We start from the raw sequence: 72,089 nt of genomic DNA on the forward strand, positions 1-72,089 counted from the left end.
AAACCCAGGGTCCAAGAAGTGGAAGGTTAGCACAATAACTTGCTGTGTTACCTGGCTCCCTTACTGTAACACATTTAAGTATGTGTGTAAAATGTAAATATTAATGTAAAGATTGCTGTGGTACTGTGTTTCTGGTGTGACAGACGGTACATACAGACGGTAGCCAGGTCGCTTGCTCTTTTAAAGGCTAGCATCCTGGGGCTAGCCAACCCTAGTTATTAAGCAGACACATCTGAGCATGGATCGGCTGATTCCCCCATAAAGAGCAGAAAGAATGTGCAGAGAGACAGAGAGAGAGAGAGAGAGAGATCTATCTCAGGGTATGTCTTCACTACCTGTCGGATCGGAGGGAGGGGATTGATTTATCATGTCTAGTCTAGACGCGATAAATCAATCCCCGAGCACTCTTCCATCAACTCCTGTACTCCACCGCCCTGAAAGGTGCAGGCAGAGTTTATGGGGGAGCGGCAGCAGTCGATTCACCGTGGTAAAGACACCACGGTAAGTCGATCTAAGTACGTTGACTTCAGCTACATTATTCACATAGCTGAAGTTGCGTAACTTAGATCAACCCATCCCCCCAGTGTAGACCAGGGCTCAGGGAGAACAGAGGCTTCTGGAAATGGGCTGGCTACAGCAAAAAAAAAATCTGGAATTTGTGGAGTGAAAGAGGCAGGAAAAACCTGGAAGTGAACTGATAAGGGATGGACTTGAAGAGAGTTTTGGGAATTTTATTTGGAATGTATGTTCAGTTAATAAACCAGAATCCAAGAAGGGCTAGGAAATGTTCAATAACTCTCAAAAACTTTTATTATTAAAGAAGTCCCTTGAAGGGGGAAACTGAGGCAGGAGGCCATTTGCAGGTTCTCTGAGGCCATAAGGGAATGTCCTGGAGGAGGCTGCCCTATGACACAGACAATTAAATATACCAATGGAACGTTTACTCTTCTTTTTCTGAAGAAATAATAGAAAATAGGGAGACTGAAATGGTATGATGTGTACTAATACAAAAATACCAAATTTGGGAGTGAATCAAATTCTGAATGTAATGTTCATACAATATAGAAGGTCTGCCTTTAAGTGATCAGAAACATGGAAACTGATAAAGTAAGTGATGCAGTCTGCAGTGCACATTTTTCATACATTGATTAACATGCAACTGCACAGAGCATTGCTGCTTCATTGCCTCTAGGAATCACAATATTTCTGGATATTGTATGATTTATCGATACATTACCATCAAACCAGAATTAGAGGGGGCCAATGATACAGAATTTCAATGTTAACCTGTAAAACTTGAAAAGATGGGAAGGCACTGCCACAATGGCAACAAGTACCCAATTACAAAATGTATACCCAAATCCTTAAAATTTTGCATCATTTCAATGGCATGTTCAGAAGCTAGTTGACTATCTGCATCTCAAACTATGATTTTAACGAAGTTTCTCTTATGAGTTTTAAACCAACTGGGAACAATAGCATATATTGTTATTTAAAAGTATGAGATCATTGCAAAATAATATCAGGATGGCACAAAAATTGTATCTATTTACTGTGCTCCTAAAAAGGATGATAGTATTTGGTCAAAACTATTGCTATACTATAAAGATATTAGTACAATTCTAGAACTTGGATCATTGATGCCGCCACTGACATTGCCACTCCCTCTCCCAGAGTCTCTTGACTGTTACCACCTGTTAGTTATGCAAAAGCACCACACTCACCTGACTGTGCAAAAGGAGTCCCTTTTGATATTTAACAGCAACCAGCCCTGCCCATTTTCACATGCTCCAAACACATTGGTTCTAGTTCTCTCCTGGGGTGATGCCCACCAACTGGATTTTGCCTAATATCTTCGTTAACTACGGACATTCTAACTGTCAAAGTGTTTTCAGGAGCATGATTCAGCAATGAGTTATCAATCCTGCCACTCCACAGCAAAGGAGCTCATCTAGCTTTCAAAACTCACCTCCCTAAGGTTTGGTTTATTAACAAATTAGCAGCAGCATAAAAGCTCAAACCTTCTCCCCAATCATGGTTGTTACTAGAATTCCTTTCTCAGGACTACCCAGCTCACATCCGAGATCTTTTCTATCTCAGACCCTAGATCCCTCCAATAAGACAGCAGGGCTACATTTTTATTCTCTCCATTTGGATATCCTTCCATCCAGGCTTGCTATTGCAGTTAGGTGTTGCAGGGCCAATAATGATAACAGACTTCAGCTGCCATCTCCATGGCAGGTCATTAACCTCTCCCAGCCCTAATCCAATGTTGGATTGGTCCACTTCACCACGGAGCATATAGGCGGCCCCTCACATAAAAGAAACTAGGAATTTGGGCAGATGACTTAAGAGATTGCTTCCTGCCCACATTACCTCCATCCCCCACAAAGAAAGAGGGGAAGGGGAGCTACCTGCCACAGCAATGGGAAGGGAAGCCAGCAAACTGTCCTTGAAGGTCCTGAAGTGATCAGTTACCCTCTGAAACAATCCACAGCAAACAACACATCCCCACCTACACAAGATCTCTCTCGTTCACTACTGTGCTGTCGATGTTCTACTCTGACTGGCTGATGATGTCAGACTCCATTTACCCCTTGTTATGTTTTTAAACAAGTTCCATTGTGCTTTCTCCCATGCTACATCTCCCTATAAATATTCACAGAGCTACCTCATTAGTCACCTTCAAATTGCTCTTCAAAACTCTCCTTTTTCATGGTGTCTACAAAAAAAACTAAACAGGCTTCTGGTGTGCTGAGGCCACCATCAAGATGACCAATATTGTCTTATTGTTTGCTGTGACTCTCCCATCTGTCTGTATCCATCTAATGTCTTGTACTTAGATTGTAAACTCTTTGGATCAGTGACCATTATTTTGTTCTGTGTTCGTACAGCAGTTAGGTCCTGGTCCATGACTAGGGCTGCTGGGTGCTATAGTAATACAAACAAATAATAATTATAATAATAAAAAGGAGTTTTAATGAAGGACTGAAGGTTTGGTTCATAGCCAATGTAAAGTACAATAGCTAAGAATCTACCAGATTTTTTGCTTTATATAAAATAAATCTGCTGCTTTTTAGATCATAAAATATTTTCCAGCATGAAATGTGCCAATTTTAACCTAAGAACAAAAATGAAATATAAAAAGCTTTGCTCAGGCACTCATTCTCCTACTTTTGCTCACTCTGAGAAGTACCTTATTCCCAGCTACTCAGGAATATGGTATTACCCAAAGATGGCAGAATCTGGATGATAGTGATGCAGTGGCTGTACTGAACTTGTTGGTAGCTATGCAGTACCTGTATCTGAACCATGGTACAACAAACTAGCTGAATTCAAAGTAACTTGTATTGTAGAGCCAAGCACGTCTACTTGATTCCAAGTAACACAGACTGTCTGTTATCCATCATGCACATTTACAGAATGATTTAGATTAACAAAAAATAACAAAAACAAAAACTCTTGGCCTATCCCCTTCCATCATAGCAGGATCCATTATCCCTACACTCTCTCCTTATTAGATGGACACCAAACCTAGTGTTCTAAGTGAAAGTCATTCTACAACTTCTCTTGCAAATTAAACCATTTCTCTGAACATTAAAAAATAACCCATGAATTTGCAATTCAAATGATAGCTACTAGGGAGAGTGAAAAAAAAAATCCCACTTTTCACTTTTTGTTACTTGCATTACAGCAGTTTGCATGATCTTACATCACATCACATCCAACAGAACATAATGGAATATGGCAGATAATGATTCAATATAACCTAAAGCAAGAAAAGTTATGAGTTTCATACATTAGAAAACTTCCTCCCTGGAGGCGGAAACCAGGCTGGTCATTTTTAGGATACTCAAGAGGGATTGCAAGGCAGTATAGTGTTTGGGTACTTTAATCTGATGTCACCAGTGCACCAACACAGATGCAAAAAAAGGTTACTCTGTGGGTTACCTTTTACTGTTACTGGAATCTACAGCCACTTGGAATTGAGCGTAGGGAGGTCTGCACCACAATGTGCATTCCATGGCCTTAAAGGAAAGTTTGGTCCTTATGGGTCCGTAGGAGGCCCATATTATTTTCAACTCCTGGAACAATTACTGTGCAATACCTCCTCTATAACATATATCAAAGAATTAAATAAAAATCTTTTTTTAAATTTATTCACTCCATATCACACATAATATACACTTCAGTACCGTCCACATATTTCAAATAGTAGTGTAGATGTTGACTAATGGGAGGTTTTTCTTACTGCCTGATGGAATCAATGTGACATAGTCAAAGGCATTGTGAATGTAAAGATGGTGAAAAGGGGGAGAGAAGAAAATGGTGTTTGACCACATACAAGGACGTTGATTGTGTCTAGCTGTGTTCTAGGGATCAATTTAACTTGCATGGCCAAATTCTGTACTGACTTGCACAACATGAAACCCCTCTGACTTCAATGACTTCAGAGACTCCCATGGGGCCACACAGCACATGAGTTCGAAGAATTTGGCTCAACGATTAAAGCTCCCTGTGGTATAATGACCTAATGAATTCTGACTACAAACTCCATGGTAACAGAGAGGATCAAACCTAGTCCTTCAACCCCAAACACATAGACCTCTACCACTAGAGTTAAAAGAAGTACTCCTTTAGCTATAAGAAAGTAGCAAACTGTTACATGTAGTAGGACCAGTCATTAGGAGATCTGATCGCATCACATGTGCTAAACCAATGTATTCTAGTAGCATTAGGCCAGTCTATTACAATGGGATTGAATGATGCTTGGAAATACTTGACAAAGGAATGAAGTGGTGATAGAGAGGATTCTCCCTTGTAGGACAACAATGTGCTGAGTGAGTAAATTTGATCTTAGACAAGATTTTAAAATAAAATAAATCAGAAATACTGCATTTCCATAACACACTCCTACCATTTCCATTGTTGTTTAGCCTTTTATCTTCAACCATCTTGATACAGTGCCTTCTGTCAGAGAAATGGGGAACAGCAGTGGCACATCTCCAGTCCTCAGGATATGAGAGAGAGAGAGAGAATGCTAGATGAAAAGTCCCAAAGAATGTAAAACAAAACACAAAAAACCTCCCTGCATAATGTCTCATTTATATTGTGTGGGATGAGGGAGCAGGCGAGGGAGAGGTGGTATTTTTAGATCCTCATTTTGGGGGTATCCTTCAAAAATAGGTTTTTTGTTTGTTTTTTCTGCATTTGCAAATAGATACAGATGCCCCAAACTTTGCTGAACAGAGATAATGATATACATGGCCTCTAGCTGAATAGTACAACGCCACAGTTTGCTTCATTTGCATTAGCAACTATTCAGTTACTCCATATGTCCATATGATTTCTGTGAAAGCTTTGAGGTCTTCATTTTTCTGTCAGAGGCTCTCAAGATTTAACTAATGTGTTTTTCTTTAGGAATAAAGAATAATTCCATATGCAGATTCATGTGTTCCCCAATGGTTTATTCACATTCACAATGCCAAGTATTGCATGGTATTTTGCTTCTAGTAAAAGAATAGGAAGCAATACATTTCTTGTGATGGCTTCTGACTGACTGGCTTCAAACCTATTCGCCCCCTGCAAAAAAATAACTTTTCATCTCCAAATGGCCTAATCTTTTAAAATAGTAACAGTATAAAAAACATTCTTCTCTTACCACATTTTTATTCATTCTTCATTTAAAAAGTAAGAGTGGTGATGTGAGTGCTCTGTGTGCATACTAACATAGGAAGACACCTAAAATCCCCCTTAACTGAAGTCAACCCCATTTCACTCTAGCACACAAAGTCACGTTGCTAATATGGCCTGAAACAGGGTCATTTAAAAAAAAAAAAAAGAATCTTTGGAGTTCCAAGTGGAAGAACAGTTGTAAAAAAGAATGTTTTATGCCAACAGTGATTTTATGGGTTTGCTCCTATTTGGAATGGGGCAGGGAGTGATTTAATGTTGTCAAGGACATTGTTATGCTATGGTCCATGTTTCATATGATTAAGGACAGCATAAAGTGCAATGTGACAGTAGTTCAGGACATATGCTTTTACAAAGTTAGGGATTGTGGTCCAAAATCTGCCTTGGCTCTCAGTGGAAATGCAGTTTTTTGCAAAGAAAGACACGTTTTGAAAGCTACTTTGAAAATGGATCTGTCCATTTTACTGAAAAAGTAGTTAACTATATTTTTTTTACTCCTGTTCACACAGTACTATAGGATCAAAATAGTTACAAAACTAAGGAGAATTAATTTCCCTGCTCATGAGTCATCAAAAGAATTTTTAACTATGTTCTAATTTCAGGGCCAAATTCTGCCATAACTATATGTATTTGCATGTTGCACAAATACCACAAACATACTTATGAAAATCAACTTAATTGTTCAGGTCCAAATGAATTCTCTACTTACCTCGGGTTTTACAAAATGTAATTTGTGATGAACAGATCAAAATATATTCAAAGGGAGTGTGAAACACAGTATCGTGTCAAAATATTCACATTTTATAGAACACACTTAACTCTGAATGACATCATCTGCAAATTTCCCCATAAAGCTGAATCCAACCTTCTAAGATAGTCAGACATTTAAAATGGTGCTCTTTATAGTGCGTTGAATAAACCCAACATGAAAAATACCACATTAAAAATAGAAAAACAAAATGATCTCCTGTTTCATAGGTAATGTTTTGAAGAAGTTCAAAATTTCCTGATTCCGCATTTCTGATCTCAGTATCTGAAAGTAATAAAAAGGGGAATAACAGATCTACCTGTGACAGAGGTTAATTAGGAGCTCAAATCAGGAGCAGGTAAATGTTGTGCTATTCAGTTCAGAAAGCTTACTTCACTGAGCAAGTATGGAACTATGCTTGACTGATGTATACTTTATCCAATAAATCTGACCAAAATATTTTTGATAATAAATTTGTCTAACTGTACCCACCACTCTTATATTTTATTGGGTAATCACAGTTTTTGATGAATTGTTTTGATTCAGCCAGTAAACTGAATAATCAGAACAATGTAATCAGAACAAAGTCTTCTCTGTCTGATTCAGGGGAGGGATTTGAATCCACATCCCCTACCACGCAGGTGAGTTCCTTAAGAACCAGGCTATAGTCACTTTCATGCTCTCTTTGGCCCAAGGAATATTTAAGTATTTATACAAAGCGGTACAGCTTCAACAGAAACACTGAAAGCAATCTACCCCAAAATAGCTTACAGCTTGGGGGTAAGGGCAATCAGCTGGTAGGGGGAAGACCTGGTGTGCACCAAAGTAGGGATTCAAATCTCAGTCTCCCATATCCCAAGCAAGTGACCTACCTAGTGGGCTAAAGGTTATGTGGAGGAGAGAGAAAGAACAGACCAACACACACACTTTTCTGAAGCTGGCCCTGACAAACTTTTTCAAAGCCAAAACTCACCAGGTTAAATAGTTTTGGTTCTAGCAAAACTGCATTTTTTTTTAATAAACTATTTTTCTGAAAATTGTATCCCAGCATTGTGTGGGTAGGAAAATAAAGGGACATAAATGTTGCCATTTATGACACAAGTTAAATTACAGGTATTAACTTTTGAGATGGAAAACTTTAGAAATAACATATCTGTAGCTAGTCTGCTTGACTTAATGCGAAACACTGCACAGAAGTACAGTGAATGAACGAACAGATGGATGACATGAGTGTTAAGAGAATCAGCACATGTAGTTATGGACTTTTCAACTTGAACAAACCATCCAGTATAAGCCAATGGGTGTCAGTTTGTACATTGGCTTCATATTATGAAGCCACTTTTATTTATAAGTCTCAAAAGCTTAACATAACTTGGGTGCAATATGTGGTCGAAATTGATGGCTTCTATTTGAAGCCAGTAAATCAAAGAAGATAAGGACTTTGTGTGACTTTGTTAGATTAGAAATATTGAGATACAGTTTCTTGCACTGAATAGACTGATTCTGAAAAGCAAGTGTTCTATTACAAACAGGTAGAAGGAATATTAATCAAACCAGGACAGATCTTGAAGTCTTTATGCAGGAAGTCAGTGAAAACCCTTGCCTCACTGGGAGTTTACTTGAAAAAGAACTTCAGGATTTGGCCTATAATATACTGTAGCTAGAAACGTGGGTATGAAAACATGTGCTTGCAATTTCTTCCGCTTTAAGTTCTACAGCACCTGAATTTTTAGAGCACATTTGGGCACATCTATATTTAAATCTGTTAGACTGAGTCACAATTTCTAAACATAGTCTCCATAGTCCTCTCTTCAGTTGAAAGAAGCATTTGCTATAGAATAATGAATATGAATTATGCAGAAAAAAATCTTTAAAGAAATTCTTGCATATTTTAAACCCGTTAGAAAGTTGAGTTTGAAAGACATTATTGTCCAAGGAGATTCATTTCTTTTCTATAATAAGGAAAATCATTACAAAACTATAGAACAGAGTATGTCAGTATGTTACTCTAGGCACAAACTTGTGCCATACTTATTCTTTTTGATTTTTTTTTCTGAAGGCCCTTATACTGTTCCCATTATAGAAACTAAAAATAGTTATATCTGTGTCTCATAAGTGACTAAAAGCTAAGTTAGTGCAGGAACCCTAATGTTATCAGTCTAATAAAAACTTCATATGAAAATTAATTTTAAAAGGTCAGTTCAGCCACATAAAGATGTGGGAATGAATTCTGCTCTCAAATTCAAGGGAGCAAACCCCACTGAATTCAACAGAATTAGCATCTGGGCAACTGAGAGCAGAATTTGTCTGTGATTTTTAAGACTCCAGTTAGAAAAGAGTTATACTTTTAAATGGTTACATTAAACAAGAAGTCATTTGACCTACCATGGCCTTCACTCTAGGTTCATAAACCCACACAACATATGCTCTGAATTGGGGATGACAGGAAACCAAGCATGTGATCCTGCAACCTGTTCCAAATAGGCAGTCTCCTGCATCTACATAGACTTCAGTGGGGCCCTGTGCAGATTCAGGGATACCTATGCGTGGCTCAGCTTGCAATTATTGTCCAACTGTGTGTTAACCTTATCCATCATTCAGGAAAAGAAAACTTAATTCCCTTCCTAGCATGACAGGCCCCTGAGCATCCTCATGTGCCCTCCATATCCTTATGCAGACTCAAGGGAGCACAAAGACTGGAATTGCGGTAGGCCACTGTGAAGGGAGTGTAGATACCATAGAAATATCATAGAATATGGATGAGGAAGGCTCCTTGTGGCTTTCTGCGCTCCCTTCTAAACCCAGGCAGACCATCATAATCTGCCAACATATACAAACTCCTTTGGCAATTGGGAAAAAAAAAGGAACTATTTATTTTTGTATGTATTCTTTTATTTTTTCCAATATCAGTACAATGAAATACACAAAGCAATTCTGTTTTCATTCTATTTTTTTCTGACTATAAGGCTCCATAAGTTTGAAGAGTGTTTTTAGAGGCAGTTTTAGTACACACAGAAAAATTACACTTGCCTCCCAAAAGAATTGAAAGTAAAGGGAAGACTTCCCCCCCGTTTTTATATATGCACTTTCAAAGTCATGCTGGCACTGGGACCTGAATCTACCTCAATCTGAAAGTACTTTGAGCTTTGCAGAAAAGTCAAGTTTACATTAACTTTGACAGGAGCTTTCATCCCACCAGACTTTACTGCTTTTGTTCATGTTGAAATCTTTCAAACTCAAATGAATTCCAATTTCTGGGTAATAAAAGAGAAATGGACTTTGAAAGAATTTTAATTTTATGGTGTTTATTGGCTACAGTCCTGCACAGGGTGTCTGAAAATTAGATTCATGAAGGTGATTTTGTTTTGGGGCTAGGGATGGGAGATTCAATAAATAAAAATTGGTTGTCCTTATTAAAATTTCAATTTTATGCACTTGCAGGTATTGATATGTATGTTTGTGCAGGGCTGTCTCTCACACTCTTGACTGATTTACAACACATACAATAAGATTTAAATAGGATTAAGGAAAGCCGGACAACAAACAAACTTTCTCTATTTGATTAAGAATCCTTATCATAAAAGCCTTCTGCACTGCATGTCAGTCTTACATATGGCATTATTCTTGTGTATTTTAAAGTTGGCAAACTCAAAGGCAAGTCAAAGGGAAAGAGACATATTTTCTGAGACTTAAATAACTTAGTGATAAATAAAAGAGACAGTTTCAGAATAATCTGCAGTATTTGCCTATGAAACCTACCAAATATGAAGTCCCATTGCTTGAAGAATACAGTACCTTCTGAGAGTTTCATCATCTGTTTTTTATTGTATTCAATGTGCACCAGGGGAACTTTTCTTATCTTTCCCATAAATAGAAAAAGAGAGGGAAGGAGAGATTGTAAAATTCAGCACATAAAATATATACAGATTGTTGCCAAGAAAAAAAGAAAGGCTCAATTGTTTAGCATTCTGCTAATGTAGATTGGAAGTTTAAGAGAATAAAGTATAGTTTATTTTGAGACAGATCCACATCATTTGTTTCTGTGACTGCCTCAACGGCAGTAACACTACACTAGCCCTTGGAGAATTTTCTTGCTGCTTCAGTTCACATGAAAAGGAAAATGCTAAAGGTTACTTTTGCACGTCAAATATGTAAAGCCAACCACGGTTCATTTACTGAGGTGAAGTGCAGACATCTATCATAAGCTGACCTACCAGAAAACAAATACATTCAAAACCAGACGGCAGGTAACTACGCTGGATCAATTAAAGATTGTACAGCGATAAAAATAAGCATAGAAGAAAAAAAGATACAGTAAATCCTAACTGAATATCTATTGATTGAATAGACAGACATAATAGGGTTCTAGAATTCCTAGTCTTTTGTATGAAAAAACTACCTAGCACAAAGGAATTTTGGGCTGGATTGTGTCCCCCTGGATCTCCTGGAGAAAATCCTTTTGTGTCAGATTGGAGGAGCAGGAAGGAGGTTGGCCACCTATGTAGCACCAGCCCCATTAGGCCTAGACTCCACATCACATCCTCAACAAGACTGGAGTTCCATGTGTACAGAGGGTGGAAACAAGGGGGCAGCATTCCCAAGGTAGGGGGCAATCTATGCACTACTGAATAAAATGTAAAATACAAAGTCCTTGATCTCCAGTAGATCTCCTCCCCAGATCACTGTGGAAACCTACTGCTCCTTCCATTGCAGAGGAGAAGAAGCAACTGTATAAAGTGGAGGAAATTCAAACATGGATCTACAAAAAAATCAAATTAAACAAGAAAACTCTGTCAAACACAAATAATTCCAGATCTATTCATTTGTATAATAAATAATCTGGCTAAACTATATTAACATAGGGTTAAAAATGAGACTATAATTACACAAGCATCAGGAAATTCTAGGCCCGAGAAATGCACGGTGATCTGTATAAGATTAACCCTGCATTCACAAGGAGCCCTACAGAAATCAGCTTCTTTTTATTATTAATTATTATGATGATTATTATTTAGACTAGATTCAGATTAGACAGTGCAATCTGAATCTCCTTCAGCTTTTGGAAACATTTAGTCTCCACTGAGCACGTGCAGAAGTTTAACATCAGATTAGTAAAGTCATTGATAATCTTATTTGCATAGCCAAACCCATAATAGTAACTTGATCCTTATTACAGCTGATATGATGAAAAATAACTTAAAATAATAGGTTCTTTTAATTGACATTTGATTTTAACTTAGCCTATTACTCTTTGAATAAAAATACATCATTCACTATAAGGCTCTGACTTCATTTAAGCCAAGGAATGCATTTATATTCCAAGTAGCTCACAACCAAAGAAACAAGTACAAATCATAGACAACAAACTAAACAGAGGCTACAAAACTAAATGAAAAACATTTGAAAAGGGAGACAAAAGATGCTCTAACTATTTTAGATACATGGCAAAAACATTTCTTGACAGAAGTTATACACCCCACTAGCTGCACATCTTGGTTAGGATAGATGAATAACTAACTGAGCAGACCAATGAAAATAATAAAAAACAAATATCCCCCTCCACTTCTGAAAAAATGTATTGAAACAAACTAATACTAAAATACTACCATTAAACACACACCCCAAACCTAACAAATGTTAACTGGAAAAGATGAACTATTTAACTAATACAAATCTAAGTTAAGCACTATGCCATTAATGGAGCAGCACAGTTAGTCCCTTACAATAAATGAACATCTAATGGAAATTCTTGCTTATCACCTTAAGCAGGATGGTGAACATGCAACTCCAGCTTGGTCTACTTTTCTCATTGTAGAGAGGATTTATATAAGGAGCTCCTAAGAAAACATATTGAGTACACACAAAGAGGTAATCTTATAAAATAAATGCTTAATAAGGGTCTTAACAGTATATCTGTCATCACAGGGTGCAGATTAATGCACCTCACTGACAGGGCACAGCTTGTTGGGCAGGTATTGGCAGCTGGTGGAATGTGCTCCTTTTCCCATTTAGGGCACAAGGAGCCAGAAGGGGGAGAAGAAGGTAGTTAGAATTCAAGGTAGATCACGTGTTATTCTCCAATTGGATGCTGCTGCTGCTTCATATATTTTAGGAAGTCTTGGAGCCCCTCCAAATTCCTTAATCAGGTACCATTTCCCTCTGCTCCCCCATTTAAGATTCCACTGGCTGGTGACAAAGCTGTTCAAAACTTCTGCTGATTTTTTTTTTAAATGGAAAACTGATTTTTTTTTGATGAAACAAACATTTGTGGAACGTTTTCAGAGTAGCAGGCGTGTTAGTCTGTATTCGCAAAAAGAAAAGGAGGACTTGTGGCACCTTAGAGACTAACAAATTTATTTGAGCATAAGCTTTCGTGAGCTACAGCTCACTTCATCGGATGCATTCAGTGGAAAATACAGTGGGGAGATTTACATACACAGATAACATGAAACAATGGGTGTTACCATACACACTGTAAGGAGAGTGATCACTTAAGATGAGCTAACACCAGCAGGAGAGCGGGGGGGGGAGAGAAAACCTTTTGTAGTAATCGTCTTTCCCCCCAAAATCCTCCCAACCCTTGCACCCCACTTCCTGGGGAAGGTTTGATAAAAATCCTCACCAATTTGCATAGGTGACCACAGACCCAAACCCTTGGATCTTAAAAACATTGAAAAAGCATTCAGTTTCTGAAAAGAAGAATTTTTTAATAGAAGAAAAAAGAATCACCTCTGTAAAATCAGGATGGTAAATACCTTACAGGGTAATTAGATTCAAAACATAGAGAATCCTTCTAGGCAAAACCTTAAGTTACAAAAAGACAAAGACAGGAATATACATTCCATTCAGCACAGCTTATTTCCTCAGCCATTTAAAGAAATCATAATCTAATGCATATCTAGCTAGATTACTTACTAAGTTCTAAGACTCCATTCCTGTTCTGTCCCCGGCAAAAGCATCACCTGAAAGTGTCCATCTTCATTAAAAACATGGGGGTTTTCATAAAAAGTGATTTTGGTTGGGTTTTTTTTCTTTTGGTTTTCGTTTTTTTTTTGTTTGTTTGAGGGTTGTTGTTGTTTTTGGTAAAAATACAAACAAAATTAAAGAAAATGCAATTGGGGGGAAAGGGGATTTCCCCAGGCAGCTGTAATAGCAACTCCTCACATCCTCAGCCATGGGAGAGAGAGAGTTCTCTAGAAGCAGTGCTAACCAGCAAAGGAGAGGGAGAGATGGAGGACTTCTTTCTCCACTTTTAGAAGAGGCCCAGGAGTCAGGCTTCTTCTTCTTCTACTACTGGAGGCAATTTCTTTGAAAGTAATATGGTTTATGGATGGATGGATGGATATTGTTGATCTTGTTTAATCTGCACATAGTAATCATTGATCTTGAGAAGGTTTATGATCACATACCGAGAGAAGTCATCTGGTGACATATGAGAATGTAACAGATACCTGAAGACTATATTAAACTCACCCCAGACATGTACAGGGTGGTGTTGCCACAGGTAGAAGGCCTTGTGGAAAAAGTGACAAGTTTCTAGTAAGTCCGAGTACATCAAGGCTTGACACTAAAACCCTTTTTGTTTATATTGGTACTTGATGCTTTACAGCTAGAGAGTGGCACCCTAGTGAATGCTTTTTGCAGATGATGTAATGCTCATGGGGGAGAGCAAAAAAGAAGTGGAAGAACATTTAGAGAGATGGGAGTGCATACTTGAAAGAAGTGTCATGAAAAATCAACAGAAAGAAAATAGAGTACCTATATGGACTGTAGATTTGGTGATATCTTACAGGGACGACAACAAGATTGTATGTCTGGGAAGCCAGCCATTATCAAAGGTGATGAGGTTCAAGCACCTGCATTCGATAGTACAAGACAATGGTGAACTCAATGATAAACTTAGAAGAAGACCATGAAAGGCATGGAATAAATGGAGAAAAGTGATCAGAGTGATCTGCGATAGGAGATTGCCTATCAAATTGAAAAGTAAGATCTACAAGACAGAGTTAGACCTGCACTTTTGTATGACTCTGCATTCTGAGTATTGAGGAAGTGATAGGAGCAGATCTTGAATACAGAGGAAATGAAAATGTTAAGCTGGATGCTTGGAGTTACAACGATGGATCAAGTTAGTAAGGAAGGAATTAGGGGAAGTGTGAAGATGGTAAATTGTAGTGAAACAGACAAAATCTGCTGGAGGTTTGAGCATGTGAAAAGAAGATCAGAAGAATATACAGGAAACAGGTTGGTAAGCAGAGAAGTGGAGGATAAGAGAAGAGTGGGAAGACCTGAAACTAGATGGATGTCAAACAAAAGTATTTGATTAGCTGTGTAGTTTGAGGAACTGCTTCAAGACAGACTGGAATGTAGAAGAAGGACTCAGAGACCCAATCCCATATAGATAGTGAACGACTTATGGTTCTGACAGAGTCATGGAGGAGCTCTTCCATCACGAAACACAAATTTGAACAACTCTTATTATGATTGTATGTGTTGCACCCTTAGCAATATTTTTTTTTCTTTCTAAAGGGATTGCTTCAGTAATTTCTTTGCTATCAAAATTAGCATGTCATCTGAAGAACAGTTACAAGCACAATCTAGTTTTTGTTCACTGGTCTTTGGCAAAGTTATGGCCACCTCAAAACAAAACAAAAGATTTCCCCTGTATCTCCAGCTTTGTTTACTCAGTTTTTCAGTATCCCTCAGATTAGAGAAAGGAACTTCACAGGTATAGAACTCTTAAAGCTCCTCAGTTACACTTTCTATCTTTTATGTCTGGGCAGAACTGAGACATCCCTCTCTCTCATTCCTCTCTACTGCTTGCTTTCTTCCTGCTTCCATTTCCTTTTCCAGTATCTAAAAATACAATCCTTTAAAGAGACAGTGAACTTCTAGAGCTATATTTTCTACCTGGTATTCATATTTCCAGTGATTACACCTTCTGGTCCAAGTCCTGGTACCTGGTCCCAAATCAATGGGACTTTTCACCAATAAGGTAATTGAGACATACCAATTATAGTTAAATGTAAATGTTTACACTGATGATTGGATTAATGATTTTGTTTTCATAGGGGGAACAAACCAAAAGGAGAAATATCAAAATATTTATGGACAGAAGCATAGTGCTTGATCCTACAAACAAACAATTTCTTCTAGCAGTAATGTTTACTATCAAGAATGAGTAGAAGGGATTATGTTGGGATACATATATATATATATATATATACACACATCCATACATAATCCATATATCCATATAATATATTATAGGCCTAGTGTGGATGAAGCATGCTTGACATGAGTTGTGTGTTGACAACCGAAGCAAGAATTTGAGGTTTTAAGAGGTCAAGAGCTGTTTGTGAAAAAAAACTTTGTTATGAGAAAGATGGAGAAATACCAGATAAGGAAATAAAACTGGGGGCATTGCCATGACAATGTACCTGTTGTAATGTACCTGCTGCAGTTGTAAACAAGAACTGGGGAAAGAGGAACATCTTGGGCCTGGGACTGTTTCGAAACACCTTGGGTTTTGGCAATTTGCCCAGAACTGTCTCTTTGGAATTGCTCAGACGACTGATGATGTGGCGGAGTGGATTATAAAAGATGTTCGATACACGCGCAATTTGGAGTCGTCTGTGGATCCAGAGCCCTGTTTGGATTAAGATGTGGTAATGCTGGCTCCCTGCATCTTGTGGTCAGACTGAACGTAGACTGGCCATCAGGGCTTCAATTCTGATCTTCAGACTCTGTTGTAGTAAGCTTGGGTTATGAATGTAAAGTGAGTGGTTTATTTTGTAAGCAATAAAAAGTATTTGTGGATTATATACCAACACTGTGTCCGGTATCTGCCTGCTTCCCTAACTCGTAGGGAGACTCCTTCTGCGAGTCTAACAATTAGACTCATCTGCTGCCATCTGTAGGTGTCTTTTACCTGAGAAATGTCTGAATCAAAGAGACTAGGATACAGAACAAGAATTAATAGGAACAAATAATTTAGGGAAAGTCATAAAACATTAACCGACTTTTCTTAAATCACTAAAGCCAAGAAAATTTAAAAGATTGGTAACCCTAGGTGTATCGCATTTTCTATCTACCTTTGTCAACAAATCTGTCTAGACTGTTAGCAGAGGCAATATCATTTATGGCATTCTCTTGCTCTCAGCAACAAGTCAGCCTTGGTATTTTCTTTGATAACTAAAGAGTAATATCAGGTCTTGCTACACAGGTATAAAGCATAGTTTTAAAACTCATTAAAAGTGTAGCAGGTGTTCACATCCACTATGAAAAAAGACATTTGATAAGACTGAGCAGTAAATAATTTAAAAGCCTAATTTATATTGTATGAACTTTTTTTTGCAAACATTCCTCAATAGACATCACTGAAATTTTAGAGTAGGCCAAGCCTGAAATTCAACAAAGGCCTGAGCTCACAAACACATATGTTTGTGCTTAACTGTGACTTCAATGAGGCTACTCCATGCATAAAGTTAAGGGAAAATGTAACTGTTTGAAGAACAGGGGCTATTTGGCTTAATATTCTTTGCCGGAAAAATCAAAGTAATGCATACTAGAGTAAAGATGTGAACATTCTCAATACTCAGATACCACAGAAATAGGTGCAGAATAGATAGATATAATATTCTGCAAGCTAATGGTTGAGATTCTCATAGCCCATGAGGAAGACGACTATGGTGATATTAAAACACTTTTGTGCTTCCTAATCTTAGGCGGCTCTGAGAGCTGGACAGTCTCCCAGCAAAATTGAGGGAGTACTGGGGGCCTGTCTACATTATGACATCCTCCCCAGGATTGCCCTATGGGCTGCACTATTGCCCAGAATCTCTTCAGTTTTGCACTCCCATGCTTGATAAACCCCTCTTGGCCTAGCTCTACCCCTGTCCACTACACCAGAGTTTATGAGGTCTCAAGAAGCAGCCTGATGGCTGTCTTCCACAGAGCTTGCACCAGGGAAAACCTCCCCAACACCAGAGCATTGGAGGCCCTTTTCTGCTGCTCTGGCCCGCTTACCAGACATAAAAGGGTTGGAGTGATCCCACTGTTTGTAAATGTTATGCTATGGCTGGTTGAAAAACAATTTAAAGTATTAAAAAGGAGGAGAATGCTAATTCACAGATTTTTTTTTCAAGGTTTTGTGGAGGAGGACGGGTTTATATTCTCATATCTGATACCAGCCAAAGAGAAAAAGTAATGAAGTTGCATCCACTTACACTAGTGGAGTATATACTACTCAATCTAGACAGAAAATACCTACCACTTATAACTTTATGCCAGAAGCTCATTTTACACTACCACATTATTTTTCCCCAACAGTGTCTTTCAAATTAATATAAATATTTCACGGGCATGTTTAACTGCTTACATTACCCATCTACCATAAAAATCAATTTGTTACTAATAAATTCATACTTTAAAACAGTGAGTATGACTTGAGGTCTGAACAAAAGTAACTTTCTCTAGAGTGAATTGGCAGTGGATGCTTAAATGATTTTTTTTCTTTGTTTTTTAAATATGTCCTAATTGAAATGTTTTGAGGTTAAATGCTTTCCAGTGTATAGTTATTTAAACCCTGAAAAATTGTGCTAAGTATAGTATATGCATTGAAAAATGCCCTTTGCTGCCCTTGATCAGTTGAGTTTGGCAGGGCTTCCACTGGCTTTCAACCATGGAATGTATTTTTTCCTTAATTAAATTCTAAATCTTAATACCCATAGTTAGTAATCTAGGTGTTCCTTATGCTGAGAGAGACAAGGTGGGTCAGATTTTTTTTTCTTTTATTGGACAACTTCTGCTAGTGAAAGAGACAAGCTTAGAGCTTACACAGAGCTCTTCTTCAAGTCTGGAAAATGTACTCTGTCACAGCTAATACAAAGTGGAGCAGATTGTTTAGCATAGGTAGTTAACACATATTGCAGGGTAAGGCTGAAGATGAAGTGGCCCATTAACATGTCTTCAGTTGGGGCCGGGGGTGGGGGGGGATGGGGGGGAGGAAGGGGAGTCCTAGCTGGCCAATGCCCATTCCAACCCTTATGTAAGTATTGGGGGCCCCTGGGACAGAAGGTCCTGTTTGTTTGCTGAATCAAAATGCACGCCTTGTCAGTTTAAACTCAGCCTTTTTACACAAAAAGTACTTTCTTTGTCCTTTGTTGATCTCTGTAAAGCCCCATTTGAAGCAGTATATGCAAGCCATTCCACTCCATTTTTGGAGTTTATAGTTTCAGCTACTAGCCTTAATCACCCCTCACTGGTTTAGTTCCTGTAGGAGCTGTGGTAACCCTTCCCACATGTAGTAGAACACAATCATACATACATCATTCATAAAAAGAGTACTTGTGGCACCTTAGAGACTAAAAAATGTAGTTGAGCATAAGCTTTCATGGACTACAGTTCACTTCATCGGATGCATGCAGTGGAAAATACAGTGGGGAGATTTTATATACACAGAGAACATGAAACAATGGGTGTTACCATACACACTGTAACGAGAGTGATCAAGTAAGGTGAGCTATTATTAGTGGGGGGTGGAAACCTTTTGTAGTGATAATCAAGGTGGGCCATTTCCAGCAGTTGACAAGAACGTCTGAGGAACAGTGGGGGGAGGGGATAAACATAGGGAAATAGTTTTACTTTGTGTAATGACACATCCCCTCCCAGTCTTTATTCAAGCCTAAGTTAATTGTGTCCAGTTTGCAAATTAATTCCAATTTAGCAGTCTATTGTTGGAGTCTGTTTTTGAAGTTTTTTTGTTGAAGAATTGCCACTTTTAAGTCTGTAATCGAGTGACCAAAGAGATTGAAGTGTTCTCCGACTGGCCTTTGAATGTTATAATTCCTGACGTCTGATTTGTGTCCATTTATTCTTTTACGTAGAAACTGTCCAGTTTGACCAATGTACATGGCAGAGGGATATTGCTGGCACATGATGGCATATATCACATTGGTAGATGTGCAGGTGAATGAGCTTCTGATAGTGTGGCTGATGTGATTAGGCCCTATGATGGTGTCCCTTGAATAGATATGTGGACACAGTTGGCAACGGGCTTTGTTGCAAGGATAGGTTCCTGGGTCAGTGTTTTTGTTGTGTGGTGTTTGGTTGTTGGTGAGTATTTGCTTCAGGTTGGGGAACTGTCTGTAAGCAAGGACTGGCCTGTCTCCCAAGATCTTTGAGAGTGATGGGTCATCCTTCAGGATAGGTAGTAGATCCTTGATGATGCGTTGGAGAGGTTTTAGGTGGGGGCTGAAGGTGATGCCCAGTGGTGTTCTGTTATTTTCTTTGTTGGACCTGTCCTGTAGTAGGTAACTTCTGGGTATTCTTCTTGATCTGTCAATCTGTTTCTTCACTTCAGCAGGTGGGTATTGTAGTTTTAAGAATGCTTGATAGAGATCTTGTAGGTATTTGTCTCTGTCTGAGGGATTGGAGCAAATACGGTTGTATCGTAAAGCTTGGCTGAAGACGATGGATCGTGTGGTGTGATCTGGATGAAAGCTGAAGGCATGTAGGTAAGCATAGCGGTCAGTAGGTTTCCGGTATAGGGTGGTATTTATGTGACCATTGCTTATTAGCACCTCCTCCTGCTGGTAATAGCTCACCTTACCTGATCACTCTCGTTACAGTGTATATGGTAACACCCATTGTTTCATGTTCACTTTGTATATAAAATCTCCCCACTGTATTTTCTACTGCATGCATCCGATGAAGTGAGCGGTAGCTCACGAAAGCTTATGCTCAAATAAATTTGTTAGTCTCTAAGGTGCCACAAGTACTTCTTTTCTTTTTTGTGGATACAGACTAACACGGCTGCTACTCTGAAACCTACATCATTAATGTAATACAATCATTGCAATATATGTTACACCCAGTACTAATGATTACTAGCTTCACTTGGTATTTCATATTATTTTACAAGGACTATCATAACAATGTTTATAACAAACATAAGAAGGGGGGAGAAAAAAAACACTCTAAACTATGGCACTAGAATGGCTGTTTAGCCATTTCAGGATTCATGTCTTTGTATAGGGATGGAATCAATGGGGTACTGTAATAAAAATTCTAAACAGTTTAGGGCCACTGAAAAAATATACTTTTTTATAGAGCTCAGTGCCAGCTAATTCAGGAAATCAAGAGACAAGAAAAGAGGGGGAAAATATCAAGCATTTAAGAAAAAGTAAACTTAAAAAGGAAAAAAATGTAAAGGAAGAGAAATTCCATTATATACAGCAAAAGGAAAGAAAAACTGGTGTGAATGAATGAGAGAAGACCAAAAAAACCCACAAGGGAGACATTAAATATCAATACCATATATTTACAATAAATTATATGTAAAGTGTTTGGGTGTGTGTGTGTGTGTGTATATATATATATATATATATATTGGGGGCCCCTGGGATAGAAGGTCCTGTTTGTTTGCTGAATCAACATGCACGCCTTCTCAGTTTAAACTCAGCCTTTTTACACCAAAAGTACTTTCTTTGGCCTTTGTAGGTCCTTTATATATATAAAGAAGAGGGGAGCAAATATTTCTGGTATACCAAGGGTTTTGGCAAATTAAAAATGTTGTGGAATGTTCTATGATATTGCATGGGCTCTTTGTGGACTGGAAACCAAGAGAAAAGCACAAGCCAGAAGACAATGAATAAGAAGCTACAGCAGTGTTGAAGTAGCTTCTATGATGAGACTAAACACATATTTAAACAATAACCCTTTTTTATTACCCATGCACATAGTTACGTTGTGTTGCAGAATCAAGAGAATGTGCATGTCACATGAATATGTACATTGGCCAGGAACTGAACCGTCCAGATTTAAAACATAGCTCGCCATCTCATTTCACATATATTGTTATCACGGAAATGGTCTCAGAGATAGTATTATATTCTTCATGGACAATTCAGAAGGATACTTGGACTCCCAGAGCTTTCTATTTGGAATCTAAAAATAATCAATAGAACAGAACAATATAGATCAGCTTTTATACATTTCATTTGTTTTACTTCTGTTGTAAAGGATAAAATCCCTAAAGATTCTTCAAATACACACAATAGAAAGCCACCTGTTTCAGGTCTGCAACTGCCTGTTTCATACACTGAATAACTATTTGGAAGAATAAATGGATGTATATACTTTTGTCTGTAGTCCTATTACTAGAAGATGCCTCCCAATTTTGAGTTACTAAAGTAAGACATCTAAATTCCTGTTAAAGTACCTAAATAAAAGTGGCCTGCATTTCAGCCATTCTGTGAAGCAGTAGAATTTAAATGCACAATTTAATTTAGATTTAGTGATGCTGAGTATTGCAATGCCTTAGCCAGTGCTATCCTTAGCCCCAGATTAGATACCCAGACTCCCTATACAATGCACAGAAAGAGTTAGACACCTAAGCAAGACAGTAGCCAGGAAGCTCAGCGGGGATCCACCTAAGCTAGCCAGTAAGAAATGCCAAAGACAGGGTTGGGGACTAAGCCTTCGAAAGGCACCTTACTCTAGGTTGAAGGAAGGCACAGATTAGTCCTTTCTCACAAATAAATAAATAAATAAATAAATAGAGAAAGGGTACAAATACCCACCCACACCCTCCCATTATAGCCAATAGCCCAGAGCACTTAACTGAGCTGTGGGAGACCAGTTTTCAAACTCTTCCTCTGCTGGCTTTGGAGCAAGAACTTGGACTTGTCTCCCCCACCCCTGGTGAGTGCCCTAACCCCTGGGCTATCGGGTACTCTGGAGTGGGTTTATCTCAGTCGCTACTACTGAAGATGTTGTAAGTAGAAGTGCTTAGCGCTTGTGCTCACATCCAAACCCCAGCACAGTTCTCAACTAGGCATTGCCATGCCTTTCTGGTCAGTTTGAGAATACTGCTGGTGTTTGGGAGTGAGCACTGGTGCTAAGCATTCGAAAATTTTAGCCACAGGTTTTATGTTTAAATTTAGTGTCTTTACTTCTCATCATTCCTGTAAATATTAACGAAGCTCAAGTAATTGCATGATAGATCTTTGATGTTGTTCCTTAAGATAATAAATTAAGTTTAGGTTACTTCCTGTTTGTGACTGTGATTCACAAAGCAGCCACCCAACTTCTTCCCCTTTCAGAAAGCAGAGAAGGAAGTTAATTGACTCTTGATCAGTTCAAGTAACTCATCCGGTAATCAAGCCTTAGGAAAAAAAGACATTAGGGGAGATATCTGCAGTGCCTCCCCCAACATCTCAGCAAGTGACTAGTACCTCAGTAGATTTTTAAACCAAACAATGGCCTTTTGAATTGGACATTTAGCACCTGTGGAACCCAACCAATCAGGACTCAAAAGCAGTGGCAGATTAGCCACTAGGCCAATGGGGCCCATGCCCAGGGGCCCCAGCCAACTGGGGGCCCCAGGAAAAATGGGTGCCCCCGTGGCCCAACCCACTCCACCTGCCCGGCGTGCCTCTGGCGCGGGGGAGCAGGGTGACTGCAAGCAGAAGGGGTGGGGATGGCCCCCCACTTACTCTGGACCAGGGCCCCACAAAACCCTAATCCACCTCTGCTCAAAAGTATACATTTTACAAAACAAAACAAAACAAATCCGAGAGTTCGTACAAATAGTACATGCTAGCTGATTCTGCAGAGCTTCACATTTTTCTGAATATTTAGTGCTGCCCTCAATGTTATGAACATTGAAACAGGTCTTAAAGAGACAAAAGGAACCAGTTTAAGATTCTAGGTTTCTTTGCTCTGAAGATAAAGGAGCCTATTCTCCTTCATAACTATGGAGTCATGATAAAAGGAATTACACAAACCTTTTAGAAGAAAATGCACCCTAACAGCCAAGTTACGCATCCTTTGAGGCTAAGCAGTGCGGAAGAGGGAAGCCATCTAAACATTGATGCTAGGGGACATTAAGACTACGTGTGAGCAAGCACTTCCCACCTCCCAGTCAGTCAAGCACATGGAGGGTGGAGGCATGGTATAAGCCATGCATCACCTAGAATATCTTCTCTGTAGGTAATCCTAGCCAACTTTTCCTCCAGTGCCCTGGAGTGCTTAGAACCAAATTATGTCTACCTCCTGTACAGGAATGAAAGGTATTGTGCAAGATATGTCTATGCCTTGTCCTGCCTCTATCACACCCTGGCAGAAGCAAACATTATTTAGCATAGATATGCAAGACACAAATCAAAGGAAGGATGTTCCAGGATACTAGCAGGGGACTCAGGAGACCGGGGTTAAAGTACCTGTTCCACCACAGACTTTCTGTGAGAAAATGGGCAAGTTATTTAGTCTCTTTGTGCCTCCCTGTTTGTAAAAGGGGCTAACAGTACTTCTCTACCTCGCAGAGGTATTGTGAGGATAAATACTTCAGGCTGTAAAAGTACCCAAATATGATGGGAATAGGGCCAGATAAATACTACAGACACAAGTATGAACCTGAGATAACATTTGCTTTTACATTAGAATCAAAGAAGGAAAAGAGTAGGCAGAGTTAAGAACCAAACAGTGCCATTCCCAAATATTATGCCACTACTATCCTTGCATCATTTTCTCAATAATGCATATAAGAACTAAGAAGCTCAACCAAGTATGAAACATCCATGAGTTTTGTAGTGTGCAAGCCCCAGAAAGCGAGCTGTTGCAGCTCCTGACTCTGTGGTAGGTTGACCTATTCAGGGACAGTCTAGAATTACTGAAGACATTTTAATTACCATTTAACTATAATACATAACAGGGGACAAAGATTATTGGTTCATAGTCAAACATTTGCTACTTAAATATACTCAAAAGAAAGAAAACAATTATCATACTATTAAGTAAAACAGACAAAAGATCACATAGTTCAGAAGTTTGTAACACAATGCGTACGGAGCTTTCGACTTTAGTTAATAGACAAATCCAGCGCAGCTAAATTGGAAGTAATAATCATTCTTACGGTGTATATCTGAATATTTTGTAATCATCTCTGTGAAAACCATTTAGTGTACCCACACTAAACTGGCAATATGTCAATATCATAAGAAAATACTATTACAAATGGTATATTTGTTGGCAGTCAGTCTCAGCAGCTGGGTGAAATAATCAAATGAGCACAATTTATCCTGTCATCCACCTATAAGAATGTTCCTTTCAGATCAGGATTGAAGCACATTGACAGGACACTTGAGAGAGGAGAATGAAACTTGCATTGCCATTGTTTATGATTTGTCTGCTCTGCAGATAGAGAACTTTAGTTTCTAGGAGGACTCTCAGTCTGGTGCCTTTCACTTGCTATCTTAGACAAAGGTCATAATTATTGTCTAAAGCAAACATTGTAAGGTGAATGATTTCAACATCTTGCACTCAATTTTTAAAACTTCTATTTTTTTAGTTTAAAAAATCAAGCTAAATTCAATAAAGTCAGCCAGACCAAAAAAAGAAAAAAAAGTTTTCTTGGAGAGAGAGGAAAAAAAAAGATTTCCTCTTCAAATTTTGCATCTGGCCAGATACAAAAATATTCTTTCAGACCAATCTGTGTTGGTTTACACAAGTTCATTGTTTCACTGTAGCGGGAAAGTAGCCAGAAAACTTCTGCTCATGGAAACAAAGGGTCTTGTCTCTTCCTATTTGAAATTTTTCTTTCTTCTTTTTCTGGCTGAGCACAACACCAACTTCATAAAAAGGCTTATCCTTTAAAATTTAGAAATGGCAGGGTAACTAGTGAGAAGGGAGCTGTTTTTCCTCATGTGTCTCAGTTTGTTGTCATTCAGACATTGCCACTTTCAAGTTTAAAAGTTTTTTTTCCCCTTAAAGTGGGCTTGGAAATGTCTTGATTTAAATTTTTGTTCTTACGAACAATAAGCTTTGGACAGCATTGAAGGAAAAAAAAAAGTTTTGTTTCTGTAAATCAAAGTTAAACATTTTAGTTCTGATAAATTATGTGAGGAAGAGGAATATTTCTCAGACTAAGAAGTGAAAAATATACTTCAAACTGTTATAGGTTTTTATTTTTTCCTTACAAAATCATTAAAGGCCTGAGCAAAAGCCCATTGAAGCCTATGGTAAAAACTCCCACTGACTGTACTGGGACTTGGATCATACTCTATAGGAGTATAATGTTCATGAAGAACACCACACTGACAATTTTACAGACTGAACCTAACCACGGGTGAGGTTTCCACATGGTCAACAGCAGTACAAGCTTTCCTGTACTATCTTATAGATGTACCTCCACCCCGACCTCAAAAGATCACCTTGGGCTAAGAGTTCTGTCCCTAGATAACTTCAGTCTTTCTTCTTTGCTGAGAGTGCCAACAAGGCTGCCAGTCACTGAAACTTGCTATAGATGTTTTTTATTATAATATGGGCTATTGGAAGAGGATGGAGAATGCCAAATCATTTCATGAGGGCACCCTGCAATCCGATAATTAAAGGACTTTCAACAAGTATTGACCTGGGCAAAATAAGATTCAGTGACTTAGGGGAAAAAAGGCTTTATATTATATTACCAGTCAGACAGTCACACCACCTCCTCAACTTGTTATTTTCATGTATGTAGACCTCTGTAGCTCAAGATTTTGGAATATGTATGAAGTAATACTGCAATATATTGTCACATACAGTTTTATTCCTATAAGCAATTTAGAAAGTTGAATCTAAAAAGGGAGCTTGGTTGCCTACATGTCACAGACCCCTTTCCCCCCCTCTCACTTAGAGCTCCTTTTTCCTTTGCTCTAGTGGCTGTTGCCTGCTTTTATCCTTCTCTCTCGCCTTTGTTCTCATCTGTCCCTCTCCTGCTTCCACAAAACACAGGCACACACACTTCCCCCTTTTCTGTTCCTAGGTTACTCACTTCCACAACACTTACATAACCAGCATCTAGGACGGGGAGGGTCTCTGAATATGTCAATGTGGAACAATGTTTTCTATTTAAGCGTCTAAGGGGTTATCTTAAACGTTATAGAAGATACCACAGCAGTGCCATTTTAAACACCAGTAGACTGTACCTTAACTGGCCCTGATGAAATTCCAATAGAAATGTAATAAATTCCCTTTTTCTCCTTTTGTTTGAACTTCCTACACACAAGAGTATGAATCACTGGATCCTTTGTAATAAAGCTTTGTGAAAGCAATTAAGCAGTACAGCAATGTATATTCACCTGCCTTTTATTTACTATTTTTACATACCAAAAAAAGTCAATAAAAAAAATCAATGTTCATTTCTATAGTTTTCCATGAAGGAAATGTAGGAGTATAAATTTCTGACTGATGCAGGACACAATCTGTCTTATTAGTCATGTCATACAAGAAGTGACTCTTTAGAAAAGCGGAGACTGTGAGAACAAAGTGTTTTCCATCTGCAAAACAGACACATCTCAAAGGAAAAGACAAGACTATTTTAAAGTTATATTGGGGTTCTACTCTTCACATAGCATATAGATGATTTGATTATCCATTGCCCAGCACCATGGGCAGTCATTTACACAAGTGCAAAGTGAATGCAACCCTGTAGTAGAACAGAATCATTCTGATTAAGTAGCATTTTATAGTTCTTGACTGCTTCACCAGCCAAGGAGTAGGTAGAGCACTAGACACTCTGCTAAACCCCTTACCATCTCCGGCCAACATCTGCCAGCTCCAGAGAAGCCATATATTTTCCTGTGTTAGAAGTAATCCTCAACTGACCCTCTAGGGCAGCTTTCTAGCTCCTTTACTTTGTAAAGCAATTAGATTAGGGGTTGAGGATTGAACCTCTTTCAAATTGTTAAAACCTAAAAAGGCCTGAATCTAATCTCTCAATTCAGGGATTTAACTGAGCAGAGAATCAGATCCCGAAGTTTCAAAAGTGCACATGAAAAAGGATATATGAACTTTTTCATGCATACAGTACTCTGCTTTAGTTGATCAGCGGCCAAATCCCAATGCAGGTATGCTACGCAGATTTACACAAAGGCCACTGGCAATGCATGCACACTTTGAAATGTTCGAATTTACTCTCCAAAATTTCAGATAAATAAACAGTAAAAATATAAGAAGTATGGCCAGTGAGCTAAATAAATAAATTACATTATTAAAAGAAATTTAAATTAGATTATTTTCCTTATTCACATATTTCTTTATATAATAGGGCTTTGTAATCTATTACTCCCCCTTTATCTGTCAATCACAGCCTGCTCCATTACACAGAGTATATCTAGATACTTGGTTACTTGAAAAGCTTTAATACATCTGTGTTATTCCCTATCTGCTGACATGTCTACTGTCTACTTGCAGTTGAGGGAAGGAAATTCACAGATGAAATCCAATCATTTCAGTAATTGGTATTCGTGCCTGCTAGGTCAGATGGATTATTGTTAGTGTGATAGGCAGCTAACATTAAAGTCAAATTAACATAAAATATAAGGAAGACAATATGCTGGAATTTGTGGAATATATATCAGAATCTGAAAGCATTTTGAAATTGATCCTAAAGGATTCATAAGACTAGTTAACTCACTATAATATATTTTAGGGCTGTTTTAAATGCAAGGTCCTAATTATAATAATTTAAATCTGCAACTCTGAGTAAAAGCTAAAGCATGATTTCTAGAGATGGACCACATTGGTTTAATATTTTGAGGGATCTTTGCACTAGAGGCATGTTGAGCCCTGTGGGAAGAATGTTGTCAATCCCAGAGATACTTGCACTAATGACACAGCACGGATTGATGCATTAATATAACAATTTATTGTTATGCAATTATTCAGGGTGTTGCTAAATTGCGCATTTCCCTACTCCCGTCAAACCCAACCAGTGCTTCACATAGCCACAACTGAACATGGTTTAGGGGAATGCCCAATAGTACTGGTCACATGTAAGCAGTAGCATTTCTGTGGACAGCTCTTACATTAGGCCTGAAGAGGAGTGGAACCTTGGCAGGCACTGGATAGCCTGTGGAACAGTCACACAAGGAGGGTCTGCAGCACCTTGCGGCACTGTTCTATAGCAGCTGTCTGTCTGCAGAAGCTTCTTTCTATTTTTGGTCCTCAAAAAAAAAAAAAAAAGTTGAAAACAGAAGGGCATTGACCTCAAGGGATGAAAGATCTTACATAAGTGGGAGAGAATGTTCTTTTTAAACGTTGTGACTATTTTTAACACTGTTATTTTAAATTAATCAATAATAACTAATTTAGTAAACAACTCATTAGTTTTTGCAGCAAAACTGCTTTAATACATTCATTTTCCAGCCAATTTTGTAAAAATTACACCGAACTTTGAATGGGAGCAGGAAGCAATGCAGAATTTGGGGCTCAGATATTATGGTGATGGAGGGACACATGAGAACCAAGACAGATAGATACATTTATTACTGGTTTCAGAGTAACAGCCGTGTTAGTCTGTATTCGCAAAAAGAAAAGGAGTACTTGTGGCACCTTAGAGACTAACCAATTTATTTGAGCATAAGCTTTCGTGAGCTACAGCTCACTTCATCGGATGCAAAGCTTATGCTCAAATAAATTGGTTAGTCTCTAAGGTGCCACAAGTACTCCTTTTCTTTTTACATTTATTACTGGATCACAAAATCCCTCAGGGAGAGGTAGAAGATAAACACAAGTGTGGAATTTTACACTCGTTGCTTCCTGGCCCACCTAGACTTTACCCATAGACTTGTTCCTTGAAAAATTATGCCTGGCTGAGTGTGGAGCATAAATTTAATTTTTTTCTCTCAATAATTACACACAAAATAACAGAAGGTACATGCATAGCCTTGGTTGCAAAAGGTGGCATCAAGTGCTGTCTAACTCATTTAATTCTCTCTGTTCCAGGACTCTAACATGGGTTTGGAGAACATTGCCCCCTGTTATGTTAAATAATATCTTTTGTATTGGCTGGAGACAAGTACATTGAAGTTACTGGACTGCAATTTTCTGTCATCACCAATTTTTGTCACAAGTCATTTGTATGTTTGGTCTTAATTACTTAGGGAGCATACAGATCCTTCTCTGCCTCATTTAGGCCCACTGAACCCAAGTTAAGCATGTGCTTAAGACTTTGCAGGATTGGGGCCTTTACTCTTGTAAGGGCATATGGAAAACACATCTAACTGCTATGTGAACATCTAGTTTTTCTGGGTGCTAGCAGCCTCCAGGGAGACACTCAGACTCTTCCAACACCCACTGATTTCACCATTTGGAGGATTCTGTACTTGAGTACTTTCCCAACCCATATAAAACCCTCTTTGGTCAGAGATATGCAAGTAGGCTAAATTTATATGAGACATCATGCAAATAAAAGTAAATTGCTCAAACGGTCATTGAATTTAAACAGAGAAGGGACATGTACATGGCTATTTCACAGGCAATTCATTTTCCAGATGGAGCAAATAGTTGCAGAGAATCAAGGACCATAGGACAAAATCTTGTACTTGGTTCTGCATGCCTTAATTCATCCATATAAAAATCATACATGTTCTGATTTAAACTCTCATTGTAATTAATACAAAAAAAGATTGTTCAGACTTCATCCTAGAAGAAGTGGTATTCAGGGAGAAGTAGTAATCTGCTGCTGGGAATACTGTTAAAGTTTAAAATAAAATTGGTATGATTCCAACTGTAAATTAAACATTTGATAAATTAGCAAGAATGCCAGAAGAATTCTCATGTTAATTACTTGTGAGTAATTTTGTGCATTCATAAATGAATTATGTAAGAAAAAAATATATCAAAATCATTAAGTTGGGCATGTAGCAAGACTAACTTCAAACTGATTACACTTATTCTGATTCTACCTTCTCTTTTCTTACAGTCTGAGACACACACATCTTGTTTTAAATTAGATTGTAATCTCTTTGGAGCAGGAGTAGTGTCTTACTAAGGGGTTTTTTTTTAGCACCTTCCATAACGGGGCCCTTCATCTTAATTGAGGTCTTCATTCAGAGAATTACTATAACAATCCTCTCTTGCAATGCATTGCCCTTGTCAAAGATTATCTCATTCCCTATTATACCTTGTCTAAGTTATTTGTTTGTATCAGTATTTTAAGAAAAGCAAGACAAAGCGAAACCAAAACACAGGAAAAATAGAGTGATTTAATATGTGATCAGCAAAATTTCAAGGACAGCAAATCTAAAGGATGTCTAAGTACTGACAGATATTAGTGGATATAGGAAAAACAGAAGAACACATGATGATAATCAGAGATGTAGTATAAAAATACTAAGAAAGTTATTTTAAATTCAGTGGAGACCAACCACAAATTATAAAAGACTATATAACCAGGTAATCACAATCATGAACCATGATCCAGAGCCAGGAGTCAGAGTCAGGGTTGGAGCCACAAGCCAGGAACTGACTGAGCAGAGGACCAATGCTAGAGAGGATTTGGGCAGGACAGGAACAAGTCTGGGAGCAAGGCAGGCACAAGAGCAATCATAGTTGCACATGTTAGCTCTGAGCAGCCATTGACCTAATGCTGCTGCTGGGCTTAAGAGCACCTCCGTTGGCTCCTCCAGCCAATCAGGTGATTCTGTGGTAAGCCAGCCATGATTCAGCTATGAATTCTTTGTTGCTCACTAGGTAAGTGGAGCTAACAAGTCTAAAGGTCTGTTGCAAGCCCTAATTCCTGACAATCACTAAGGATGGCATAAAACCAGACCCATCCAAAATACATGTTAATACACAACCATCTACAGTACAGCACATAAAGAGACTGGAGTCATTGCTGGGAGTTTTCAAGAACTTAGACAAATTCATCTCAAAATTTTCTCAAGCTTCAGTACAGCTATGCTGTGTCACTATACCGCTCAAGATGAGTGTTCCAGAAGAGTGGCACGGTGACATCAGAACAGTTTTGCAACAAGCTAAAAAAATTCTCACCAGGTCAGCAGACTAAGTGCAATCTATCAGGTTGACATCTATTAGAAACATCTGTGAGCCACTGTTCTCAGGAACGGATCCCAGTAATTTTTGCATCAATTGCATTGTGAGAATTAGACCAGAGTATGGGTCCTTGGAAAATGAATTACTTTGCAATTGTGGGTGCACATAAAAAGTTTTTTTAAAATGTGTCAATAAGGTACAAAAATGTCAAACCATAAACCACAGAAAGTTTAGTCAGCAAATGATTAAATTCATCCTTAAATGTGCACACCTGTAGAGGATGCTACTAAAACTATGGAAGTTTGACATACAAGGAAAATACATTTCTAGAAAGGAAGTAATGATGGTGGACACACTGTCAAACAACATTTACTCTCAAGACATCTCATGGTATGAACCATCCCTAAAGGAACACACACACCCTGTAGGCTTACAATTACTTATTTCAGCAGATTTGGAAGACAAATGGAGAGCTGCCACTAGCAAAGAATAAGTCATGCAGGATTTGACCAAGATAATACCAACCATATGGTCCAAAAAAACATTTAAAGTGATGGTATTAGCAACAGTAGCAATAGAAGATGAACCAGCAGAAATATGTGGCATTATTCTGATTTGAGAAAGAACAGCTGAAAAGGAATCTGAAAAGAAAGTATTGGAAAATATACACAAAAATACATCATTGTATCAGAGAAAAGGTGAGTACATGTGATGGGTTCCCCCCGGGGTGCCACCTGGAACTGGCATATCACTGAGCTCTCTGACTCACCATCCTGGGCTTCCTCTCACACTGTACTGCTGTGGCAAGCTGCAGACCCACTCCTACACTTCCACCAGCATTCACACAGGTAGGGACATACCCAGCTGCAGTTACTTGCAGGCTCTCTGACCAGTCACTGCATGAACCAACAATAGAAGGGCTACAGCCAAAATAACCGCCAGCTTCCCAGCCTAAGACCTCCCTTGGTCAAAACCCCAACTAGTATGAATTTTTAATCCGGTTCGCCATCCCTTCAATGTGGCAAGGAAATGCAACAGCCTTTGCCCCTAGAGCTAAGATTTCCAAGCACTTCACTCCAAACTTACTGGTTTAGATTAAAACGTAAAATAAGTTTATTAACTGCAAAAAGATAGATTTTAAGTGACAACAAACAGATCAAAGCAGATTACTTAGTAAATAAACAAAACTGCAAGCTAAGCTTAACACAGTAGAACAGTGGTGGGCAACCCGTGGCCAGCACGCGCCATGTCCCTGTGGCCCACGCCACTTCCTGCAGCTCCCATTGGCCTGGAACAGCGAACCTTGGCCACTGGGAGCTGCGGGTGGCCGTGCAAATGTAAAAAACTGTCTGGCAGCCTATCAGTGGATTACTCTGATGGGCCGCATGTGGCCCCCGGGACGCAGGTTGCCCACCACTGTTCTAGAAGAATAGGATTTGAATTAACAATCTCTCACTCTGACTGATGATAAAAGCAGGTTTGCAGATTCTCAAAGCACAAGCTGCACTTACTTTGCAGCTTGGGATCCCAACCCCCCATTCCAAGTCCTTTTCTGTTGGAGCTTCTCCTTGCTGTTTAGTTGTGGGGGAGAGAACGACTGATGATGTTACCCCCTGCCTTATATAGCTTTAGCATATGGTGGGAACCCTTTGTCCCAAAATCAGTTTGTGGAAAAACACTGGTCTCCAAGAGAGAGTTCTCTGTCACGTGGCCTGGTCACATGCCCTTGCATACCTTGCTGAGTCAGAGCAGCCATTACTTACAGGCTGTCTGGAGCATTCTCAGGAAGGCTTACCAGGTGGGGGATAAGCTTCTCCTAATGTCTATTATTTTTTCCTAATGGTCCACTACCTTGAATAGGCCCTTCATAGCTGGCTATCTAGACTGGAAGCATTTTGCCTTGTGGGTGTCGCCCAGGTGTAATTACATTTGAAATACAGATACATAGTCAATATTCTTAACTTCAGATACAAAAATGATACATGCATACAAATAAGATAATCATATTCAGCAAATCATAACTTTTTCAATGACACCTTACATGCCCCATCTTGTACAAAATGCATCATAATTGTGCCATAATAATATCACTATGAAGAGTACAGGATGCAGTGTCACACATGTCTGTCCATGCACAAAGACAGATGACTTGTTTTATCATTGCACTATTATTGTTTTTCTCCATTGAAGCCAATGGAGCGATACTGGGGTAAAACTGGAGTAACTATGGTGAATCAGACAAAAATGATGCAGTGAATAAGCATGTTGCATGTCACAAACTAGACAACTTATAGAGAACAATTAATCACTGTCCCAAAGCAGAACATATCATAGAAGAAACTGAGTTCAGCCTATTTAACAAGAAGAAAAGAATCATCGTACAGTTCCTGATCCCCTAAGTAACTGTATAGAACTCAGCTGACTAACCAAAAAATGCTCAGGGTCACCAGTGCTATCGGTTTAAATTTAGCCAGGCAGAATGTTCAGAACTGACACTAGGTTTCAAATCACGGGTAATTTAGTAAATTTCAAGTGGAACAGAAATAAGAAAAAATGTAACATCAAGTCTGACCCATCTGAAATGTCTTTATGACAAGCAGACTTGTGTCAAGAAAATCCTTTAATGATTAACAGAACTGTGTACAGAATAAGGGAACAAACTTCCTTCTACTCTGAATAGTCACAGCCAGTGACTGCCCTGTCTTGGGCTTCTTTTTTTTCTTCTTTCTCCCTCAGCAGGAAGTGTGTACCAGGAAGCAAGTGATTGCATCTAGAGTTAACAGGAAGTATAGAATCTATACAGTTCCTGGACCACTTACTCTATAGCTCATCATCATCATCGGTCAAATTATGTTCCAAAATGCATAGTTCAAAATTCCAAGAATTTAAAGGGAAATGACAAATTAACTTAATTTCTTGAAGTTGAGACTTCTGCTCATAGATGTGCATGGCAGAGCATGAGAGGGTAAGGCCTGTACAATTGCTAATGAAAAGAAGGTGAAAAGAAACTATTCCAGCTCTAGAAAAATCACTGAGTTCTGCTGACTCTCAGGGGTCTAAGCTGCTTTTTAATTTTATTATTAGAAATTCCTTGAGTTTTGCTTAGGCATCTCTTCTTAATTGGGTATAAACACAAAGAAATAAAAATAAATAACAGAAAGAAACTGTATAACAGGCAAACTTTTTGTAGAAGAAAAAAGAGAAAGACTCCCAGAAATGATGCTAGGAACATTACTGCTGAAATGTTTAAGGCAATATTATAAAGTGCACATTCAAAAATGAAGGGCAAAGAGCATGGGAACTGATCATTATACAGACCAATATCAAAATTCATACACCTATGCTGTAAGAGCAGAGAATGGCCAGACCATTCATAGAAAGGTCAAACATCTGAGACCTCCCACAAGATAGGTCTTCCCTAATTTGTCTGCACAGTAATAAGATAGATGGGACAAATCAATCATGTCAAACCAGCAGAGCAGTTTTATTGTTCATCATACAGGAACTGCCCCACAAACTTTCTCTGTAGAACACATAAAGGAAAAAGACAGTAAACAAGATAATTTCAATTGAATACACAAGTATACTCCAAACCTAACTATCAGTATACACTTTGGTCTACCAATTTCTATGTAACTCATTTTTGGTTACTCAGAGAATGGTTAATTTTGTAACTAGACAAAATGAGAAGTTATTCTCTCCATGTTAAGTTTCAGTAAGTCCTCCCCACAGTATTTGCAAAAAGTTGTTATTGATGTCTAGTTGTGTATCTTAAACATATTTTGGCCCAGACTTCACTGAAGCGCATACTTTTGAAAATACAATACATAGCTAGCCATTGTTCACATTGTACAGTAGGTCTCAGTGCTCTCTTACAACGAAAATAATGCAAAAACCTATAATATATGTTACCAGATGTTTGAAACAATATATGCAGTATCACTACTATCCTCATGTTACCATAATTTCATCCTGCCCAAATTAAAACAAAAGCCTCGGTGTTGCATCACCACGGAAGGCAGAACTATAGCAATCATGTGACCTGCTATACATCTCTATATGGATCCTGCAAAAGCGTCCATTTTTTTTCTGTTCATCTATTAAACATATACAGTATACAGTGGAGCTCAGTGATGAATTCTCCCCCCCCCCCCCCAAAGTTTAAGATTTCATTTGTTAGGCGTTGGTATCTTTAGCATATAGTAACTATACCACTGTTGAAAAAATGAAACAGCATTTATTTTTTTTCTATATGAGCATGAAAGAACACCCCATTTGGTACCTCTTAAAAAACACGATGTGTATCTTAGACTGAGAAATCTCTAATGCAGTTATGTCCCAGAACCAAGCGAGGATCCGAATTGTGATTATAAAAAAAAAAAACAGATAAATAGAAATCTATGGTTGGATATTCTGTGTCGGTTCAGGTCTTGCTCAGTTTTTGTTAGAACTAAGGCAATGGCTTTTCATGCAAACAACTGTGTGTTTGACATATTGGAAACAGGATAGGACAGTATGAGAGCATAGCAACAGAAATGTGTTTGATTATACTAGAGATGTGTGGTTTTGATTTTTGTACAAATATGAAAAAACATACAAAAAGTTCAGCAAATAAATGGTTTTAAGATCTGAATATTTATTCATGAGTCAGGCTGCCATTAAAATCTGATGAGACCAAATCTCTTAAATAAAATTGCTCCAAGAAACATGATTGTTTACAGAGGTATACTTACTCTAGGTACAGTAACATCTGAATTAATGAGACAGTAAGAGCATATTCCTTAACAAATTATGAGCATTTCTTACTCCAGTTTCAACATCAAAAGAATATTCTAGGAATAACTTGCACCATGTGTAAATAAAACATATGTGACAGGAAGTATGTAAACACATTGAAAAAGTCAGGATAGATTTCTTTTTAATTTCTATAGTTCAGAAAAGGGGCAGCATGTTGTCTATTATACTAGAAGAGGATCACAAATAAAAAATAAATGCAAAGTAACCATGTGTTTCTTTCACTTTGTTCTTTCACCTCCTCTGCATATGGTACCCTTACTAGCAATTAAATTAGCTATTCTGCCAAACAGTTTGAAAATTATTTTAAGGGGGATTTTTAGTTTGGTTGCATTCAAAAATTCTTATTACACACCACGTAGGTTAGGGTGGAAATTATTTGTTCTCCAAGCATCCTAAATATAAATACTCAACTGTGCATTGGACTGTGTACTACAAGTTTATCATAGGGGCTACTGGATATTGAGTTATTCCAACAGTAATATTGTTCCATTATTAGCTGGACTACTTATTGCGATATATTTGATGATATATAAAGCAATTTTCTCATTTCAAGAATCAAAATCAAACAGTAGTTTTGGACTGTGTTGAATTTGTTCTCCAATTAAGCATGCCCATAAAGGTACACTGAACCTCCTTGACTTAATTTGAACCAGAGATCTAGTTTTAGTTTGTATTAAACAGAGAAAGAGGAGAAACAATTTAAAAATCTTAATATGTCCTACTCATACTGCCTTGAATGCCAGACCCAATGAATATGCTAAGAAAATATTTATACTAAGATCATTGTATTAGAATTGATATAGCCCCAGGCAGTGCTGTTCATTATGTTGATCAAAGTCATATTGTGCCTTAACGGTGGGGTGAAATATCCATCTAATTTCAAGTGTACAACCTGGGATTATATTTAATAGGGTATATTGTAGTGTACTCTGCCTCCACTTGGGCTTGGACCCTTTTTGGGGACATGTGGGGGAAGGAGGCCAATTTCCACTGGGAAAAAAAACACACTAAAGAATGGCAACAACAGTGTAATATCCCTTTTCATAAAAGAGAACTGTAAAAGGTGCAGTAAGAGTTCTAACTAAGTAGACCACTAAGTAAGCCATCCTGATAGCGGTTCTTATAAAAATAGAACTAGATACTTCAACTGGATGTTCCTGTGTGCACGTCGGTGCCAGGACAGATCCAGCTGCAAGATCTAGCTCACAGCTAGCAAGGAGAACTTAATGCAGGTAATGAAATAGTTCACTTTCCTATGCATTTTAAAATAATGCATAATATTGCTGCTTATTCCCAAAGATGTGCAAGTCATAGAAAAAGAACCCAAACACGCTCAAGAAGATGTACTATGGTCAAACTAGTTATTAATTAACCTACCATATATGTAACTGCAGCATTGCTTTCTGTTTTCCTATTCTTTATTCATACCACCACAACCTCCTCTCTCCTCTGCAGTTCTAGTAATATCCCTGCTTCCCAGACTACCTTATCTGACCATCAGATTCAGATTCAAATAAATATTAACTTTCAAATATTTATGAGATGCCAAAGTCTAATCAGTCCTTTCTCAAGTCTGCTATATGAATTCAGGGTGTGCTTCTTTCCCTCAAACTGCACCTCTAGAAATGCTCTGTAGCTCAGTCAGTCTTATTACACAACTAACGTTTACATTGACAGGGGTCACACTTTAAGCATGGAAGTTCAGGTTAAGATAGCCATATGATATTTTTGTATTACTTTAAATGCTTCCAAAAATTGTATTTTCACCAACCCAAAGCAGATCAGCTTTGTCTAGTGCCATTGAGAAGTGCATATTACAATGAAGCTTTTACAAGCATAACTCTTACAAGATATATTTCTCTACATTTCTGTCCTTTTCTCCCTGTCATTTAGTATCTCGGTTTCCAAAATCCTTCACAGTCCAACTTTGGGTTACTGGACTGACATTGCTTTATTTTCAGTGAGCTTTTCACTATTATGTCATTCATTCGTCTTCATGAAAAATAGTGACAATTCAAACAGGGTTTAGGAAGACAAGCCTAGATTAGCAATATGGAATACTTTCAAATATTAATTTTATTTAAAATGACTTCAGAAAAAATAAGAATTACAGTTGTGACTTCTGTTGATTTGTCTTGAAATTTAATATAGCAAAGGAGACAAAAGCCACAGGAAATGATCCATTTTAGGGATATATTCCCCCTTAATACATATTCAAAGTGTCCATTTATACTAATAGAAGTTCCTTGCCCACTATGGGAGAAGAAAATTTGATCCCTTAGTATTGTTAATATATGATTCTTTAGAGATATTTGTCAAAGCACAACAGTTGCTCCGCTGATGAACTAGGAATTAGTATGCCTCTTAGATCTGGTACTACAACAAATAATAAATTAAATCAGCCATATCAGCCCACCTCCACTCTATGCACTCACAAACTATTTTTCATGAAAGTACAGTGTAAATTGCTTACATTAGTGACATCCACATGGGGACTAATGCTATCTCCCTTTAAATCTTGCACACCTCACAGCCAGGTACAGTGCTGAGTGAAGAAACTAATTGATTCAAATATTATTTTAGGCCAGGAGAAAGATCACTATGATAATCTAGTAAGACTTCCTGCTTGACTCATGTCATAGAACCTCATCCAGTGATTCCTCTGGCAGAGAGAATTATTTTTCCCTACTATGTTTAAGTGAACACTATTAGGTATAGTGAACATGGAGTTTTGCAAGTACAAAACCCAGGAGACTTTGGTGTGTTTTGCAATAATTCAGCATATATTTAACAGCATTTGAGTGCCCAAGATATAAAAATAAAACCTTTAATCACTCATGCCTTAAATTCTAAGTCATCCTCTCTAGTTTTTCCAGTGCCAGCAGGCACATGCAGCATTACAAAACAGAGATTTTGCAAAGTAATGGGCAGCCGGAAATGACTAACCCACAAGCCTAGATGGAAATATCAGTAGAAGATATTAATATTCAGCCTGAGTTCAGAAGACAAAGTTAATTTTTATACAATAAAGTGTTTTTTTTTGTAACATGCCTTATTTTTGTCTGAAATAAGGATCCTTCAGGTAACAAATATTGCTGGACTGAAGAAAATAGTAAACCATTGCTGTTCTCACACAAGTGCAGTGCTATTCGGAAGTTAAAAATTTGCTCACCTGTAAGCGAAGCGGGATGTGGATGTGGCCTTCCAGAAAAGTCAAACCGCTTCATTCATTGTGAACTCTGTGAAGGAAATGGAATTTCCATTTGGGGAAAAAAAATTCATTTCAAATTTATGTATTATTATTAATTTCTGTACCAAACAGGGGGGAAAAACTGGAAACATGAAATTTTCTGCAGAATGGAAATTTTCAAAATGCTCAATTTTGGGAGAACTGAAACAGAATTTAAAAAAAAAAAAATCCAAGCAGGGGACAGCTGAGCAGCCTGGAAGCTCACCTGCCCACACAGCAGGCTAGGCTAGCAGAGGAGCCAGGTGAGCAAAGCAGCCCAGGAAGCCTGGGAATCAGCCTGCTTCCAAAAGTTTCAGTTGAACATAGAACAATCCCATAAAACATTTTGATTTCACTGAAGTGGCATTTTCTGACAGAAAACTTCTCTTGAGAAATTTTTGACCAGTTCAGTGTGTTACTTTCATTATAATATATTTTATATTTAGCAACATCTTCCAACAAAAGCCTATAGATTCAATTATGCATACATAAGAATGAGATTAAGAGTATTGCTGATGGTGAAAAGGCTTCTATTTCTTCTCACTCAGCATGGGCAAGTGTCTCCATGGGGGAAAGATATGCTAGAGCCTTTCCAAGTATGCCCCTCCCACTGAGACCCCTGACTACACTGAAGGATCTGGAATCCTACACCAATCACCAAGTGTTCCAACTGTACATAAACAGTGTGGGTTTTGCAATAGCCCTGGCTGGCTCCTCCACCCCCAAGAGAAGGGGGGACACTGGGATCATGGTCTTTTCTTTCCTCCCACTTACTTTCTAACATCTTCTTTCTAGTACAAAATGGAGTAGAAAACAGGGGAAGTGTGAACTGGGAGAAGAGGATTGTTTCTAGGTGGGAGAGAATGAGAGGGTAAGAGAAGGGAAGAGGAGACAGGTATGTGGAACTAGTAAGCTGCTCCATGATAAGGGATGAAAATTTACTCCTCCTTAGAGGCATGCAGGCAGGCAGCAGTGCGTAGGGGGGAGGGGGGATATGATTTTTGGTTTACCACTTGTTTTCCGGTCTGCTCTTGGGGTGGTGCAGCTACACTTCGTCCCTAATTCAAGTCAGGTTCCAAAGTTACAGTTTAGCCTCTAGGAATCTATAATAGTTATACAAAACATTTACACATGCCGCCATGATGTTTCTGTTCACCAGAAATGCTATGTTCCTTTCTACCATGAAGGCTTTCACACTACACCTACTTCTGCTGCAGCTTATTTTCCAGACAAAGCAAAAAGCAGATCCCATTTACTCACAGCTCCTCCCATTGTCTTTCCTTCAAAGTTGGGAACTCTTTTGGCTTCCATTTCCTCTGATATTTTCCTTTAATATCCTCCAAAACACCAAACTTGTATATCCCCTACTGACTTCTTCTCTGTGCAAACACTCCCCATGGTCTCCCTCTCCAGTTCTTTTCTCTTCCTGATAAATCTTTAAAATGGCTCTTGCTTCTGACATGGGAATTCCAGTATGTAGATGTCTGCAAGAGGTCCCCACTCTCTTCCTGTAAATGCCAAATAGTTTCTGCTCCCTCTAGCTCCTCCTGCTGCCCTTCCTGTTTGAAAACTCAATGTGGGTTTGTCACTTTGCCACATTCAAATATATGAAGCCATTTGATCACACATTTACTATGGAACTGGATTGTCAAGAAAATAAAGTGAGCACTTGTTCTCCAAACTAAATTTAATCCCTCCAGCAAGTTTTGTGAGTTTCTCATGCACAAGGCAAACTCAGTGTACTGAATTCTGAAGTTATACAGCTTTTTTATGGTTTCTTCTTTAATTGTACTCATTTAATTACTCCTCCTGCTGTCTTGCTGGGAAATATTTACATTTAAGTGCTAGCGTTTCTTTTTTCTTTAAATACAAATATATGGAAACTATTGTACTGACATATTTGTTTATGTTTGAGAAGTAACCAAAATAATTCCATGTAGCTACAGGAATTTATTTGCATGCAAAATAAGCCTTCAGTTTCTTTCAGAAATAATGACAGAGGCACATCCAAATGGGAGAGAGCCATACTAAAACAAGTACATATAATGCATTACTAAACAAATATTTCAATATGTGATAAACAATCGAAGGGGTATACAGAGGTAACGTTTTCTTTTTCTTGCAGGTTGTTGGTTTCTTTTTTTCCACACTTCAAAATTCCACCTGTAATATAGTTAGCATCCATTCCATAATGGTTGAATCTGAACCAGAATTTATACAGAACCTATGTAGTAACACTTTGAAGCACAAGCTATTTTCCTTAGTCTTTGAGCTACATTATCTGTGAATGTCCAGCACCCTGAATAAAGAATCCCACTATAACAGAGACAGAGACAGAGCAAGGAGAAGGGAACTTTACAGCTAAAGGCACCTCAGAAGGAGAGTACTGTAGAACCTCAGAGTTATGAACGCCTCAGGAATAGAGGTCATTCATAACTCTGAAATGTTCATAACTCTGAACAAAACATTATGGCTGTTCTTTCAAAAGTTTACAACTGACCATTGACTTAATACAGATTTGAAACTTAACTATGCAGAAGAAAAAATGCTGCTTTTAACCACCTGAATTTAAAAGAAACAAGCACAAAAACAGTTTCCTTACCTTGTCAATCTTTTTTTTTAAAACTTTCCCTTTATTTTTAGTAGTTTACATTTTACATAGTACTGTCCTGTATTTGCTGCTGCTTTTTTATTTTGTCTTTGCTGATGCCTGATTGCGTTCTTCTGGTTTCAAATGAGGTGGTGGTTAACCAGTCAGTTTGTAACTCTGAGGTTCTACTGCAGTTTAGGATTACCATTGACAAATCACGATTCAGACCTCCCTGAAAAAGGAGATTTTTACAAATAATGTTTGGCTCTTTTAATTTATCTTCCGGGTTTTGAGGCTTTGGGGTTCACATTTCTAAGCCTCTCTATAACCATGAGGACTCAAAACTTTCATTTAAAAAAAAAAAGAAAAAAAAAAACACAGTGAAAGTCTCACAGTCACCTGATTCTAGAAGACGGGGCCTTTAAGAAAAACACCAAATTTTATGAGACTCACTGTGAAATTGCAAGATAATTGGCAACATTGGTAGTTCCTTTTTATGTGGGGAAAAACACAATCCTCGTCTCTTTTCTATGATAAATTATAACAAGTTCTCCATTATAAAACTCCTGTAGACTCAGAGCATGGCTACACTTGCAGTTGTAGAGTGCTGGGAGTTAAACCAGCCTTTGGAGACGGCAGCAGGGAAAACACTCGTTTTACACTCGCAGCTGGAAGCGCACTGGCGTGGCAACATTAGCAGCTCTTGCAATGCCACAAAGAGAAGTGCATTGTGATAGCTATCCCAGCATGTGAGTGGTTGCAACGTGCTTTTCAAATGTGGGCGGTGGGGTGGAAAGTGACAGGGGGTGTGTTGTGTGTATGTGGAGGGAGAGAGAGTGGATTTTGGGGGGGCTGAGAGTGTGTCAGCATGCTGTCTTGTAAGTTCAGACAGCAGCAGCCCTCCCTTTATTGCACTGTAACTTGCAGGTGTAGCCAAGCCCTAATAGAAAACAATATTTGTTCTCTAGTTTTTTAAAAAACTATTCTGTAGGTTGCAATAGAGAATGACAGTGGAGCTACATTGACTGACAGCAACTGAAGATTTGTTCCCCTAACTCTATTTCTTCTGTAAGATGCTTAAAAACAATAGAAAATAAATCACTATTAAATTCTATAAGATTAATTTCTACACATCCCATTATATTTGCATACAATCCTATTGGTTTTATTTCTCCTCTTCTATTGGACTTTTCTGCAAGAATTGATTATTTCCTCAGACGTTGTTACTTTATAGAAATAAGACTCACCATTTGTCTTTGATTTTTTTTACTCCAATTTCATGTTTTATGGAACGTGATTACTCTTACACATTTGAGAGTTGTGGTATCATGCTATACCCATGGCTGGAATGACAACTCCATTATAAACCATTGCATTCAGATTTTTTAAAAGCTTCCTCAAAAAGTTACCTTTTTTGGTGATGGGGCAAATTTTGGCAAGATGTCCACATGCTATTTCACACAAACGAGAATAAGTGCACCCACTTAATATGGCCATAAATCTGCTACAAGTTGACCATTCATTATGAAACCATTCTGTTTAGGAACAAAATAAAAACATGTATCTGGATTATGTTGTGGGTTTGAGAATATGGTGGAAGACAAAGCAGGAATCCTGCTGGCATGGTTTAGACAAAATGATAATAATGTTCATCCACACCAGATAAAGTGCATCCTGGTTAACCTCAGTTGCAATATGTCTCATACACAGTAACTAATTAAAACATTCCTCTGCTAGGAGACTAAAACCCATCCAGGGGAAGAGGGCTTGTGAAACACTTAAACAATATATTACAATGACTGCCCTGCACCTTTAAGCTGGGGAGTGTTTGGCTTGATGGCCAAATGAAGGGAACATGACTTATGGCTGCAGGGGGGGCGGCATGAAGAGAGATGAAAATTGCTGCAAAAGGGTCAGTGTGATTGCTGAGTCACCCTCTAGGAATGCAGGGGCAACCCTGGGCCTGAAGCCTCCCTTTTACACGGAGCAGTCTGAACCAGGATCCACCCTCCTCCCTTTTATGGGGTACAATACCAGGTTTGGTCAAGACCTGCTGTAGGCATTATGCTAGCCGCCCCTTTTTAGGGGGGCTGGGAAGGAATTTTTCCCTTACCACCATATTGGCTTGGGTGCAGTTAGGGGTTTTTTGCCTTCCCCACAGCAGGTTCAGGAAGGGCTCTGTTCATGCTTGGCATGACAGGCAGTAGGTCGTATTTTGGAACTCATTATTTAAATGTAGGGCAGATGTCCGGTGCTGGTATTCCACAGGAAAGGTATACAGTGACCGGATAAATGGCTTGGAAAAGGACTTAAAAAGATGTGTTTGTTAAAGAAACAAAGTGGGGAGGGGGGTGGTTGGGGACTCCTATGATTGGTATGGCAAGGCGCTAACCTCCCATTCTTATAGCCCACCTTAGCCCCCCTAGGAGAGGCATGGAGGGTAAGGTCCCAGCCATGGATTTGCTGGAGGGACCTGGATGCAAAAGAGGGGGAGTTGGTGGGAGCCCCCCAGCTATGGTAAGGTCCCAGCAATACATTTTCTGGAGGGATCTGGATGGAAAAAGGCGGGGTTGGTAAAAAAAAAAACAGGTAATTACAGAAAAACATGGGGTTACCTGCACTGTACACTTTTATCTGCTGGGTAGTCCTAATAAAGTTGCAGCCTGATTAAACCCATGTCAAATGTCTCCATTCCTTTTTTCGGTACAGGCAGATAATGAAGCATTATCATAGAGAACTATATATTTTCCGTATTTTTAATCCACATGGCTTGATGAAGCCATCAAAAATTGCCAGATTATCCAGTCATCCCTTCACTAAACTATTAATAAGTGGCAGACAGTGTCCACAAAGATGTGACCTACCATATAGATTCAGTCCATTGGTCACCAATTGAGTTTTAAACATGTAGAATAATTAACATTTCACTACATCCTAATTTATTGGCTAAGTGTTGTACATTGATTGACATGTCAGTCTTAAATATCTAAGAGATGTAAACTGACAAGTTTCTTTTTTACTCTTACGTATTCAGTTTCATAAATGTCAATTTACTGCTTCTTGGAGTCAATTGGCTGACTGGAGATAACTGGCTAAAAATCAAAATACTCTTGTCCCTAGCTTGAATAGATAAGTTTATTTGCAAAATTTCTTGCAAAATGTAAAAAGTCGGGATGATCTTGGAATTCAAATGATGTAATTGTTTATCATTTCCTTTTCTCTTTATAATTCTTGCTGAATCTTAACTCAAGAGCCTTGTTTGGTAAGATGCAGTATTATTGTGATGTTCTTGCTTGGTAGAAATAGAGCATCTACCAAGTTGATGCTGAAAACCCGCCTCATTAAAAAGATACTTCTCTAATCCGAGAAAAGGAAGGTTTGCTTGCTTTTGCCATCATCTCTAATTAGGCAATGTCAATAGCTTGTATAAATTCTAACTTGAGTTCTGTGTTTTACTTCCAACATTAGAGCTCATACAGTAAGCCTGTCTGTTTAGTATGAGAACGATGGGAATGTATTAAAATATCTCATGTGATCCATTTTTCCGTGCAGCTGTTACAGGTAATCCAAATTATGTTACATCAAAAGCACTTGAGATAATGACATTGAGAACAAGTATATCAGCAAATCAGCTATCAAAATTACCCATATGGGAGTAGAACAACTTAAACTGGAGGGAAAGGCATTCATAAAGCCCTTAACCCTTCTAGAACATGCACTATTTTAGCCCAAAGGTGAACCTTCAACATCTCATTTATCATGGCACATAACCTCCCTTTATCAACTTCCCTTTTACATTATTAAAATTAATTTAAAAATGGGTTCTTTAAGAAATATTGCATCTTGTGTCAGATTATTTTCGGTCACAAATGATGTCAACTCAGACATTTAACTCAGACGTATCTACAGAAATATTGAAAGAGATGAAACTTGAGTAGATATGATAGAATGGGTAATTGATGGGGGGGAAGTTTGTTTTGTTTGGATTAATATTTTTTTTTCCTGCTGTTATTCTTTACAACTAAAAGTTTCTCATTAAGCAAAGGCTGATGAGGCAAGCTCAAAGTGGCTACCAGGTGCTATTGTGTTAAATGTGACTAACGCCATAGGCTGCCCTAAGTGAAGATGGTGGTGCACTTCTTATACTATTTTAAACTGCCTCTCTTTCCAAGTCAAAAAGGGCCTTTAATTTAATTTAATCAGAGGACCTTTGGTGGGGCTTTTTTAGGGGGTCTTCAACATTAGAACATGCTTCTACATGTGTTCCCACAGCGCCAGAGATTGTTGACATTATCTATCTTAAATATTTATGTGGCCTGCATCACCACAGCATCTAAGCGACTCACAATCTTTTATGTAGCTATCCTAAAGACAACTCTGTGACGTAGGTAAGTACTATTATTCCCATTTTACAGATGGGGGACTGAAGCAGAGAGGCTAAGTGACTTACTTGCCTCAGGTCACCGGAAGTCCATAGTAGTTTTTCAGGGAATCACCAAAATGCTCTTCTGTGACACCACAGTAATCCCCCAGCCAAATTTCAAGGCTTTGCTCTTCAAATGGATAGAAAGGGGTCATTTAAAATTATTGGACACAAAGTAATTTTTTAAAATTACTAAAGATATTTAGTTTAGAGAAACAGGAAATGGTAGGCTAGCTCTTATTGTTTTTCTTACTGCCAATTCAGGAATGTGTCACCCACTGTTTTAGTTACAGGGGTTGTTTTACATTCCTTAGGGAACACCATGATTGGGACTAAGCAAAATAATCACTATTATTAAAATTAAAAGTAATTTTTTTTTAAAAAAAATCACAAATAACCGAATACAACTGATAAACCAGTTACTTCCAGTACAACCTCTTCTGTATGTCTCCATGGAGAGCTTTTAGCAAAGGTTACATCTCAGAGTGGGCCCCAACTTTGGTGTGGCACTTTCTCTTGGAAAGTTGAGACCAAAGTTCTTATTTCCCAGAATTATCATGAAGTCAATTTTAGTATATCCTTTGATAACTAAGAAGCTTTCATAAATAGGCAAAATATATTATGTGTGAGTGTTTTAAGGAAAGGCAGATCCTATTAATTAATAATAACAACAATAACCAGAATTTATAATTGGGCAAAGTAAACAATCTTAATTTAATCCAATGAAACTGAAGAAAATAATCAAATCAGTTACTTAGACTAAACCATTTAAGGAGCTACCTTAAAGACAGACCAATTATGAATATTATGAATCTAAAATCTAATGAAATCCCACTTTTTCTTGCTTTCCCAGTGTTAGCCTGTGTCTCCTCTCCAGGAAAACATGGCTTAACCATCTGGCGATTAACAGGAGAAAAACATTTTAATTTACAGTTGCAATTCAACATTCCAATAAAAGTCACTACAAAAGTTTTAAATTTAACCCTTTTGCATTGTCTTACTTTCCTGGATTGGTTGCTTGTTGAGTCTTCTGTTCTTTTTAGCTGTCTGTGGTGGATTGCTTGTAGAGATGGACAGGATGAGTTCCGTGCACGCTGTGAAAACAGGGTAGCAAAGGGAGGGGTCTTCACTTCCGAGATTTTTATACCCTTTTCCTTCCTATTTCCATGAAGTTTAGAAAACACACCTCTAAGGCTTGTTTTCAATTTAATGTTTGTTGCTGCCATTGGTTCCAGGCCTTTGGGTCTCACTTAGGTAACACCTTCAACTTCTGAATATGCAGTCTGTTTAATGAATATGTGACATTTGTAAGTGCCTTAGTTATTTTGTGGGAGGAAAATCCCATATAATTTATTGAAGTTAAACTTTTTATTTTTATTCAATTTCTGGGATATCCTTCAATTTTATTAGCAGTTCAACAGGAAATGAAATTCTGGAAATCAAGTCCAAACACTCATTCTTTCTGTAAGAAATTTTAGTTTTAAATACAGTCTTAAAATTAAATAACTCTTAGAAAATCTTTTAGCTTAAGTTGTTGATTCTACACGACAATTTTTGGAAAGATGGTTTTTCTTCTCTTACTGAGTTGGCTGAGAGTTGCTTGCATGCTGCTAGTAATTAATTTTCCATTAATAAAAATATTGTACATTTAAATGGATTCTTACAGTAGTAATTAATTTAGAAAAGTTATTAAAATCCATGTTGGTACATAAATCATTTTACCATTTACATAGCAGTAACACTGAGAGCTATATTTAAAGCTTTACGTCCGGTGCAGTAGCACATACCTGTAATCGCAGCTACTTGGAAGGCTGAGGCTGGCAGATTGCTCAGGGGCTCTAGGCTGCGGTGCACTATGTCCAGTGCCACTGCAAGCCTGGCCAGCGGTTGTTTGAAGGACTGTCTAGAACAACACAAATGACGTGTTGTGATCGGCGCTCTCTCTGTGAGGGCTGATGGACTGATTGATCAAAGTGATATTAAGAGCTTTGCATTTAGATAACATATTTGCAAGTATGCATTTCACAAAAGGTGTTTGCCATTTGAACATTTAACAAACAAACAGAAGTTTAAACCATTTCCAAGTACTCACGTTTTTCTCTAAAGTTTCAAGAGCACAAGCAAAGGGTTTGGTTTGGTTTATGTGCATTAAACATGGAGAAACATGTTTTTTTCATAAACTTGTGCTGGGAATGGCAGGATCATTTTTTCTGAACATAAAAAGAAGATTCACCCTCAAGCAAACCCCAGGCCTGGGAAATTTCAGTCCAATAGTTTGCCAAACATTAAAGTTATAAGCAAATGAAAAAAGGGTCTTAACAGGACGCATTGGACAACCCTAAGTATAGGCAGCATTACTGGCTCCACTTATAATAGATACACATAAACACATACACAAACATATTCAATTAAAAAGTACCCATTCTAGTATCTTTGTAACTAAAATTCAGGGAATTCATTGTCAAGGCTATCTTCATATTCTTAACCGGCCCAGTGGTGAGGACATTAGCCTAGGATATAAGGTCATGTCTAGACAGCAAAAGAAAAACCCACAGCTAGGCTGTATCAGCAGACTTGGGCTCGCAGGGCACAGGCTGCAAACCTGTTTCATTGCTGTGTAGACTTCTGGACTCAGGCTAGAGCCCAGGCTCTGGGACCCTTCCACTCCACAGGGTCCTAGGCCTGGGGCTCCAGCCTGAGCCCAGAAGTCTACACAGCAATGAAACAACCCCACAGCCCAAGTTGGCTGGCATGGGCCACACACAGGTTTTTCTTTGCTGTGTAGACATAACCCGAGAGCCCTGAGTTCAGATCCTTGTTCTGCCACAAACTTCCTGTTTGAAATTGGGCAAGTCACTAAGCCTATATTTTCCATCTCTAAAATAGGGATAATAGTGCTTCCCTACCTCCCAGATGTGTTGCGAGAATAAATAGTAAATATTGTGAGTTACTCAGATACTACAATAATGTGCCCCATAGATAAGTAGATAATTGAGGGGTTGTTGTTGGTTTTTTTTTTCATAGCAGTGTGATTTAAACATGGAGTCCCAGCCTTTACTACGCATTTCTTGATTGCAATGAAATCACTTAATTACAACAACAATAATCTCAGAGACACTTCACATGTGTCGTAGAAATAATATATTGTAGCGGGAATTTTTGGAAGTTAGTTCATGAATATGGTAGATAAGAGATAGAAAAGCTGTGAGCACCATTAGTAACGTTCTTACTTCTGTAACTACAACATTGTTAATACAGACTTCTTTGCTTTAGTGTTATATCTGTTGTAGATTTATATGGGTAGAACCACATAGCTATTTTTTAAATCTTTTGTATCTATAAATTAGGTGATGAGGTAAACTTGTGTTAAAACTCAAAGATGTATATTGGATAATGTTATTCATTCTGAAACTGTATTTCTAAACAGTTACATGCGGTAAACCTATTATCAATTGCAAATGATCACCAGAAACATTGGCATATGATTGTGCAAGCTCAATACAATTATATTGATCACTTGATTAATGAGTTTGGAATATTTGCAAAAATATTATCAATTTACAAAAAAAGCATTAACTTTACAAAGGAATTTCAATTCTGTGAACTTCTTACTGTCTATGCAAAAATGCATCTTTTCAAAGAGGTAACCCTCTGATGAAGCAATACATATCCAATTTCCTCCAACAAATTCTCTGAAATGTATCTACATCAAATGTTTTAGCAGAGAATTTTCTGAAATTCCTCCTATAGTACTCTTTATTCAATGACTTTTCTTCTCCCTTAAGATACCATAAACTCCACCAACCAGACTGACTGTATTCTTTGCAACAGTTCTAAGTAGCATTCCTATTCTGACAACGCCTATTCTATTTCTGTATACAAATCTTAAATGTCTTATTACTGAAATAAAATCTATTTCCACCCATACGGTCTTCATTTTTTCACAGCTTCATTCACTCACTCCTTTCTCATTTCCACATTGCAAACTGCATTATGTTTTTCCCCCACTGCTTGATTTACTTTTTTTATTGACTCAATCTTTTCAGTAATGTTTCATTTTTAATGCTAGCAATAGCATTCTTATCTGTTTCCATCTTTGACGCTGCCTGGCACTTTTCTCAGATTGCCTTTTTTACTGAATCCTAACATGCTTTCAATGTCGTACTACACAAGGTATCTTTTGAACCAAATTTCTGTGCTTCTGTCCAACACGTAGTGTACTTGTGAACGGTAATGTTGAAAGACTGTGATCATAAAAAATAACCACTATCCTACAGAGGGAGGAGGAGGAAATAATTATTTATTATTCCCCCCTCCTCCCTCTGTATATACACACACACACACTGTACATATACACACACACACACACATTTCAACTATCTGCAGCCTTTTAGATTGAAAAAAAACCTTTTCCAAACTGTCACATCTCAAACTCGGTATTTCCTTCCTTTTCTTCTATGGAAATGTGAATCTTTTATGTACTATATTTGTTTTTTTCATTTCTTACCTGCCTTTGGGAGCCCCCTTTAACAAACACCGAGCCAGGGAGAAAAGCTTTTTGTTTGTACAACACACCCCCTCTGCAGAGGACCAGCATAAGGCCTGTATGCCTCTTAAGTCTCTCATAAGTCCTATTATGCAGATATAAATTGACTTAAATAATACAAAAATCACATGCAGACACTGTGGTAAGCTATACCCACTGAACATCTGGATACACTCTGGTGTTACCACACCTCAGAAATGACTAATCTGAGCTGCTGATGGAAACTAAGGACCTGATCCAAAGCTCACTGAAGTTAATGCTTTCTTTACGAGGTTCTAAATGACTGATTTAGGCTCTGATCTTGCAAACACTTATCCATGTGCATATCCTTCCTCACATGATTAGTCCCACTTCAGTGAAGCTGGTCATAAAAGTAAAATTTACAGACATGCCTAGATTTTTGAACAATTAGAACACTAAATAGCATTTTTGTTTGTTTCTTTCTTTATTGGTTGCCCCTATTTTAATTTATTCCTATTTTTGGATATTGTTTTATTACTTTTCCATTGTACATTTATATTTATGGCACCAGCACTAGCTCATAAAAGGTGTGGGATAAATTACATCAGTATTGCAATCTACAAAATGATGTAGTTCCTGAATATAACTTGCCTTACTGTACAACTTTCAGAGTGTGTGCGTGTGTGTGTGTGTGTGTGTGTACGCAATGCTGTAGAAATGGAAATAAACAGCAGACAGTGAACTCTTAGGAGTTAATTACAAAGTCTACATACAAATAATGTAAGGGTTTAACAAAATCAGAAAGTCAATTGGATTGTGCCATTAAATTAAAAAAAATACTTACACCTCAAGGAGAACGTTAAAACTAACGTTCTATTTAGGGAAAAAAATCTGCTATATCATTTTCATTTTATTCTTTGGGCAAGAAAAACTACTGTTGTTTCTTTTGAGTTATTTGCTGCTGCTTATTTCTCACCTTAAGTGAAACCCATTTGTTTCTAATAATATAACTGGCTGTTCTGGAAATCATTATGGAGGATTTTTGGCATTTAGTAAGAGATAAATATGTTACACTAATAAAAATGATACCAACAGGATCTTGTAAGAGGGACAAGACAAATTGCCACGTTTATTGTAAATACAACAAAATATCCCTATATGCAATATCTGTATAGATCCATTCACACACACAGACATTCACACACAGGTTCTACAAAAAGGTTGTTATAGTTACCAGCCTAGACGTTGCTCGTAACAAGTCACTGGCCAGGTGACCTGGACGTGAGAGTGGAGCCGAGTCATTGTCAGATACGCATCTGATGCTCCTGGAGGGTGGTCGTAGAACCAGACTCAAAGAACGCAGTCCCTGGATCCAATTTTTATAGGTCTCTGGTTCAATACAAGTTTATGGAAGTTGCTTCATCATGCTGAATTTACAATTGAGATGACCATCAATCAGCTCAATCAGCAGGTGGTACATCCATTACAGTTCCATGATGGCTAGGTGTTATCTTCTTGTTCTTCCTTGATGGGTTTGGGTGGATTCCGGTTCGCCCTCCGGGGGTCATCCGGTTATTTCCATTTTGCATATTCTTCGGCCCACTGATACCAAGGTTGAAATTCTTAGGATTAGGCTGGCACCATTTACTAACCAATTATCTCCCTGCTTCAGGCTCTCAATTCCATGCACTCATCATTCATTCTTTTACTTAACAACACAATCTATGACTCTTGATTCATTTAACAAGTTTTATCCCACTATCTGTTTTTCCCTCTTTGGATACCAAGATTTACATAGGCATGACAAGGGAACCCCGGGGGGGGGAAGAACATCAGGGTGTTGTTTTAAAGAAAAGCATTGTTTTCTCAAAGTTCTTTTACTTTCCAGCACAGAATCTTTGTCCTGTACCGGCCTGAAATAATTAGCACTTTGGCCTTGCATTTGTTACAGAGTGAAATTCAATAGCATGGAACTAATGTTCATACCTTTTTACAATACTTATATACTCTTTTGTCTATCTTTATTTCTACTACTACATAATTATAATTCTATCATACTTATATAACTTTGAGGGCGACCCAACAAATAGCAGCAACAAAAATAAATACTGTTTTCATTAAAGTGTTCTTGGTAATAAGGAACAAGAGGAAAATATACAGAATACTAAACTACGTGCGATATCACAATGGGTTCTAGATGGGATTTATTTTTCTTTAGCATTTCCTATATAGTGTTGGCAGCTTTTAGAGACAGCCTATTTAAAAACAAGAACAGATACACTAACTCCTATAGTTAACCAAAGGAGCCTAATTTTCCAGTCCAATCAGTGGATGTAAATTGGTGTAACAGAGTTGAGAATCATACCCAACGCCTGGAACTGTAAGATTTCCATAATTTTTCCATTTGTTCTTCATACCTGTCATCTTTCTTCAGATATGTACAAGTTATTCTTACAAACTGCATCATTTCTTTACTTCTGAGTTTTGTTCTTCTCTTTCTTACACATTAGACTTCTAATATGATTTAAAGTCTCATTGCAAAATAAATAATAAAAATGCTACAGGAAATTTCCTTCCTAAGTGCTCTAATGAGAAAATCACTCTTCACTATCCAATATCACACGCTATTGCAGACGTTGGCCCTTAAAAACCACTGACATTGTTTCCAGTCCAATTCTATGACCTTTACTATAGCGACAATGCATGGAGCTGGTCAAATAACTAAAAAATATATTGAAGAAAAGAATCCTGCACTGTAATTGAGATGAGCTAGATGATTTAACTGGTCTGAGTCTGAAGAGTGCAAATAATTGTAAGTACAAATGTACATGTAATTGCATGCACAGTGATTTGCTCGTGCAAAATGGGATGCAAAAAATAATTGTCACATTCCATTTGTAGTATTCTGTTGCCCACAAGAGAATACATGCCAGTTGATAAAGTTATACACTTCAATGCAAAGAGGGAAGAGTAGTATAATAAATCAAAATGAGTGATGTATATGTTTTTATGTATAGACTGATATACACAGGCACAGGATGACAAGCTCTTTGGGGCAGGGACTATCTTTGTCAGTGTCCATAAAACATGTAGTACAACAGGACCTCCGAATGCAACTTTAACACAAATAGTATAGACTTCTGGGGACAGATCAGGTCATTCTAATGTATGTCATCTGAGGATATGGCTCATTCTTATTCAAATATCCAGATATTAAACCTTATTCCAAAGACTAAAATAGAAAAAGCACTAAACATATGAAGGTCAAAAACCTCTTATCTGATTGAAAAATCTACAGATTATCTTCAAGTTTCATAACTCAATTCCAGCTAATAAACCAACTGAGAAAAGTATCCTAAAAAAAACAAACCTGTGACTAATAAACACTAGCCTCCTAAGTAGAAATAAAAATCTTTTTAATAAGGCATGCCACCTTTCATACCGGAGATAAAATATCCATGGTCAAATTGTATTCCTTTGAAAAGAAGGTTTTACAATAGGGTTGTTAGGCGATTAATTTTTTAATCGCTGTTAATAGTGTGATTAAAAAAAATCAGTCATGATTAATTGCACTGTTAATAATAGAATAGCATTTATTAACATCTTTTGGATGTTTTCTACATTTTCAAATATGCTGATTTCAATTACAATGCAGAATACAAAGTATACAGTGTTCACTTCATATTTATTTTTATTACAAATATTTGCACTGTAAAAAACAAATAGTATTTTTAATTCACCTAATACAAGTATTCAAAAATTTAAAAAATGTAAAACATAAGTCCACTCAGTCCTACTTCTTGTTCACCCAATTGCTCAAACAAGTTTGTTTACATTTACAGAGATAATGCTGCCTGATTCTTGTTTACAATGTCACCTGAAAGTGAGAAGAGACATTCACATGGCACTACTGTAGTCAGCTTTGCAAACTATTTAGGTGTCAGATCTGATAAAGATTCATAAGTCCCTTCATGCTTCGATGACCATTCCAGAGGACATGCATCCATGCTGATGATGGGTTCTGCTGGATAACGATCCAAAGCAGGGAGGACCAACGTATGTCCGTTTTCATTATCTGAGGCAAATGCTCTTTTAGTGGTTAGTGTTCTGTAGTTTCTGCTTCGGAGCGTTGCTCTTTTTTCCAGACCTTGTCCTCAGGTTTTGGAAGGCCCTTCAGATTCTTAAACTTTGGGTCAAGTACTGTAGCTATCTTTAGAAATCTCACATTGGTACCTTCTTTGCGTTTTGTCAAATTTGCAGTAAAAGCGTTCTTAAAATGAACATGTGCTGGGTTATCAAACAAGACTGCTATAACATAAAATATACAGCAGAATTAGTGGGGTAAAGGGTAAAACAGAGCAGGAGACATACAATTCTCCCCCAAGGAGTTCAGTCACAAATTTAATTAACACATTTTTTAACAGGCGTCATCAGCATGGAAGCATGTCTTCTGCAATGGTGACTGAACATGAAGGGACAAATGAATGTTTACCACATCTGGCACATAAATACCTTGCTATGCCATCTGCAAAAATGCCATACAAAGCCTGTTCTCACTTTCAGGTGACATTGTAAATGAGAAGTAGGCAGCATTATCTCCTGTAAATATAAACAAACTTGTTTGTCTTAGTGGAGGGGTTCTCAAACTGGAGGTCGGGACCCGTGAGGGGGTTGTGAGGTTATTACATGGGGGGGGCCACGAGCTGTCAGCCTCCACACCAAACCCTGCTTTGCCTCCAGCATTTATAATAGAGTTAAATATATTTTTTAAAGTGTTTTTAATTTATAAGGTGGGGATCACACTCAGTGGCTTGCTATGTGAAAGGGGTCACCAGTACAAAAGTTTGAGAACCACTATCTTAGCGAATGGCTGTACAAGAAGTAGGACTGAGTGGACTTGTTGGTTCTAAAGTTTTACACTGTGGTTTTTTTTGAGTGCAGTTATGTAACAAAAAAAAATCTACATTTGTAAATTGCACTCTCACTCTCAGTTCAAATATTTGTAATAAAAAATATTATTAACTGATGACTGTACGCTTTGTATTGTGTGCTGTAATTGAAAGCAATTATATTTGCAAATGTAGAAAAATATCCAAAATATTCAATAAATTTCAATTGGTATTCTATTGTTTAAAGAAATTAATCATAATTCATCACAGTATTAATCGCACTATTAATCACGATTAACTTTTTTGAGTTAATCACGTGAGTTAACTGCTATTAATTGACAGCCCTAATTTATAATGGAAATGTTGTGTAACCCATAACTACAGAAGCTATGGTTTAATTAATCTTTCAAAGTATTTTGTTACTTTTTTACTTTCATGTATTTTACAGTTCAGCAGAACATTCATCTTTTAAATGTATTACCATGCTCAAGCTTCAGATTTAATATTCTCACTATCAAAAAGTGGGCCATGTATTAAGTATTCATAATTTTAAAGTTTCAATTTGACATCAATCAATTAATCATACATTTTGTCATATCTTTCATTTTATTTCTCCTATCACCTCTCATTTCCATGTAGGCCTTCCTGTAACCTCCCACTGCAGCTACAGTGCCAGGAACAGTGGCATTCAGTCCCAAATGCTGACGTGTCATTTTTGCAATACATTAAATATGACAATTCAAAAGCATTGTTGTACTAACAATAATGAGGATAAAAGTCCTGGGTCCTTAGTGCTGATGATCAGGGTTAGCACTGATGCTGAACACAGAGTAAAAAGAGCATGAACACAATCTGCCTCTGAGCAGAACCATTTTGGCAGAGTCAGTACTGAACTCTACACCAAAAATATCTTCTCCTTTACATACTTCATTTTTCTCTCTCTACCTGCAGCACAAAACATTATGTTTTAACTAATCTGGGTGGTAATGTCCACCTTTTAATGAAGGCCACAGTATATATAGATTAATAGATTATAAACCAAAAAGGGACTATTGTGATAATCTAGTCTGACTTCCTGTGCAACGGACTTTCCTGCATTAATTCCAGTTTAAAATAGAGCCTAACTTTTAGAAAAAAAAATCCAATCTTGATTTAAAAATTGCCAGGGATGGAGAATCCCTCAGAACCCTGGTTAAATTGTTCCACTAGTTAATTACCCTCACTGTTAAAAAATTGCAATTTACTTCTGATCTCAATTTGCCTGACCACACTATAGGGACCAATAAAAACTAGACATTTACCACTCATAGTAGTTAAACATCTGCCCACAGCAGGTCGTCTAAATTCGCATGGTCCTCATGGTTCTACCAGAAAGATTAGAAGGCTCTGGTCTGATGAAGGGGGTAAGCAAAAGAGATTAAAATTAAAGGATAGTCTGATGCCCTTGGTATATGTACTGTAGGCACCATAAAAGGAAAAGGAGTATTTGTGGCACCTTAGAGACTAACAAATCTATTTGAGCATAAGCTTTCATGAGCTACAGCTCACTTCATCAGATACCTATAGGAACAGATATTTGCTTGGTAAGCCATAGGTATAAAGTAAAGCAGTAACAAAAAAAAAATCTACAAACCTGAAGGACTGTAAAACGTTAGATTAGGTAAAGTAATCAAGGCGTAGCCCCTAAGCCTTAGCATATGCAGCTGACTAGGATAGGCATAGTGGGTGTCAGCATAAAACAGACAGTAAGAACTGTACCCAGCCTGTGTGACTTAGGAAATACCAGAATGATGACCTCTGGTGGTGACGATGATGACTAAATGTTTTGGGTTTTTCCACAAGGGATGTTGAGAGTATATAGATGCTCATTTTATATTATCTCTACCATCTTTGCTGTGTTGGAGTCTTTGTGACTTTACTTACTGTGCTAATAGAGATATTACAAAGCCATAAGGCCTTCCCCAAGTATGAGCGTGTACCCTGCTCATTGGGGTTCTCATCCTAATAATAACTCTTTAATATCTCTGGGTCTGATCCTGGATAGGACCCTATCAAACCATAGAATGTTATATTGGAGATCCTAATTAATGTATCATCAAATCAACCAATAGGTCAGGCAATAACCAATATGAGAAGGACATTTGCTGTTCACTACTGTTAAATTTAATCACAATATCCCCCATTCTCAAGATAGGGAAATATCACAAATATCATGGAGTAGTTAAAATCCATTTTTAATAGCTCAAGCTTTGTGGGTGTGAGAAATCTGTCCTTATAAATGACTAGTATTTACAATATAATGACATTACAACTTTTACCCATTAGAAAGCTAGTTGCCCTTGTTGCCGAGAAGACCAATGGCATTTTGGGATGTATACGTATGGGCATTGCCAGCAGATCGAGGGACATGATCGTTCCCCTCTATTCGACATTGGTGAGGCCTCATCTGGAATACTGTGTCCAGTTTTGGGCCCCACACTACAAGAAGGATGTGGAAAAATAGGAAAGAGTCCATCGGAGGGCAACAAATGATTAGGGGACTGGAACACATGACTTATGAGGAGAGTCTGAGGGAACTGGGATTGTTCAGTCCGCAGAAGAGAAGAATGAGGGGGGATTTGATAGCTGCTTTCAACTACCTGAAAGGGGGTTCCAAAGAGGATGGATCTAGACTGTTCTCAGTGGTAGCGGATGACAGAACAAGGAGTAATGGTCTCAAGTTGCAGTGGGGGAAGTTTAGGTTGGATATTAGAAAAAACTTTTTCACTAGGAGGGCAGTGAAACACTGGAATGCGTTACCTAGGGAGGTGGTGGAATCTCCTTCCTTAGATATTTTTAGGGTCAGGCTTGACAAAGCCCTGGCTGGGATAATTTAGTTGGGGATTGGTCCTGCTTTGAGCAGGGCGTTGGACTAGATGACCTCCTGAGGTCCCTTCCAACCCTGATATTCTATGATTCTATGAAAGCTCAAAAGCAAGTTCACACATATAAACCCCCATGAATCTTAACAAGAAAACATCACTTTAAGTTTTGCTCTCTCCAGAGAAGTTGGCTGTCAAAAGTAAACTTTAATTTTCTAATAGCCAAAAGATAGTTCAAAGTTTTCATATTTATAGACTGAAAACATTTAGCTTTTATCCTTTCCACCATGTGGAAGAGCTCTGCATTTGAATTAGACAAGCACAAAAGAATCAAAACGTGTAATCTAAATTCAAGGTTAAGTGACTGTGCATTGAAGAAGAGTGTCCCAGTGTTTGAATATTGTTGTGTTTACTGGCCCTTCAGTAAGGCTGTCAGTGCTATAAACCTGATAGACAGTACTCATCAGGGAGGCTGTCAGATTCTCTGTACTGTTACATGCCACAATATCACATGCAAACTATTCTACTATACTGCCAGTAAGATAGAGCTCTGAGAAAAGATGACATGTTTCTGGAGGCTGTCTTGCAGTCAACATTTCTTTAGCATGTTCAAGCATTGCAACTTTAAAGAAAGAAAATGCTTTTTTTTGGTCAAAAGTATTTTTCATATTTCAAAAATTGTATCTTCATTCTTTTATGTATATTTCTCCATTTCCAGTTCATAGTGGAAAAAAAAATATCAGTCTGTCAAAAGATGAAAAGTTGCCTACTTTGAAATAATATTGGTATATTTCCCTGCCTTCAATGCTCTGCTAAAATATACTTTAAAAAATCACATGCATAGTCACACTAGCTGGTTTTCCTTGTTTTGAAGTTTAGAGAAATTGCAGTGGATGTGCCTTAGCAAAGATCAGGAACATGCAAAACATTTAAAGCACATAATATACTGCCTATATAGTCTTAACCAGTAAGTATTCATCAATAAAAGTATTTTTATGTAGTATACACCTCAGGTCATCCTCTTCTCAAACATGCACTGTGGTGCATGGCACAGCATTTTGAGAGCAACAACAATGTACACATTTTCAGACCTGATTGAAGCTATATGAAATTAAAGTTATGTTTATTTTTTTTTATTTGTGGTAGGCACTTTCCAATTACATAAAGATGACAGCCCCTCTTCCAAGAAGATCCAAATCTAGGGATTAATATATATATTTCTGAAGCCCCACAAGCTTTGTTCATCTGTAGAAATTCTGGAATAATAGGACTATTTAATGGAGATGTGTGTGGGTCTTTTTATCTCTATGATATCTATGGTTAAGATGAATGAGAAGGGTTTATATCTTGATTGCTGTCTGCCAGTTAAATGGATAAATAGTGAATTGAAGAAAGCAGAACTATGAAAATATTTGCAATGCAACTCAAATATTTTTTATTTAAAATATTCCAGGTTTCTTTATCTATTTTCTTTTGCTAAATTTTAGGCTAGATTCTGAAACCTAATCCCACAAGTTTTAATACTGAACTCATGGTACTACACAGAATCTGGACCTCTGAATTGCTCTGTTGCACAAGGTCATAAAAAGTTTCCCTGCTGTAAAACTATTTGTATTATTGAATATGGTCAATGTTTGAGTAGCAATTATATGAAAGACCTTAATTATCTATTCTCTAGGGCTGTCAAGCGATTAAAAAAATTAATCGTGATTAATCGCATGATTAAAAAAAATCACGTGATTAATCACATTGTTAAACAATAATGGAATACAGTTTATTTAAATATTTTTGGATGTTTTCTATATTTTCAAATATATTGATTTCAATTACAACACAGAATACAAAGTGCTCACTTTAATTATTTTTGACTACAAATATTTGCACTGTAAAAAACAAAAGAAATAGTATTTTTCAATACATCTCATGCAAGTACTGTAGTTCAATCTTTTTATCATGAAAATTGAACGTACAAATGTAGACTTATGCACAAAAATAAGTGCATTCAAAAATAAAACAATGTAAAACTTTAAAGTCTACAAGTCCACTCTCTCCTACTTCAGTCAATCGCTCAGACAAACAAACTTGGTTACAATTTGAGGAGATAATGCTGCCTGCTTCTTGTTTACAATGTCATTTGAAAGTGAGAACAAGTGTTTGCATGGCACTATTGTAACTGGCATCGCAAGATATTTACATACTAGATGCATTAAAAATTCATATGTCCCTTCATGATTCAACCACCATTCCATAGGACATGCGTCTATGCCGATGATAGGTTCTGCTCGATAACTAGCCAAAGCAGAGTGGACTGATGCATGTTCATTTTCATCATCCGAGTCAGATGCCATCAGCAGAATGTTGATTTTTTTTTTTGGTGGTTCGGGTTCTGTAGTTTCCACATCTGAATGTTGCTCTTTTAAGACTTCTAAAAGCATGCTCCACACCTTTTCCCTCTCAGATTTTGAAAGGCACCTCAGATTCTTCACCCTTGGGTGGAGTGCTGTAGCTATTTTTAGAAATCTCACATTGGTATCTTCTTTGCATTTAGTCAAATCTGCTGTGAAAGTGTTCTTAAAATGAACGTGTGCCAGGTCATCATCTGAGACTGCTATAACACAAAATATATGTCAGAATGTGGGTAAAACAGAACAGGAGAGACATAATTCTCCCCCCAAGGAGTTCAATAACAAATTTAATTAACACATTTTTTAATGAGCGTCATTAGCATAGAAGCATATCCTCTGGAATGGTGGCCAAAACCTGAGTGTCTCTGGATTAAGTTTAGAAGTGTGAGCAACAAGGGTGATGTCGTGGTGGGAGTCTGCTATAGACCACCGGACCAGGGGGATGAGGTGGACGAGGCTTTCTTCCGGCAACTCACGGAAGTTACTAGATTGCAGGCCCTGGTTCTCATGGGAGACTTCAATCACCCTGATATCTGCTGGGAGAGCAATACCGCAGTGCACAGACAATCCAGGAAATTTTTGGAAAGGGTAGGGGACAATTTCCTGGTGCAAGTGCTGGAGGAACCAACTAGGGGCAGAGTTCTTCTTGACCTGCTGCTCACAAACCGGGAAGAATTAGTAGGGGAAGCAAAAGTGGATGGGAACCTGGGAGGCAGTGACCATGAGATGGTCGAGTTCAGGATCCTGACACAGGGAAGAAAGGAGAGCAGCAGAATATGGACCCTGGTCTTCAGAAAAGCAGACTTTGACTCCCTCAGGGAACTGATGGGCAGGATCCCCTGGGAGAATAACATGAGGGGGAAAGGAGTCCAGGAGAGCTGGCTGTATTTTAAAGAATCCTTATTGAAGTTACAGGGACAAACCATTCCGATGTGTAGAAAGAATAGTAAATATGGCAGGCGACCAGCTTGGCTTAATAGTGAAATCCTTGCTGATCTTGAACACAAAAAAGAAGCTTACAAGAAGTGGAAGGGAAGAGTATAAAAATATTGCTCGGGGATGCAGGAGTGAAATCAGGAAGGCCAAATAATACTTGGAGTTGCAGCTAGCAAGAGATTTTAAGAGTAACAAGAAGGGTTTCTTCAGGTATGTTAGCAACAAGAAGAAAGTCAAGGAAAGTGTGGGCTCCTTACGGAATGAGGGAGGCAACCTAGTGACAGAGGATGTGGAAAAAGCTAATGTACTCAATGCTTTTTTTGCCTCTGTCTTCACGAACAAGGTCAACTCCCAGACTGCTGCACTGGGCAGCACAGCATGGGGAGGACGTGACCAGCCCTTTGTGGAGAAAGAAGTGGTTCGGGACTATTTAGAAAAGCTGGACAAGCACAAGTCCATGGGGCCGGATGCACTGCATCTGAGAGTGCTAAAGGAGTTGGCGGATGTGATTGCAAAGCCATTGGCCATTATCTTTGAAAACTCATGGCGACCCAGGGAAGTCCCGGACGACTGGAAAAAGGCTAATGTAGTGCCCATCTTTAAAAAAGGGAAGAAGGAGGATCCTGGGAACTACAGGCCAGTCAGCCTCACCTCAGTCACTGGAAAAATCATGGCGCAGGTCCTCAAGGAATCAATTCTGAAGCACTTAGAGGAGAGGAAAGTGATCAGAAACAGTCAGCATGGATTCACCAAGGGCAAGTCATGCCTGACTAATCTAATTGCCTTCTATGATGAGATAACTGGCTCTGTGGATGAGGGGAAAGTGGTGGACGAGTTGTTCCTTGACTTTAGCAAAGCTTTTGACATGGTCTCCCACAGTATTCTTGCCAGTAAGTTAAAGAAGTATGGGCTGGATGAATGGACTATAAGGTGGATACAAAGTTGGCTAGATTGTCGGGCTCAACGGGTAGTGATCAATGGCTCCATGTCTAGTTGGCAGCCGGTATCAAGTGCAGTTCCCCAAGGGTCGGGCCTCAGGCCGGTTTTGTTCAATATCTTCATAAATGATCTGGAGGATGGTGTGGATTGCACCCTCAGCAAGTTTGCAGATGACACTAAACTGGGAGGAGAGGTAGATACGCTGGAGGGTAGGGATAGGATACAGAGGGACCTAGACAAATCAGAGGATTGGGCCAAAAGAAATCTGATGAGGTTCAACAAGGACAAGTGCAGAGTGCTGCACTTAGGACGGAAGAATCCCATGCACTGCTACAGACTAGAGACCGAATGGCTTGGCAGCAGTTCTGCAGAAAAGGACCTAGGGGTTACAGTGGACGAGAATCTGGATATGAGTCAACAGCGTGCCCTTGTTGCCAAGAAGGGCAATGACATTTTGGGATGTATAGGTAGGGGCATTGCCAGCAGATCGAGGAACGTGATCGTTCCCCTCTATTTGACATTGGTGAGGCCTCATCTGGAATACTGTGTCCAGTTTTGGGCCCCACACTACAAGAAGGATGTGGAAAAATTGGAAAGAGTCCAGCGGAGGGCAACAAAAATGATTAGGAGACTGGAACACTTATGACTTATGAGAAGAGTCTGAGGGAACTGGGATTGTTCAGTCTGCGGAAGAGAAGAATGAGGGGGGATTTGATAGCTGCTTTCAACTACCTGAAAGGGGGTTCCAAAGAGGATGGATCTAGACTGTTCTCAGTGGTAGCAGATGACAGAACGAGGAGTAATGGTCTCAAGTTGCAGTGGGGGAGGTTTAGGTTGGATATTAGGAAAAACTTTTTCACTAGGAGGGTGGTGAAACACTGGAATGCGCTACCTAAGGAGGTGGTGGAATCTCCTTCCTTAGATATTTTTAGGGTCAGGCTTGACAAAGCCCTGGCTGGGATGATTTAGTTGGGGATTGGTCCTGCTTTGAGCAGGGCGTTGGACTAGATGACCTCCTGAGGTCCATTCCAACCCTGATATTCTATGATTCTATGATTGGCTGAACAAGAAGTAGGACTGAGTGCACTTGTGGTCTCTAAAGTTTTACATTGTTTTGTTTTTGAGAGCAGTTATGTAACAAAAAAAATCTACATTTGGAAGTTTCTCTTTCATGATAAAGAGATTGCACTACAGTACTTGCATGAGATGAATTGAAAAATACTATTTCTTTTGTTGATCATTTTTACAGTGCAAATATTTGTAATAAAATAATATAAAGTGAGCACTGTCCACTTTGTAGTCTGTGTTGTAATAGAAATCAATATATTTGAAAATGTAGAAAAGCATCCAAAAATGTTTATTAAATTTCAATTGATATTCTATTGTTTAAGAGTGCGATTAATTGCAATTAATTTTTTTGAGTTAAGCGCGTTAGTTAACTGCGATTAATTGACAGCCCTACTATTCTCCAGAGATTCAAGTTCCTTAATTTTTATGCTCTTTTACAATGCTAGTTTTCTTGTGTAATCAGATAGAAACAGATGAGATTTGCAGAGAAGCCCATCTGCATCCAGGATGGTTTCAGACAATTAATAAAAATAAGTTAAAAACAGATACGGAAATATAAAACTCTTTCCTTCCACAAATTCAGTCCACATATACAAGAGTAGTCATGGAAGCACTGCCTGCAACTCTAATATTTGACCTTGGACAGGAAGAATGAGTGGAGGACACCTGAAAATATGCTGAAGCCCTATAAGTGCTAAAGAAACCATTATTTGAAGCCAAAGACCTCACAAAATATTGATCATTGTCAAGATCTGGTCAGAAATTTTTCATTGAAACACAGTTTAAATCGGAAGATGCCTGTTCACCAAACCTGAAATCTCTTTTGAAAGGGAGACAAGGTGGGTGAAGTAATGGCTTTTATTGGACCAACTTCTGTTGGTGAGAGAAGCTTCTGAGCTTACACAGAGCTCTTCTTCAGGTCAGCTCAAAAGCTTGTTTCTCTCAGCAACAGAAGTTGGTCCAATAAAAGCCATTACCTCACCCACCTTGTCTCAAATATTCTGGGACCAACACAGCTACAACACCACGGCATACAACATAGTAAAAAGCAAGTCAGGTTCAATGAAATTTTTCTGAATCACAGACAACAGAACATTGTCTGGTTCCCTGCCGGCTCCCCTGAAGGGCTTCTGGGATTCCCACATGGACTGCCCCTGGCTGGGGGGACCCAGGCTTTCAGTAACCATTGCTCCAAGACAGACCAACCAGCTGCAAAAATGACAAGTCATTCAGCTGGTAGTTCAGGGAGCATATTTCATTTTGCAAACACCATATGTATGCAAAGTTTCCTTTCAGGCTGTCCTTCATAGTCTTGTTTACTTCTGAGGTTCTGAAATAACAGTTACATTACAAGAGTTGGGAAGGAGGCAGGCAAAATGAGGATATAATCTATTAATAGAGTATTGGAAGTACAGTCAGAGTTCAAATGAAGCTTTCAGTGGCCAAATGGAAAGCCGGTGGAAGTCAGAGGAACACTGCAAGTAATTTTTTCACTATGTATGAAATCCTATTTCTGTTTGTATGACATTATATATCCATTATCTCATTTTCTGATGTCTGTACATATGAGAAGATATGCTACATTTTATGCTTCCAGGACCCTGAAATGATCCAATTCTCTTATTTTTATAATCTCTATTCTTGCTACCCAATAAGTGTTTAGCCCTTTTGTGAATACTGTTAAACTCTTGGTCCTGTTAAACTTTTGTGTGCTGACTGAATTTTTTCTGGACTTGTACTATAATATGATAAAGGAGGAATGAGGAAGAGTCTGTTTCCTCATGTAATGATGTTCAAGCCTATCCTTAAGCAGCAACAAAAACATAAGCAGTAATGGCATGGCGATGCCAATACAGCAGTGATTTTCAACCTCTTTTCACTTGTGAACCCCTAAAAATTTTCAAATAGAAATCTTAGATATAGTCTCTGGACCCCCAGGGATCTACAAACCACAGGTGGAAAACCACTACAATAGAGACTTCAGAGCCCTGAGTCTATTTACAAGGTGTTTCTGCTGCTGTGTGACACTTTACTAGCTACCACAAATGAAATAGCTGAAGTTTTCATGAAAAAAAAAAATTAAATGTCTAAGGACCAAAACTATATTATGACAACCATCCCGTCAGACCTGAAAAAATGAAATTCCAGGACAGCAGACAGTATCAATTAACACCTTACAAGATCTTCATGCTGATTAAAAAATCATATACAGACATAACTTCAGAGAAACTCCAAACTGAAGGCTTGATTATTCTGAAAAGTGGTATTATAAACCCAGGGAATTCGGAGTTAAGGTTAAACTTAAAATAAATGCAGACATATTAAAGTATGGAACAGCAGTTATTGCAAACAAAGAACTATGTCCTATACTGATGCCATGAAAAATAATCTCTTCAAAATCAGTTTAATCACCACATCACAAAGTATGTGAAGTAAACAACAATTTTCCCCTTCTTACTGTTTAAAACATTCCCCACCAGGTGCGTTCACACTCTCCCTTTCCCCTACCTTCTCCACCCACTCTATTTACTTGCATGTTCTCATCACAGTTTTTCTCTCCCCCCTGACCATCCACAATTCCCTGCAAATGCACCCCAATTTTCCCTTTCCTCCTGCTCTTGCATGCCATCTACCCACATCCACCCACTCAACTTCCTCCTCGTGTCTGCCAAGTTGAGTAGTTCTGATGTAATGGGTAATTTCTGAAAAGAACTGTTTAGGAATAGTTTTATTTTGCTGTTATTTTTCATAACAAAGTTTATTCATGAGCATAGGCTGAATAATGAAAATATTTTCTTTCAGAGAAACTCAAAGAACTGTCCTTTGTCAAAAGGGGCACCATCTGCTACTTTGCTCACTGGCATTGAGGACACAGGCTACTCTCATTTAAGATGCCTTCTCTCAAACTGGCTACCATTTTCCATTGTTCCATTGAAAACAAGCTCTCCTCAGAGAAAAGAGTAACTATATGTGGTCAGTTGGAGAAGAGCACTTTGAGGACAAGCTGAAGGAAGACAGTGACCATCTTTGGGAAGGGCAGGCTGTGGCCTAAGTTCCATTGAGAACAATAATGAGATGGTAAGTTTTGAGACTCAGTTCTTCATGGAATTCTTTGAAGTAGGGATCAATCTCAGATTCTCCAGAGGATCCATCCCTTTTAAAATAGCTTTTGCTAAAGGAGAAACTTTCACTTAAGAGTAAAAAATTAATATTAATCTTTAAAGGGAAGACATACATCAACTATAGCCTATGCAAAAGATTTCAGAGAGTTTTAACTATAAGAAAAGTTAAAAGATCCTGGTGGGGGAGCAGGGAGGTGAAGTCTGACACAGGTTGCTAAATTTCTTAAAGAATCAATTTTTAAATTCATATTAACTTAAACTGATTAATGTTTTTCCGATGAACTCTCAGAAAATTCATATCATATTCAAAGTAAGTGCTGTAATTTTGCAGAGTATTTTTCCATACATAACAAAGTGAATCCCTGCTTTAAATGTAAAACTCAAGTTATCCTTAACTATGAGTTGCAACAAGTGTCTCTATATTAATGAGCGATACAATGCAGAATTCAGGTGATAGGGATCAGGATTGGCAGAAGCAGTTTGACAAGTATTAAATTGGAGTGGAGAAGAGAGAATGATGAGGGAAAATGTGTGTGTCATTGCACATGTATTATAAAGAGACCTAAAAGACTAAAATGAGATCGGAAAATGTAAACTGTAGTGAAAGGGGGTTGATAAAAGGGAATACCAGTTCCTCAGCCCCTAAGGAAATATAAAAGCATGACTTTTTTTTAATCCTGAAATATGTTGTGTGTATTATTTTCTGTATATTCTGTTATACTGTGTCAATGCTAGTTGGCATCTTACTACACTTCGTTGTTCTCATTGTCCAAATCTTTGCTATTGCTATTTCAATGGCATTAAAAATAAGCCACTAATAATAGGATACTGTATCTTTATATCTCAAAGATGCATTTAGAATGATTTGTTGAGAATAGAGGCTTTAAAAAATTACAAGTGAAGAAACTGCCATGATTCCTGTCTGCATCTAACTGCATATAACAACCTTATGGCTCTTCCTTACCCTCAGTAGAAATGGGGCGGGGGGGACATTAGCAAGCACATTCAGTGAGGAATCACTTAACATTTCCTGACACTACCATGCAAGACAATTATTCTCTGGCTTGTACAGTACAGTACGCACAGCCCTTGGCTGTTCTTTGAATTTCTCTTACACAAGTATAATTACTTCAGGGGGATTGAGTACATGGAACTAATTGATGTTTAACATTTAAGAAATGTAACACAATTTTATGCCTGTGTAAAAATGTCAAAAGTAATTCATAGGTTTTTTTAAAAATTCACTGCTGGCAGAATCAATAGTTACACATGGGAAATTATTCTAAATAAAAGTGTCACTTCTAATACAGAACTCCTACAGAAAAAGTAAACTTTACCATTGACGATGGCACATCTATACAATGACAGCAGTAATACAGAGTTTGGATGTGGAATCAGGAACCCAGACTTGAAGCAAACATACAAGTAGCTGTAAAACTTGCCTAGCTGCTGAAACTAAATAACCAAACTAATGTTTTAATGCTTTGACCCAAATTTGTTCTATACATTTGATGGAGTCACTTTAAATTACCACATACATGACAGAGCTCTTTAGCGTTAACCTGAGAACAATATTGAACTTCACAGTTGTCACAAAGCTCCAGCTCCAAACATACAGACACCTGAAATGAACTAAAGGAGAATTAACTTTATTTTTTAGCTGAGAACCATCATACATTTACACATCAGCCAATTCACTATTTAATCTCAATTACCTTTGAGCACCTGGTTTCAAAATTCACTTCTAATACTGATGCAACAAGTCTGTGGCCAAAATGGAACTTCACAGTTATTTCTGTGCTGCATGTCATGACAACATGAAACTTCAGTTCAGTAGTGGGTATCAGTAATCAGATGCTCCAAAAAGATGAATCCCCTTTAAAACGTCCTCTAGTTTTTATCAGAATGGAAACTCTCTCTAGAGCTGAGCAAAGTTTGGAATTTGACATTTCAACATTAACATCCTGAAACAGGACAGAAAAATTGAAATGTTTCATGGAATGGGTGCCAAAACACTTTAAGACCAACTTCTGTTAGTAGAAGAGACAAGCATTCAAGTTTCACAGAGCTCTTCTTCAGGTCTGGAAAATGTAACCAGAGTGTCACAGCTAAATACAATATGGGATACGTTATTTAGCCTAAGAGGTTAACACATGTTGCAAGAAACCACTTAAATCAAGCAGGCAGTTAACACCTCTGCAGTCATAAGACAAAGGACAGTTAGTTGGTTACAAACTGTTTTAATGAGGCATTAAAGCAGCATCTCAGACAATAATTTTTAGTGTGCAGCAGAGTTATGATTTTAGGGCTGGTCTACACTAGAAAGTTAGGTTGACTTAGCTACACTGCTCAGGGGTGTGAAAAATTCACACCCGAGAAATGCAGTTAAACTGGTCTATGACCCACTGTAGACTGCTGCCGTCAGCCTTGCTGCTGCCTCTTGGAGAGGTGGATTAAATAAAGTGATGGAATAATCCCTTCCATGACTGTTGTGAGGGTCCACGAGAAACGCTACAGTGTAGTTTATACTCACCTTTAAGTTGCCAGGCTCATCTTTTTAAATTTCAGAGTAGCAGCTGTGTTAGTCTGTATCCACAAAAAGAACAGAAGTACTTGTGGCACCTTAGCGACTAACAAATTTATTAGAGCATAAGCTTTTGTAGGCTACAGCTCACTTCATCGGATGCATAGAATGAAACATATAGTAAGAAGATATATATATATATATATATATACACACACACACACACACACACATACAGAGAAGGTGGAAGTTGCCATACAAACTGTAAGAAGCTAATTAATTAAGATGAGCTATTATCAGCAGGAGAAAAAAACTTCTGTACTGATAATCAAGATGGCCCATTTAGACAGTTGACAAGAAGGTGTGAGGATACTTAACTTAAGGAAATAGATTCAATATGTGTAATGATCCAGCCATTCCCAGTCTCTATTCAAACCCAAGTTAATGGTATCTAGTTTGCATATTAACTCAAGCTCAGCAGTATTTCGTTGGAGTCTGTTTTTGAAGATTTTTTTTCTTGCAAAATTGCCACCCTTAAATCTTTTACTGAGTGGCCAGAGAGGCTGAAGTGTTCTCCTACCGGTTTTTGAATGTTATGATTCCTGATGTCAGATTTGTGTCCATTTATTCTTTTGCGTAGAGACTGTCCAGTTTGGTCAATGTACATGGCAGAGGGGCATTGCTGGCACATGATGGCATATATCACATTGGTAGATGTGCAGGTGAACGAGCCCCTGATGGAGTGGCTAATGTGATTAGGTCCTATGATGGTGTCACTTGAATAAATATGTGGACAGAGTTGGCATCGTGCTTTGTTGCAAGGATAGGTTCCTGGGTTAGTGTTTTTGTTGTGTGGTTGCTGGTGAGTATTTGCTTCAGGTTGGGGGATTGTCTGTAAGCAAGGACTGGCCTGTCTCCCAAGATCTGTGAGAGTGAGGGATCATTTTTCAGGATAGGCTGTAAATCTTTGATGATGCACTGGAGAGGTTTTAGTTGGGGGCTGAAGGTGATAGCTAGTGGTGTTCTGTTATTTTCTTTGTTGGGCCTGTCCTGTAGTAGGTGACTTCTGGGTACTCTTCTAGCTCTGTCAATCTGCTGAAGTGAAAAAACAGATTGACAAAGCCAGAAGAGTACCCAGAAGTCACCTACTACAGGACAGGCCCAACAAAATGTCTTGTAATTAGTGACTATTGTAGTGTACATGCACACAAGAATGGATGCTGTTCTCTGGGCAATTTTCAATATGGCATTTCTTTTCAGCTGCTCACGTCACAACCTTAGTATTTTTTTTATTTCTTATTTAATACAGAAATGAAGAGACATTACATGGTGTGATCATTGTTTTAACTGGCATGAATTGAGGATGGCTGTATTATTTACAAGCAGCAAAAGTATTGTCTGAGATAGTCAACAACCAGGACATCTAGTGCCAATGCAGATGATGGTTTGCCATGCCATCCGTGGTTCACTAAGGACTAAACTGAAACCATCTACTCATTTCATGTATGCTAATGCATGGACATACAGAATAGTAGCAGCTGGAAGTCATTACTACTGGAAGAATTTTAATTAATTGCTTAATAGCTAATGTTTATTTTTGTCCCATTACCAAATCCTTAATCATCTAGTTTCTCAGAAAACAAGAACTTTTAAACATGGAATGATTACAACTTTCACACTGCTCATTGGGGAGCCAGCCCTCCAGACTGTATCAGCATCTCTAATGCTCCAATTGGCCAAGTTATTAGAATTTAATTGCAGCATATTCACTAAAAATGTCAACTTTGCAAATGTTTTTATTTCTAATTTCTGTATCTCTTTTAAAAAGTTTTAATGAGTTGGCAAGTACCTTGGGAGAATTAAAATTAAAGTACAGATTTTGAGTAATACAGTAAAGCAGTAAGGTCAGATATAATCTCATATGTGTAGCAAAGCTATCTGTTAAAAAAGGGAAGTACTGTAGATAGGATTTTGGATCTTAAATTTGTAAATAGAAACTAAGATGAAACCATAATCCCAATACGCCAAGCTATTTTATTTTATTGATTACTTAACTGTTTTCCTAATTAGTTTGACAACTTGGTTAACCAACAACACAGATTAGTGCTATTTTAAACTAATAATGAAATATAGAAGTATAAAATAAAGTGCATATATTTATTTGCATTATTCCACTTATGTTAATGAGAATGAGGCTAATAACCTCCCTATTTAGTGAAGTTATGTTATATTATATATTCAAAAACTTAGCAATTTATTTATTACTATCTTTATATTATGCAAAACAACAAGTATTAAAATAATTTTAACACCATTTGACTTTAAAGACTGTATTTCTACCATAAATATATATTATTAATGGATTATAATAGTGGCTGGTTTACTTTGTAAGATTTTTTTTTTTTTTAAATAAGTATAGGGACATCTTGTAAACAACTAACCATCTCCTGGTTTCCCTTTGTCATGTGTTTCTGACCTGTACTAATTTTGCTGCTGCTGCTGTCAGCTATGCAAATCAGTCATTTCCTTTTCACTAAA

The 72,089-nt window shown here is 38.0% G+C and overlaps 1 long non-coding RNA gene across 1 annotated transcript; it reads left to right on the forward strand.

The window, feature by feature from the left end:
- The first annotated feature begins 23,422 nt into the window (after positions 1-23,422).
- On the forward strand, positions 23,423-42,529 carry LOC122465648. Its single transcript, XR_006290638.1, has 3 exons — positions 23,423-23,433; positions 27,134-27,140; positions 42,458-42,529. It is a non-coding gene; the product is annotated as an uncharacterized LOC122465648 (long non-coding RNA).
- Positions 42,530-72,089: the final 29,560 nt, after the last annotated feature.

The sequence above is a fragment of the Chelonia mydas genome, chromosome 4 (genome assembly GCF_015237465.2).
Source record: "Chelonia mydas isolate rCheMyd1 chromosome 4, rCheMyd1.pri.v2, whole genome shotgun sequence".
NCBI lineage: Eukaryota > Metazoa > Chordata > Testudines > Cheloniidae > Chelonia > Chelonia mydas.